This window comes from Phocoena sinus, chromosome 3 (assembly GCF_008692025.1).
Source record: "Phocoena sinus isolate mPhoSin1 chromosome 3, mPhoSin1.pri, whole genome shotgun sequence".
Lineage (NCBI taxonomy): Eukaryota > Metazoa > Chordata > Mammalia > Artiodactyla > Phocoenidae > Phocoena > Phocoena sinus.
Window position 1 is genome coordinate 7,252,996 of NC_045765.1, and position 59,784 is coordinate 7,312,779.

Genomic DNA, 59,784 nt, shown 5'->3' on the forward strand with positions numbered 1-59,784 from the left:
ATTCCTCTAGCCTCTACCTAGTTCAGGCCACAGATCCAACTACCAGCTCTGGCCCACTGCCTTGGGCTTTCCTTTTTGTGCAGCCCCAGCTGTGACCTGACCCCACCCTCAACCCCACCCTGTGTTACCCCACCCAGATCTTTGACAAGACTACAGCAACCCCCCGACCCCGCCAAGAATTTGGTCCAGCCCAAGACCCTCAAGTGATCTGGGGAGGACTTCCAGCCCTTACCGATCCCCTAGAAGCCTTTTTGAGTATGCACCTGTGGGGAGGGTCCCTGAGAGAAGTTGGGGGACAGTTCTGGCCTCTGGGACATCCAGCCGCTGCTAATGGGAGGGCGTTTCTGGCTCTGCGTTCGCCCACGCCTGGAGCCCCCTCTGGCGGGGAGAAAAGAGGCTGTGAGGGTTGGAGACGGGCTTTGTTGTTTTTTTTTTTCCAATAAGAACAGTGCGGAGGGAGGGCGGTGGCAGACGGCAAGGCTTGCCCGGGGGGAGCCCTTGAGGGGGGCGCGCGGGGGCGGGGCCTGGTTGCGCGTACTTGCACCCAAGCTGGTTAATCAGAGCGCGCAACGGCCGGGGGCGGGCCACTGGTGTGTTGTGCTCTGCCCCCCGCCCGGCAGCCACCGACACCAGTGCTCGGCCTGGGTCGGGGCGGGGGAGAGGGAGGGCGCTCGGATTCCGCTAGCTCTCTGCTCGCTCGCGCTCAGCGCGGCGCTGGGGGAGGCGGGAGCGTGAGTCACGGCGACTCCCGATTTAGGTGCCGGAAGGGGGGCTCTGCCGGCGGGGGCAGCGGGGAGGAGGCGCGGCTGTTTACTCGCCTGAAAAGGGCACGGGGATGCGTCCCGCGGCTGCCCGGGACCTGCCTCAGTTTACCTGCTGCAGAAGCGCTTTAGAAGGAGCAGCGATACACAGAGCGGTGGGCGGGCAGTCGGGGTATCAGAGCCGGGGTGTCCTCCTGGAGCCACACAGAAGGGACACACCCCAGTAACACCTCAGAGTGGCCCCAGGCCGGCCACACACACACACCAACACACAAGGACTCCCTCAGACACCACAAACAACAGAGGCTGAATCGAGTGCACAGCTCCGCGGACCCACCACAGTACACACCCAATCGCGGGGGAACACAAGCACAGACCCCAGGCCACCAGAACAGACCGTGTAAGAGGCACACACCCTCCAAACAGGCAGCACACGTGCACACACTTCCTTCAGCCTCAGACACGCAGATACACGCACAGCGAAATCCAGGTAAACAGGCAGACCGCAGCAGCCAACCACGTGCGCACACACACTTCTAGCAGACACCGAAAACACACATCCCTCGGAAGAGGCCACGTGCGCGCACATCCCGCCCCGGACACACACCATCACCGTCCTCCGACCCACCAACAGGAGATTCCCCGAACACCGTCGCCGCCCGCTGCAGGGACCGCATCCGTGTTACCGGGACCACTTCCCACAAGCTCCCCCTGGCCAGGGGTAGCGAAGAGGACAAGCCAGCACTGGGCTCCGCCCCCACCATGATGGACGGACTGACTGACACACCGGCAACCAGTCGGGTGTCTCCTTCACGAGCGGATTAACCGTTTAACTCCTTCGTGGCCGTGTGCGCCGCGGCTAAGGCAGGGCGCCCCGGAGAGAGCTGAGTTCCGGCGCCCCCTCCCCGCCGGGAGCGGGGCTCTGCGTGGGCGGGAAGGGCCCCCCTCCTCGGGTGGCTGCCCCCCACTGGCCCGGACGGAGGAGGAGGGGGGTGGCGCTGACAGCCGCGGCGGGCGTGGGGCGGGGAGAGGCGGGACGGGGCGGGGGAGCCGGGGCTGCCTCAGAGCGGGACGCCGAGCGCGGAGAGCGCTGCCCCGCATCAAGCAGAGCGCCAGGCGCTGACAGGAAGCCTCCGCGCCCGGCCCGGGGGCGATCGGCCCGTAGCGCCCCCGGGTCTCTCCCCGGGGCGCCATGGCCCCACCGAGGCCAGGAGCACTTGCGGGGCCCCGGGCGCGTCAGCTCGCGCGCAGCTGAACGGGGTGCAGCTTGGAGAGGCCGGGGCCCCCTGGTGTGCAGGTGGGGGCCGGGGCCATGGAGCCCCCGGCCGTCCCCTCAGAGAGGAGCCTATCTCTGTCTCTGCCAGGGCCCCGGGATGGCCAGGCCACCCTGAAGCCGCCCCCCCAGCACCTGTGGCGGCAGCCGCGGACCCCCATCCGTATCCAGCAGCGCGGCTACTCGGACAGCGCGGAGCGCGCCGAGCCCGAGCGGCCGCCACACCGGCCCATAGAGCGCGCCGACGCCGTGGACACCGGCGACCGGCCCGGCTTGCGCACGTCCCGCATGTCCTGGCCCTCGTCCTTTCACGGCACCGGCACCGGCAGCGGCAGCGCGGGCGGAGGCAGTTGCAGGCGGTAAGACTCCGCGGCGGACGCGCGCGGAGCGGATAGGCGCGCAGAGAGGACGCAACTCGCCCCGCTGACCGCGTGGGGGCGCTGTGATGCGGGTGGGATCAGTGTGACTGACGGGGCTGGGGGGAGGAGTTCTACTGCGGGGGCGTCTGGGACCTGACCCCCGGTGGTGCACTGTACCCGAGACTTCCTACTGAAGATGGAAGATGATTTATGGGGGCGCCACGCTGCGTGTGCTATTAACGGGGTCTTGGTTGAGGGTTGCAGCTTTAGGGGTCTGTAGCCTTCGTCGGTGACAGTGCAGGACAGTGACTAGGCTGGGTACCACTTGACGGGGCTAGATTCACTGTGTTTGGGGATGGCCTAGGGGTCAGTCTGTAGGGGGTGCCTGCTAGAAGCACAATGCTTCCTGCAGGCTGGGGTGCTCCCAGGGTCCTTCTAGAGTGGGGAGGACTGTACTGGGAGCGGGATTCATGGACTTGCCCTGCAGCTGGGGTCAGTAATCTAAAGAGGGCCTCTTGGGGGAGCCCTGTGTTGGGGGCCTGTGTGCTATGTCAGAGCCCCCGCTCAGGGCAGGAGTGTTAGGGTTCAGTAGCTGCCCAGAGGGAGAGAACAGTGTTCAGGGGGTGCACAGTCCCACCACAGGGTGAGGGAGACCCTGGCTCCCTAGGTAACAGTGTTAGCGATGAAGTGTGAGTTGGGTACCCTCTCATTGACCTGGGTTTGCTCCAGCTGTTGGGGATGGCCAGCTGTGGCTGCCTTGGCTGCATGCTCTGTCTGGGGTTCTGGGGTCCTATGATTGTGACAGCATAACTGTGTGTGTGTCCAGGAGAGTATAGTTAGTGACATGTTGACTGTGTGCTCCCAGGACTGTGACTAAGCGACTGTGTGCTTCTGGGACAGAGATTGTGACAGTGACATCGAGTGGTCCTGGGACACAGTGATCTTGCTGGGTGACTGAGTGTGCCCCCGGGGTGCTGTGACTGTGGTGGGATGACTGTGTGTGCTACTGGAATACTGTGATTGTGACAGCATGGCTCTATGTGCTCCCAGGACATCGTGATTGTGTCCCTGACTGTAGGATGTGGTGATTGTCACAGAGTGACTGTGTGTGCTCCTAGGACAGTGGTTGTGACAGCGTGTGTTTCTGGGATGCAGTGATGGTGGCACTGTGATGTTTTATTCCTGGGGACACTGTGATTGAGACACTGTGAAATGTTCTCTGCTGCTTGTGTGCCCCGTGTCTGAGAGCTGGTGCTCTCACTTTCGGGGCGTGCACCCAACTCCCTGACTTGCTGCCCTCTAACCACCTAGTGTTCCGATGGGGTCTGACTTTGTGTCCTGGTGACATGTGTGACTGATGGCTTTGACTGAGTGCTTTGCCTGGCTCCCATGGGTGCCCCTCTACTTGGAACACCCCTGGGACAGTCAGATTCAGGCCTCTCCTGGAGTTCCTGAGGGAGGCCCTTCTAGGCTGGGACCCTCCTATTTTAGCTCTCTCTGGGGACCTCCAGCAGGCACCACAGCCTCCAGGTCACCCACCCACCTCCATTCGGGGCACTCCAGCACCCCTGCCCACCCCCAGGAAGCAAATGTCACGGATCCAGCACTCACAGCCTGCTGTTTCCCACAGGGAACTGGAGAGAGGCTGAAGGAAAACAAAGCTAGAATCAACAGGAAATGCCAAGACCAGGGGCAGCGCACCAAACTGGCGCAGGTCACTGTCCTGAGAGACCCAAGGGGGGGTGGGGTCCAATAGGAACTGGACATTAGTCCCTTTTTAGGCCCCAGGGACTCCCCCTACCCTGGTCTCTGCGGTGCTGACTCTCTGGGGACAGTAGCTGAGTGACAATCATTATCTTCGTGAGATCCATCTCATAATGGCTCACTCTTGGGCTCCATGCCGGGGACTTTTCCACACATCTTCATCCCTAGTGACCTGTGAGGTAAACTGAGGCCCAGAGGGGCAAAGTCCCTTCTCCTTTTTTTGGCTGCGCCACATGGCATGCAGGATCTTAGTTCCCCTTAACCAGGGATTGAACCGCGCTCCCTGCAGTGTTAAGTGCGGAGTCTTAACCACTGGACTGCCAGTGAAGTCCCGCCTTCTCCTTCTTACCCAAGTTCACACAACCAGGAAATGGCAGAGCTGAGATTCCAACATAGGTCCCATCTGATGCCTGTGTGTCCTGGCACAAGTGTCTTGCCCTCTCTGAGCCCCAGTTTTCCCATCGGTAAAGTGAGGCTGTTGTTGTCACTGCCCTGTGGGGGTCATTTCGAGAGTTCTGTGAGATTGGGGATGTGTGTAAAGGACTTCACACAGCGAGTGCTTGGTAGTCACTCAGGGACCCGAATTTGGGAGAGGAGGTGGGCCCTCCGTAGACCCTGCTCCTGTAGGGTGGGAAGGAAAAACAGGAACCTCAACCACATCCCCACAGGGGCTCAGGTTTCTGTTTCACTGTGGGCCTGCATAGCCTCCAGTGGCTGTGGCCGGAGGGAGGGCACTGGTGCCAGCATCCTCCCCCCACCCCCAGGCAGAAGGAGGAAGGAGAAATTGAAAGGCCTCTCGTGGTAACTCACTCCTTCGGAATGAGCATTCTGCCAGCCCAGTTCTCCAGAAAGGGTGCACACACAGGGGGTTCCAGTGCTATCCACGTTAGAGTTCATGCAGCCACCAGAAAGGGGATCCAGAGAGCCCTCCAGACTTGAATCACAGGAACCTCCAAAGAGAGGGCACTGCCCACCCCCCACGTCTGAGACGGCATCTGAACCCCCCCTCCAGACCTGGGGGTGTAAAAGCGTGCGCTCCCGGCTCCCTGTGGGGCTGAGTCACGGCACCGCCACGATCTGTCAAAAGGCAGATGGAGATGGAAGAAGAGAAGGACTCTGGTGGTGAGGTGGGGAGACTTGCCTGAACTGGGGGGCGAGGCCAACGTACCGACCCCTTTTGAACCCCCAGACTCTCCCCACCGAGGGAGGCTCTGCCTGGCCCCAGGAGGACGTGGATACAGCCGGACTGGGGTCTCTCTCTGACCCGTGGTCTCCACTGGGGTCTTCGCCTCCCCCAGTCCCTGGCGCTCCCACATCCCTGCGTGTGTATCGGCGGTAGGTCTCTCCTCGCGCCCCTCCCTCCGCACGCCCTCTGCTGGGTGACAAGAAAGGCACAGGCTGAGTGTGCGCTCGGAGTCCGGACCTGCCTCCGGAACTCTCGTCCCCCAGCAAAGTCGCCGCCGCCGTCACTGCCGCGGCGCCCCGTATTATTACTTCATGTTTATTGAGCGTTCCGGACAGCGGGCGCCAGGCCGGCCGACCGCAGGCTGCGGGTGAGGTCTTCGCCCACCCGGGGTTGGTACCAGGCCGCTACCTCCATCCTCCACCTTCAGCCGAGCGTGGTGGAGACGGCCGCCTGGCGGATGGAGAGGAACTTGGCGGAAAAGTTGAGGACGCGGAGTTCCCGTCTCGCCTCCGCGCGCACTTGCCCAAGCTAATGCCCATGGCCAGGGCCTCCCAACACCAACCTGCGTTTTAACTCCCGGCATCTTTGGCTTTCCATTCTTGCCGAGGAAACCGAGACACAAGTGATTTGCCTAAGGGCACACAGCGAGGAAGGAAGGGCAGAATTGTAGTTAAAAACCAGGTCTCCTCGACTCCAGACCAGTGGGTGAGATTCAGATTGTAGCCCTGTCCGCTGACTCGCTGTGTGACCTGGGGCCAGCATCATGCCTCTCTGGGCCTCAGTTTCCTGATCAGTAAAGCCGGGCTGAATAGATCTGCCCACCCCCCGGGCTGCGGTAAGGCTGAGATAGCCGACATTGGGGCTGGGCAGCGAGAAGCTGTTGTTTTGAGAACTGCACTTCCTCAAAATGCACTTCCTCAGCAGAGCGAAAGGGGGCGTCCCCCAAACCACAAACCCGGGTTCTGGCTGCCAGGGTGCCCCGTCTTTCAGCAGTAACAGATGGACTGCAAGCTCCTCTGAGTTGCAGGAAACTAGGGCTTTGGGCCTGGGAGAACTGCAGATCGGCAGGGTGAGGGCAGAGTTTTGGGGGGCATCTGAGCCCACTGTTTTCACTCCTGAGTAAGAGCCCAAATCCAGCCTTTGCCCTTGACTTGCTGTGTGACCTTGGGAAAGGAATTCACCTGTCTGAGCCTCAGTTTCCTCATCTGCAACAGGGCCATTCATTCCAAAAACATTGATTGAGTGGGACTTCCCTGGCAGTCCAGTGGTTAAGACAGTGGTTAAGACTTGGCGTTTCCACTGCAGGGGGCGTGGGTTCGATCCCTGGTTGGGGAACTAAGATCCTGCATGCCCTACATCGCGGCCAAAAAAATCCAGAAATAAAAAAACAAAAAACATTGATTGAACATCTTCGAGCTGTGGTGAAGACTGAAATGGACCCAGTTCCCGCCATCCTGGAGTTCTCAGACTAGTGAGTGAGGAAGAAATAAGGAAAGGCATTCAATAATTTTAGATGGTGACGCATGGGATGTGAAGAAAAGAGGGACCTTGAGGTCAGGGAATGCCTCTCTGAGGAGGTGACATTTGAGGAGAGACCTAAATGAAGTGAGAGAAGATGCTATGTGGGTGTCTGAAGGATGAGGTTGACAAGCAGAGGGAATAGCAGGTGCAGAGGTTCTGAGGTGGGAACCTGTCTCATATGTTGGAGGAAAAGCAGGGAGGCAAGTGTGACTGGGACAGAGTGAGCAAGGGGTGCTGGAAGGAAATGGGGCATGGAGGTGATGGGGCAGCTCATGTAGGGCCTTGTAGATCATGGTCAGGGCTGGCTTTAGACCTCAGTTTATATCTGACTTCAGGGGGCCGGAAGGCAACTGAACCGTGAAGGCCCTTTGGGCCAGAATTCCAGTCTCTGAAGTCAGACAACTCAACTCGTAATCGAGAGAATTCCCTGGTGGTTAGGACTCGGCGCTCTCACTGCCGGGATTCAATCCCTGGTTGAGGAATTAAGATCCTGCAAGTCATGTGTCACGGAAAAAAAAAAAATAATAATCAACTCATAATCGAACTGTGCTCCTTCCAGGCTGAGTGACCCTGACCAAGTCACTTCCCTCTCTGGGCCTCAGCTTCCCCATCTCTGAAATGGGTCTAGTATGAACCCTATTCCCAAAGTCTGATGTGAGGAATCAGCAAAACAATGCAGGGAACCCTGAGGGCAGGTAAATACAAATGCCCTTCTTTTCTGTTTGTACCTAGACTGAGGGGTACCGGTGGCCAGGGCATGGGTCTTAGTGGGTTTAGAGCAACAGTTCTCAACCAGGGGCAATTCTGCCCCCCAGGGAACATGTGGCAATGGCTGGAGACATTTTAGTCATCGCGACTGAGGGGGTGCTACTGGCATCTAGTGGGGAGGAGCCAGGGATTCTGCCACTGCTACTATCTCACAGGACTGCCCCCCAGGACAAAGGATCATCTGGTGCTAAATGTCAATGGTGCTAAGGTTGGGAAGCCCTGCATTCCCAACAAGGCGACATCACCTCCAACGGGGTGAAATTTGGTTCTTGGGATGGAGGTGTGAAAAAAAGCTTACTTTTATGTATAAAGCCCAGATAAACACCCAGTACATAAATGGATATACAGCATATCTATGGCATTAACATTTCATGAAGGAGGCAACTTGGGGGTGGGTGGGGAAGGGAGCATCTAAAAAGGCACTCGGGGGGATTATCGTGAAATAAAAGGAGACAACCACTGGTCTGGAGCCTGGCTCAGCCACTCATTGGCTCTGTGACCTTGAGCAGATTGTTTCTCTCCAAGACTCAGTTTTACCCATCTGTAAAATGGGACAATAATGTCACTTGATGGGCATTTTGTGAGAATTAAATGAGATCATAGCTAGAGGCGGTAAATGCACAGGAAGCATTCTGAAGGTTAGCTGCTATGTCATCTTTATCATCATCAACCAGCATCTGTATCCTCTGTCTAGTGCATGGCTTGCACATTATAAGCTCTCCATAAATGTTTTGTCCAATAATAATAATCGTAACTAGATAGTTCTTTGGGGCATGAGTCCACCATCTTCTCGGTCTTCTGGCTTTCCGAATAAAGTCACTATTCCTTGCCCCAATAACTTAGCACTCAATTTAGTGGCCTGTCGTGTGGCAAGCAGTACAAGCTTGGACTTGGTAACAAACTTTGGTGCAGCCAGCCAGGAGCCTTGCTGCTGTGGTTGGGGAATCTTCAGGTATAGGCCCTAGCAGCTGCTAGGACCACTTGTCCTGAGAATTAGTCCTAACATTCAGTGAAAAGTGTACAGACACTTTTCTGAGCCTTTTATGTGTCCATCCATGAGGTCTGTAGTGTTATTTTACCCATTTTACAGGTAAGAAAACTGAGGCTCAGTGAAATGAAGTGACTGGGTCAAGGTCAAATGAATAAGAAGCGCCGGAGGCCGGACTCAAGCCTAGGTCATCCAACTTTGGGCCCCTTGACATGGGAGCCAACAGGTAGAGAGGGAAAGATATTCACAGAGGCAATTTAGATTTAAAGTAGAGATTTGCCCCATTTTCTTATTTTAAACAAGTTTCTCCCCCTTCCCTAACCCCAGAGAGCTGTAGACAGGAGGGATAGGCTCTGGAATTATAACTAGCTAGCTGACTTTATTCAAGGATCTTCATCTCTCTGAGTCTCAGTTTCCCCATCTGTGAGAGGGGATAATATGCCCCCCACAAAGTCACAGTGGCTGGGCATGCAGAGTCACCACCACTGGACCCCACAGAAGTCAGTGCTGAGGGGAGGTTGGGTTCTTGGAGCCACCTCATGAGCTGTGGGGCCCCCAATTCTAAGAGGTGCCTCAGGGATGCTAAGTAGTGGGAGGACTGGGGGATTCTTAGGAGTGTCTAGGGGGCTGTGAGCACACTCCAGGCTTCTAGGGGCGTCTAAGACTTATAAGGCATGTCTCAGAGCCTGTGGGGGGCATTCTGGGGGTGCCCCAAGGATTGTGAGTACATCTTGGATTCTGGGGGTAGCCTAGGGTTGTAGGCCTGTCTTAGGAGCTGTGGAGGAATCTAGTTGTGCCCCTGGGATCTGTGGGGGGCACCCCAGGATTTTGGTGGCATCCCCATGGTTATGGGAATGTCCCCTGAGTCCTAAGGCACCCCTGAGGTAATGTTGGGTTCTCTGCACTTCTGGGGGCATCTCAGGAATGCTGTGGAACTACTAGGGGAGGGGATCTGAGGGATTGTGGAAGCCTTCCTGAGGCCTCTAAGGGACCCTAGGATTTGGGGGGGCCCTCACGGAGATCTGTGGGAATGCTCTGTGGCTGTGGGGGATTCTTGGGGTGTTCGGAGGGTCTCCGCATGACTCAGAGATGGTGGGACTGCCCCGGGGGATTTGGCGGACATCTGAGGAAACATAGTGGTTGTCCTGGGATCTGAAGGGGTTTCTCGTGGACTCTCAGAGCACCTCTGGCATTTGTGGGTGCATCCTGGGATTGTTGGGGTGCCCCTGGAGTCTGTGGGCATGTTTCAGTAACAATGAGGGGACATCTGGGGAGCTGTGAGAGTGTCTGGTGTCTATGGGAGCCTCTCAGAGCACCTTTGGGTTTTATGGGGGAACCCATGGATTTGGGGGGTACCTCTGGGTTGTGTGAGGACAGCTCAGGGATAGTAGGGGCACTCCTTAGGATTGTGGAGATCTAAGTCTGAGGGACTCTGGGGATGACCCTGAGGTCTGTAGTACCTCTCAACATCGTGGAGGCTGTGTGTGTGTGAGAGCACCCCAGAGATCTGGGGGCATTCCAGGTGTTTGTAGAGATGCTTCCGGCGATTGTGAGGACGGCAGAGGGACTGCTGGGGGCCCCTGGCGTCTGTGGGGTGTCCCCACCGCGGCGCGTGGGGGCCCCGGCCCGCCCCGCCCCAGGGGCGGCCCCAGCGCGTAGCCGGAAGGGCCGAGGCGGCCGGGAGGGGAGGGGCCCGTGGGCCCGCGGGTAGGGCGGCCGGCCTGTGTGGGCCGCGCGGGGCGGGCGGCGCTGTTCCCCAGCGCCCGCCGAGGCTGGGCCGCCCTGCGGCCCCCCCACCCGCGCCTTGCGCCGAAGTCATGGCGCGGCCGCGCGGCCTGGGCCGCATACCCGAACTGCAGCTGGAGGCCTTCCCGGCGGCGGCAGCGGCGGCCACCGAGGACGAGGCGTTCCTGCCCGAGCCCCCGGCCCTGCGCGCGCCCCGCCGCCCACGTTCACCACCTTCCTCGCCTGTCTTCTTTGCCAGCCCGTCCCCAACTTTCCGCAGGCGCCTTCGGCTTCTCCGTGGCTTTCAGGATTTCGGTCGCCAGGTGTGGGCCGGGTAAGTGCGCGCTGGTGGCTGTGGGTTCGAGTCCCCCCTGGCCATCAGGCGCGCGCCAGGGTCTGGGGTTCGTAGCTGGCTCTGTCAGCCTCACTTGTTTTCTAACGTCACAGGGCAGCGATAAAAATCAAGTCTGCTCGCCAGGGTTGCTGTGGAGACATCTGATAAGGCATGCAGTAGGCGCTCAATAAACGCTATGTTCCTCCCACTTCCTGTGCAGACCTGAAGCTGCGGTCAGGCTTTGGGGGAGTGAAGCCAACCTGCCATCCAGGGTGATGTGGGGACGTGTGTTCAGTTGTGTTATCCTTAGTCCACAGGCCTGTGAAATGGGGCCAGCGCTGCCCTCTGGGGGTTGCCTTGCCAGGAGGCACTGGAATATTACCGCGTGCGCCGAGCAAGGAGGGCAAATGGAAGTTCCCTTCCTGGCCAGACCCGGGGTGGGCCGCGGGGGCGGGCAGCTTGGGGGTGAGGAGCCTGGAGGCCACATCCGGTCTGGCTTTCCAGTGTCCGTTTATCTTGGAAACGGAGGTTGGCGGCCCGGAGGTAGGCACGGGCTGGCTTCGGGGACTTCTCCGGAGCCCGGAGAGGTCCTCTGGTTGCCCTTCTCCTCGATACTCTCCGCGTGCACTTGTTTAGAACCTGAGACCGGAGACACAGGCTGAGAGAGGGCACTGCAGGGACAGTACGCGGGCCCGCGTCCGGATTTGGGGACGAGATCGGGGCGGGAAGAGATAAGGAGGAGGGGTCGAGGCCCCTGGGAGGCCCGCGTGGGGTCGGGAAGAGTGTGTGTGTGGGGAAATCAGTGCCTGTCTCCGGTTTCTCTCGGTGTCGCTGTCTTCACCTCTGCCTCTGCTGTCTCTGTTACGCCGCCCCCACGCCCCCAGCTCCACCTCCCCCGCATCCATCATCCCTCCCCCGGGTTTTTGTCACCGGACCCCACACTGCGCCCGCTGGCAAGTCGTTCCCCCACGCAGGACGCACGGCGTTCGGAGACCTCCAGGGGGCCCAGCTCGACGTCAGGGAAGGGGTGGAAAAGGCGGGGCCAGGGGAGGGCTCGGAACCCGGGAAACCGGAGCCCGGGGCACCCTCCGAGGCCCGGGGGAAGGGAGGCAGGCGGGAAGTATGCGCAGAGTTCCGCAGGGCCCCCGCAGGAGGAGGCAGGCGCAGAGCCCGCCCAGGCGCTGCGGACGGGGGTGGGGGGGGGTGCCCGAACGCCCGGGGCCGTCCCTGGGGGCGGGGGGTCACCGGGAGGGCGGGTGTGGAGGCGGCGCCGGCGGCGGCTGCAGACACCTAGGGCCTGGAGAGCAGTGCGCGCCACACCACCGTGCAGCCGTCCCCATGCGCGCCCCGACGGTGCTTGGCACTCATGCGCTCCAGTGCAGCACCCCGGGCCCGACCCCGGCCCCCTGCCCTGGCACTGCCCCCCGCGGGCCCTGAGTCCCTGGTCCACTTCTCCTTCAGCGACGAGGACACCTGTTGGTACCCTCCAGGCAGATTTGTCAGGTGGGTGGCCCCCGGCCAGTCCCCTCCTTTGCCACCGGAGGGCTCTGGCTGCTGTGTGTGTGTGTGTGTGTGTGTGTGTGTGTGTGTGTGTGTGTGTGTGTGTGTGTGTGTGTGTGTAGGGTGGGGGAGCAGTCTGCCTTGCGGGGAATCCCCAAAGTGGTTTACAGGGTCTGTCTGGTCTGGAGCCTCACCCCCTTCCCTGGCTCTAAACTGTCTGGATGCTGCTGAGGGCTTCCTGCAGGTGGTGCCCCCCAGAATGGGTGCTGGGTCCTGCCCCCTTCCTGCTTACCCAAGATGGGATCCCTTAACCCTCTTTGTGCCCCAAATCTGGGCTTCTGGCATTCACCGTAGCAGCAAATATGGGTGTCCTGCATCACCCACGCTCCACTCCCGGGCTACTGGCCTCAAGCCACGTCCCTCCAGCCCTGCTCTGCTCAGTGCCTCCAGCCTTACCCCCCCTTCTTCCTTGCTGGGGCTGCCAGGATGAAAACCAAGCTGGGGTGGGGGTGGGGAGGAGGTTCCTGCTGGAACTCCTGGGGGGTATTTAGAATCAGCTGGACAGCGCTGAGGCAGAGAAGTGGTCTTTAGGTTCTCAGAATTCTCAGGGTGCTCCAGCCTTGTACCTGCTCCCCTGCACCAACCCCTTCAGACACCCAGACATGCACACGCTCTCCCACATGGATACATGCACTCCACATATGCAGCTACACAGGACACAAACACAGACACACCCACACACAGGGTAATCGAGATCACCTGGTGTGTACTGTGCTAGGCATGGGTCTTCTGGCTGACGGGGCCAAAAAGAGAACCCCACAGGTGACCCATGGCCATGGTGACAAACACCACAGAAACCCTGGTCTCACACAGCCTCGCATACACTGCGCTGACCCCAGGTACACACTATCACTGCAACACACACCCAGGCCCGATTCCCACCTGCACATGGCCACACACAGGAGCTTTCAACCTCATACCCACTGAGGAGTCAGGGCCCATGTGCAGCACACAGGTACCCTCTCCCAAGGTCATACAGACCACAGACACAGACATAGATACACAGATACACACAGGCACCACCAACACCCAGACCCCGCTCACACACACACACACACACAAATCCACACTATATGCACACAGGGGCTCCTGAGCGTGCACACACACCCCGACTCACACACACACAGACCCTCCTTGCACACCCAGCCCCACAAACTGCCGTGTCACCTGGCACCCTGCGCCCTCCTGGCAGACACACACCAGCGCCCGCCCCCAACCTCCGTGTGACCTTCACAAAGCAAATGCCAGGCCTTTCCATGAAGCCTGCTTGGCACCTCCTACGAGGCAGTCAGGTGGAGTGGGGCAGGGAGCCCAGGGAGATGCCAGGCCTGCCTGGGGGAGACGGACACCCAGTGATTTACTGGGCAGCCTTGTAGCCTGGCTGCCCTGGTTCAAATCCTGGCTTTACCACTAGCCAAGTTACTCATCCCGTTTGTGCCTCAGTTTCTTTCTCTGGAAAATGGGGCATCAGTACACAGCCAGGGATAGCAGAGTGCCTAGCATGTGACCGTCAGTAGCAGCTGGCTACTCTCATTGTTACGATCTTTACCAACTGGGATGTGTCCCCTTTCCTGGCCACCCCCACTCCCCTGCTTGTTTCTTTCCCAGAACTCTCTGAAGCCTGGATCTGCCCCTAGGCTGCACAGTTCTGCAGAGGCCCAATCTGATGCTCTGGGAGCCCAGGTGGGCAGGCCTCGGGGCCCCAGAGGGGTGGAGGCAGGTAGCAGCTTCAACTGAGAATGCCATCAAGTGGTCAGCCTGTCCAAAGGGGAGCCTTGGGCAAGTCGTTTCCTTTGTGATGAAGTGTCTGGGTGTGTGGTTGTGATGTCGGCTGCCCTTGACTCTGATTTGTGGCTTCAGGTCCCATTGGGACATTGCTGGAACAGCCTCCAGCCTGACTTTGGCCACGCTGAGCAGTGGCACGTCAGGGAGGGGTGAGTTCCCACAGCTCTGGGGTTTGGTTCTGAGGGGTAGCTGAGACCCCACCCCCATAAACACACACACACACACACACACACAAAGACACACACTCAGGCTGCAGTTCAACAGGCCCGATTCTCCTCTGCCCTTCCACAGCCCAGGGGACATTCGCTCCTGGAAGCACAAACAGCAGGGCCCCAGGGAGCCTCCTCTTCCCATCCCGGCCTCTGGGCTCCTGCTTACGTGAGCTGAGTCCCCTGGGGCTGCAGGATCTGCCCGCAAGGCTAGTCGGGCGCCCTCTGGACTTGGGTCTCACCTTCACCCAACGAACTGTGGCTTCAGTTCCTGGGGCGGGGTTGAGGTCCTCAGTATGGAACTATGTTCCTCTCCCCTCCACAGGGGCACTCAGCAGAGCCAAAACACCCAGGCTGGGCCTTGGGAGACAGGACATGGTTCGCAGGCAGCAAGGCCACCAACCCCTCGCTGCCTCTCTGCACCTCCGCCTCCTCGTTGACCCAGGACGTTAACAGAACCCAACTCACAGAGTTAGTGGGAGACCTCATTGGGTTCACGTGTACAAAGCACTTTGATAGTGCTAGGCACACAGCAGATACTGAATAAATATCTTATTATTATTACTATAAGCTTAAAGGATCTAACCTGGCACCCAGTACACAGCAGGTGCTTAATAAATGGGCATTATCATCAAAGGCCCAAGCTCATGATCTAAGAGTATTTTCATTCCTGAGCGTGGTTTTTTTTTTTTTTTTGGCTGCATTTGGTCCTCGTTGCTGCGTGCGGGCTTTCTCTCTAGTTGCGGCGAGCGGGGGCTACTCTTCGTTGCAGTGCAGGGGCTTCTCACTGTGGTGGCTTCTCTTGTTATGGAGCACAAGCTCTAGGCACGCAGGCTCAGTAGTTGTGGCTCACGGGCTTAGTTGCTCCATGGCATGTGGTATCTTCGCAGACCAGGGCTCGAACCCGTGTTCCCTGCATTGGCAGGCGGATTCTTAACCACTGCGCCACCAGGGAAGTCCCTGAGTGTTTTGTGTTTTTTTTAAATTTACTTTAAAAAATTAACATAAAGTAAAATTCACCTTGTTTTTGGCTGTGCTGTGCAGCTTGTGGGATCTTAGTTCTGCGACCAGGGATCAAACCAGGGCCCTGGCAGTGTAAGCGCAGAGTCCTAACCACTGGACTGCCAGGTAATTCCCAAAATTCAGCCTTTTTAGTATATATTGCATAAGGGTTTTTTTTAATTGTGTAAGATATGCATAATAAAATTTACCATTTTAACTTGAGTGTACAATTCAGTCACTAAGTACGACCACATTGTTCTGCAACCATCACCACCATCCATTTCCAGGATTTTTTCATCTTCCTAAGCTGAAACTCTGTCCCCATTAAACACTAACTCCCCATTCCCACTCCCTCAGCCCCTGGCACCCACCATTTTACTTTCTGTTTCTATGAATTTGACTCCTCTAGGGACCTCATGTCAGCAGAATTGTACAATATTTGTCCTTTCGTGTCTGGCGTATTTCATTTAGCGTAATGTTTTCAAGGTTCATTCATGTTGAAACATGCAGAATTTCCTTTCTTTTTAAGGCTGAGTAATATTTTATTGTATATATATATATCACATTTTCTTTATTCACCCATTAATGGGCATTTGAGTTGTTTCTACCTTTTGGCTGTTGTAAATAATGCCGCTAGGAACATTGGTGTACAAGTATCTGTTGGAGTCCTGCCATTCAGTTCCTTGGGGTGTACATACTGAGGAGTTAGCTTTGCTGGATCACGTGGTAATTCTGTACTTAAGTTTTTGAGGAGCTGCCAAACTCTTTTCCGCACTGGCTTCACCATTTTGTATTCCTACCAGCAGCGCACAAGTATTCTGATTCCTCCACGTGCTCCCCAACACTTATTATTTTCCTTTTTTTTTTTTTTTTTTTTTTTAATAATAGCTATCCTGATGGGTATGCAGTGGTATCTCATTGGGATTTCTTTTTTTTTTTTTTTTCTGCGGTACGCAGGCCTCTCACTGTTGTGGCCTCTCCCGTTGCGGAGCACAGGCTCCAGACGCGCAGGCTCAGCGGCCATGGCTCACGGGCCCAGCCGCTCCGCGGCATGTGGAATCTTCCCGGACCGAGGCACGAACCCGTGTCCCCTGCATCGGCAGGCAGACTCTCAATCACTGAGCCACGAGGGAAGCCCCGGGATTTCTCTTTATATAAGTTTATTTATATTTGGCTGCGTTGGGTCTTCGTTGCTGCACGCGGGCTTTCTCTAGTTGTGGTGATCGGGGGCTACTCTTCATTGCAGTGCGTGGGCTTCTCATTGTGGTGGCTTCTCTTATTGTGCAGCATGGGTTCTAGGTGCATAGGCTTCAGTAGTTATGGCATGCAGGCTCACTAGTTGTGGCTCGCGGGCTCTAGAGCGCAGGCTCAGTAGTTGTGGCACACGGGCTTAGTTGCTCTGTGGCACGTGGGATCTTCCCGGACCAGGGATCAAACCCGTGTCCCCTGCACTGGCAGGCGGATTCTTAACCACTGCGCCATCAGGGAAGTCCCTCTCATTGGGGTTTTGATTTGCATTTCCCTAATGACCAGTGGTGTTGAGCATCTTCTCATGTTTATTGTCCATCTGTATATCTTCTGTGAAGAAATGTTTATTTAAGTGCTTTTCCCATTTTTTTTTTTTTTTTTGCCACGCACGTGGCTTGTGGGATCTTAGTTCCGCAACGAGGGATCAAACCCAGGCCCTCAGCAGTGAGAGCACGGAGTTCTAACCACTGGACCACCAGGGAATTCCCTCCCACTTTTTAATTGGGTTGTTTGTTTTGTTGTTGTTGTTGTTGTTGAGTTTTAGGAGTTCTTTATATAGTCTAGAACATTAATCCCTTGTCAAATATGAGATCTGCAAAAACGTTCTCCCGGGACTTCCCTGGTGGTCCAGTGGTTAAGACTCCACGCTTCCACTGCAGGGTGCGCAGGTTCAATCCCTGGTCGGGGAACTAAGATCCTGCATGCCCCGTGGTGCGGGCAAAAACAAGCAAACAAACAAACAAACAAAACTATTTAAAAAAATGTTCTCCTGGGGCTTCCCTGGTGGCGCAGTGGTTGAGAGTCCGCCTGCCGATGCAGGGGACACGGGTTCGTGCCCCAGTCCGGGAAGAGACCACATGCCGTGGAGCGGCTGGGCCCGTGAGCCATGGCCGCTGAGCCTGCGCGTCCGGAGCCTGTGCTCCGCGGTGGGAGAGGCCCCAACGGTGAGAGGCCCGCATACCGCAAAAAAAAGAAATGTTCTCCCATTCTGTGGATTACCTTTTCACTCCCTGAATAGTGTCTTTTTCTTTTTTTTAATTTATTTTTATTTATTCTTTCTTTTTTTTTTTTTTGTTTTTTGGCTGCGTTGGGTCTTCATTGCTGCGCGCCAGCTTTCTCTAGTTGCGGTGAGCAGGGGCTACTCTTCGTTGCGGCGCAAGGGCTTCTCATTGCGGTGGCTTCTCTTGTTGCGGAGCTCAGACTCTAGGTGTGCGGGCTTCAGTAGTTGTGGCACGCGGGCTCAGTAGTTGTGGCGCACGGGCTTAGTTGCTCCAAGGCACGTGGGATCTTCCCATACCAGGGCTCGAACCCGTGTCCCCTCTATTGGCAGGCGGATTCTTAACCACTGCACCACTAGGGAAGCCCCTGAGTAGTGTCTTTTGATGAACAAAGGTTTTTAACTTTGATGAACTCCAATTTTTTATTCTGTTGCCTGTACTTTTGATGTCATATCCAAGAAATCACTGCCAAATCCAATGTCATGAAGCTTCTAAGAGTTTTATAGTTTTAGCCCTCATGTTTAGGTCTTTGATCTAGTTGGGGTTAATTTTTGTATATGGAGTAAGGTAAGGTTCCAACTTCATTCTTTTGTAAGAGGATAACCAGTTTTCCCAGCACCATTTGTTAAAAAGACTGTCCTTTCTCCATTGAATGGTCTTGTCTCCCTTGTTGAAAATGATCTGACCACATGTATGTGAGGGTTTATTTCTGGGCTCTCTATTCTATTCCATTGGTCTATACATCTGTCTTATACAGTACCACACTGTTTTGATTACTGTGCTTTGTAATAAGTTTTTTTTTTTTTTGTAATAAGTTTTGAAATCAGGAAGTGTGAGTCCCCCAACTTTGTTCTTCTTTTCCAAGGTTGTTTTGGCTCTTCAGGTTCCTTGAGATTCCATATGAATGCTAGGATGGATTATTTTTTTTCTACAAAGAACATTGTTGGGATTTTTTTATTATTTTTTTTTCATTTACTTATTTATTTATTGGCTGCATTGGGTCTTCGTTGCTGCCCGCGGGCTTTCTTTAGTTGCAGCGAGTTGGGGCTACTCTTCATTGTGGTGTGCGGGCTTCTTATTGCGGTGGCTTCTCGTTGTGGTGCACGGGCTCTAGGTGCATGGGCTTCAGTAGTTGTGGCGCTCAGCCTCAGTAGTTGTGGCGCATGGCCTTAGCTGCTCTGCGGCATGTGGGATCTTCCCGGACCAGAGATCGAACCTGTGTCCCCTGCATTGGCAGGTGGATTCTTAACCACTGCATCACCCGGGAAGTCCTGAACATTGTTGCAATTTTGATAGGGATGGCATTGAATCTGTGGATTGCTTTGGGTAGTATGGACATCTTGACATTATTAAGTCTTCCAGTCCATGAATATGGTATGTCTTTCCATTTATTTGTGTTTTTAATTTCTTTCAGCAACATTTTGTAGTTTTCAGTATATAGAGGTTTTGCCTCCTTCGTTAAGTTTATTCCTAAGTATCTTAATCATTCTGATGCTATGGTAAGTGGAATTGTTTTCATAATATCCTTTTTAGTTTGTTCATTGTTAAGGGCATAGAAAAGCAACTGACTTTTGTGTGTTGATTTTATATCCTGCAACTTGGCTAAATTCATTTATTAGTTGTATGAGGGGTTTTTTTGTGTGTGTGTGGTATGTGGGCCTCTCACTGTTGTGGCCTCTCCCGTTGCGGAGCACAGGCTCCAGACGCGCAGGCTCAGCGGCCATGGCTCACGGGCCCAGCCGCTCTGCGGCATGTGGTATCTTCCCGGACCGGGGCACGAACCCGTGTCCCCTGCTTCGGCGGGCGGACTCTCAACCACTGCGCCACCAGGGAAGCCCCAGTTGTATGAGTTTTGACACATGTAATCCCCACCACTGGCTTCTTTCTCTTAGCAAAATTCATTTGAGAGTCATCCAAGTTATTTTGTGTTTGAGTAGTTAAAAAGGAAACTGTTTCTTTCTACTTTTGCAGAAAACTTCTGACACAAAATGTGTTTGTTTTTTTCCCCACACCAACCCATTCTCCATTACTCTATGGACATTAACTGGGTGAACTACAGTTTAATTCAGTTCTGACACTAACTGGAGTTCGTGCAGATCCCACAGGTTAAGGGCTCAGTCCCACAAGACCTCCCCCACTTCAGATGTCAGTCTCAAATCCAGGTTGTCACCTGTGCTTTTGGGTGACCAGCTATAAATCAGAGGTACCTACAACCCCCTCCTCTGGTTCAATAATTTGCTAGAACGGTTCACAGAACTCAGGAAACCAGTTTACTTACTAGATTGCTGGGGGTTTTTTGGTTTTTTTTAATTTTTAAAAATTTATTTTTTGTATTCCTCTCCTGGTTTATTTTATTTTATTTATTTATTTTTTTGCGGCACGCGGGCCTCTCACTGTTGTGGCCTCTCCCGTTGCGGAGCACAGGCTCCGGACGCACAGGCTCAGCGGCCATGGCTCACGGGCCCAGCCGCTCCGCAACATGTGGGATCTTCCTGGACCGGGGCACGAACCCGTGTCCCCTGCATCGGCAGGCGGACTCTCAACCACCGCACCACCAGGGAAGCCCCTCCTGGTTTATTTTAAAAGATACAAGTCAGGAACAGCCAGATGGAAGCGATACATAGAAAAAGGAATTGGGGGAGAGACTTGGAGCTTCCCCAGGTGTGCCACCTTCCCAGCACCTTGATATGTTCAGCAACCCAGCAGCTCTCCAAACCGTGTCATTCAGGGATTTTGATGGTGGCTTCATTATGTAGCCACGATTGACTAAACCATTGGCCATTCCACTGGTGATTAACTCAACCTCCAGTCCTGGTCCCTGAACTGGTCCAGCCTCTCTAATCACATGGTTGGCTCTCCTGGCAACCAGCCCCCATCCGGAGGCTGTCCAGGAGTCCCTAGCAGTCCGTCATCTCGTTAGCATACAAAAAGATACCTATTACTGTGGAGATTTCCAGGGTTTTAGGAACTGTGTACCAGGAAACCAAGGCTGAGGCCAAATATATATATTTATTCTTTCACAGTACTTATGGTCCCCGACTTATGACAGTTTGACTTATGATTTTTCAACTTCATAATGATGTGAAAGCAATACGCATTCAGTAGAAACCGTACCTCAAATTTTGATATTTTCCTGGGTTAGTAACATGTGGTCTGATTCTCTCTTGTGATCCTGGGCAGCGGCAGCAAGCCGCAGCTCCCAGCCAGCCACGCGATCACGAGGGTAAACAACTGATACACTTACAACCGTTCTAGACCCATACAACCACTCTGTTTTTCAGTTTCAGTACAGTACTCCATAAATTACATGAGATATTCGGCACTTTATTATAAAATACGCTTTGTGTTAGATTATTTTGCCCAACCGTAGGCTCATGTAAGTGCTCTGAGCACGTTTCAGGTAGGCTAGGCTACACTGTGATGTAGGTAGTTTAGGTGTATTAAATGCGTTTTCAGCTATCGATATTTTCAATTTATGGTGGGTTTATCAGGACATAACCCTGTCATAAGTCAAGGAAGATCTGTAGTTCATGTTTGTGTTTCTGAAATTGCTGAATAGTATTCCATGGCATGGCTCCGCTACAGTTTATCCATCCACCAGTTGACGCACACTTGATTTGGCTGTTTCTAGTTTTTGGTGACTATGAACAGAACTGCTCTAGACGTCAGTCAGCAGGTTTTTGAGTAGAAGTATGTTTTTATTTCTCTTGGGTAAATATATAGGAGTGGATTCGTTGGCTTGTACAAGAAGTGTGTGTTTAATTTCATAAGAAACTGACCAAGTGTCTTCCAGAGTGGCTGTACCACTTTGCATTCCCATCAGCAATGAATGGGAGTTCCAGTTGCTCTGAATCCTTATCATCACTTGATATCGTTGTCAGTTTTCATTTGTTTAGCATCCTAGTAGGTGAGAAGCGATAGTCCATGGTTTTAATTTGCATTTCCCTAAGGAGGAATGATGTTTCCTGTGCTGATTTGCCATCTGTATATCTTCTTTGGTGAACTGACCATACTTTTGCTCATTTTTTCACTGAGTTATTTGTCTTCTTATTATTGAGTTTTCAGAGTTCATCATGTACGCTGGCCACAAGTCCTTTGTCAGATATTTTCTCCCAGTCTATAGCTTGTCTTTTTATTCTCTTGACAGTGTCTTTTGCAGAGCAGTTTTCAATGTTTTTAAAACGTTTTTTGAAGTTTGTTTTTAAAAGAAGTTGGAATTTTTGACTATTTAAAATTTCTGGTTTCTTTACTAAAATTGGAACATCTGGTTGGTCAGGGTCCCCAGCTCCACTCTGCTTTTTATGTTGGCCGCCTGACCCCTGGAAACATTTGCTCTAAGGGGAGGAATGTGCTCTGATGGGGGTCAAGTCGGCAGAGGGCAGCAGTTAACATTTTGGTCTGAGGAATCACGAGACTTTGGTTTGAATTCTGACCCCACCATGACCTTGCTGTGTGACACAGAGCCAATCATTCTCCTCTCTGAACCTTAGTTTCTTCATCTGTAAAATGGAGGCAATGGAGTCCTTCCCCATTCCCTCACCCCAGGACTGGCCCGGAAGAAAGGCCCAATATATGGAAATTGATATCACTGTCCTGGCCTAGGAGATTTCAGATTTATTTCTTGGCAGAGGGAACATTCAAATAAAATCTTAGGCTGACATTCAGTAGTAGGACCAGAAAGGGAGGGAGGGTTCTATTTCTTCCCCCTACCCCCTTGTACCCACCAGAGCATTGCCTGAAGTCGGCTGACCAGTCTACTAACCCCCTGACTTGAAGAGTAACAGACCAGAGGAGGCAGTGACCTTCTTGAAGTCACACAGCATGTCACGGGCACACAGCTCCCCACTCTCATCCTCAAATCTTCATACTGATTGCCTTGCTGAGTTCACTCCCCAGGTGGCATATATGAGGCTGATAGACTTATAGTTGCCAGTGTTTTCTGAGCTCTTTGTTAGGCACCATTCTGAGCGTTTTGCCTGTGTTGACACTGGTCACCTGGATGGCCTGAGGCAGATGGTGGTTGTCCCAATTTTGTAGATGAGGAAACTGAAATTCCATCTTTCCCTCAAGTTACACAGCCGGGAAGTGGCACAGCCAGCTTTTCCCTGACTCATCCTGAGGGTCTGTCTTGCCAGTGCCACCAGGCTGTGTCCTGTCTCTGTCATCTGTCTGTATTTCTGCTCAAGCCACACCAGTTTCCTTGCTGGTCCTCCAACAAAAACCAAATCCTGCCAGCGGGCGTTTGCACTTGCTGTTTCCTCACCCTGGAGTACTTTCTCCTACCTCCTGACCTGTGGCCTACACCTTCTCATCTTTCAGGACCTGCTCCTGAAAGATATCCTGCAGATATCACTTCCTCAGAGAGGCCCGTCTCAACCATATCAGCTAAAATCACCTCTCCAGTCACCCACCTCATTTTTCTTTTTTCTGCGGTACACGGGCCTCTCACTGCTGTGGCCTCTCCCGCTGTGGAGCACAGGCTCCAGACGCGCAGGCTCAGCGGCCATGGCTCACGGGCCCAGCCACTCCGCGGCATGTGGGATCCTCCCGGACCGGGGCGCGAACCCGTGTCCCCTGCATCGGCAGGCGGACTCTCAACCACTGCGCCACCAGGGAAGCCCTACCCACCTCATTTTAATTCTCTGCATGGCAGTCCGTATATTCATTCATTCACTCATACATTGATTCATGCGATTGACATCTCTTGGGCATCCACTGCGTGTCAGGCCATGTTCTTGGCCTAAAGTATACAGTAGTGAACAAAGCAGACAAAAGTCCTTGCCCTGCAGAGCTTAGTTCTAGAAGGGAAGGCAAACAGTGAAGCGTAAAATATAGAATGTGTCAGGTAAGTAGTATTTATTTTAAGGAAGGGAAATGTGAAATATAAGGTCAGGGGTTGACATTTTAGATGGGTTGGTCAGGAGAGGCCTTCCTGAGGAGGCAACATTTGAGAAGGAGCCTGAAGGAAGTGAAGGAGGCGCCAATGGAGATCTGGGCAAAGGGATGTTCAAAGGCCCTGAGGCAGGAATGTATCTGGAATGTTAAGGAACAGTAAGGCGGCCATTATGGCTGGAGCAGAGTACGTGAGGGGTAGACTGGGAGGTCGTGGGGCAGGGTCTGTGGGCACAGCAAGGACTTTGGCTTTCGCTTTGAGTGAGCTGGGAGCCATAGAAGGTTCTGAGAAGGGGAGCGATGTGACCTGACTCAGGTGTTCACAGGCTCCCTCTGGCTGCTGTAGGAGAGCAGACTGAGGGGCAAAGACAGGAGCTGGGGACCAGGGCAGAGGCGAATGTACTGGTCCAGGCAAGTGATAAGGTGGGGCTGGCCGAGGAAGGGGGTGCAAAGTGGACAGATTCTGAACAAATTTGGTTGATTGGAGGTGCAAAGGAAAAAACAGAGCCAAGGAATACCCCACGACTTTTGGGGTGTGCGTTGCTGCTAGGTTAACCTTTTGATAGTCTAGCCCTCCCCGTGTCATCTCTGTGAGGGCAGATCATGGTCTGTCTTGGTCCCTGCTGTGTCTCCAGCTCCTGCAACAGGACTTGGCCCACAAAGGCGCTCAGTCACTGATCTCTGTCATTTCCTGTCTCCCATCTCTTTTGGGGTACCTGTCTCTCTGCCAGGAATTTCCTTGGTCCCCTTATTCCTCTTGACCCACCCCCCCCCCAATGCCATCTCAGCCCCCCTGACCCCTCTTCCTGCCCGCCCCTTGCAGCTTGGAGGCGGAGAATGGGCCGACGCCATCGCCAGGCCGCAGCCCCCTGGACTCGCAGGCGAGCCCGGGACTCGTGCTACACGCTGGGGCGGCCACCAGCCAGCGCCGAGAATCCTTTCTTTACCGCTCAGACAGCGACTATGACATGTCACCCAAGACCATGTCCCGGAACTCGTCGGTCACCAGCGAGGCGTGAGCACCCCCGATCCCTACCCGCCACCTCTTCCAGGCCTGGCCCCAGCACAAGCTGCCCTTCCCAGCAAGGAGGGGGACACTGCCCAAGTCCCCGTCCACCTGCACACCCGTCCTCCCTAGTGAAAAGTAAACAGCACGCTTATCCCCTGTCGAGGGCTCAATCCCTCTGTAGCATGTCCACCCAGTGGTGTATGAGCGCCCACCCTATCTCTGCCCCCTGCCCAGCCACGCTGAACCCCTCCCTCAGGCCCAGCGCAGACTCAAGTCCATATAGTCCCCGCCTACCCAACCTGCCCAAGCCCACTCCTACCCCTGGGTTTTCGGGGACCTGGCCCACCTCATCCCGTCTCTCCAGCAGGAAGGGGGCCAGCCCCTCCCGGCCATCACTTGCTTCCAGTGTGTCCACCTTGGCTGACCCCCTCTTCCTCCCCCACTCCGGGCTTCCCAAAGCCAGCCCCCCTTATCATGACCACCTGTGGAGGTGCGAGCACTCCTGATCTCTTCAGCCCCCTTCCCTCTCACCCAGTCCTCCAGCCCTGCCCCTACCCATGGAGGCATCCATCTCACCTCCCCGCAGCTCCTTCCGGCCCTCCGCCCCCTCCCCGCCGCTGGTCTCCCCAAGCCCAGCCCCTATGGTGTGTTCATCGCCCTCCTTTTGTCTCTGCGCCCACCGCCCCCCCCGCCCCACCCACACCCCTGAGCCCTTCTCCCTGCCCGGCCCTCCGCAGCATGGCCACCCTTGTGAGGTGTAAGTGTCCTCCCCCCACCAACCCACAGAGCCCCCTTCCTGCCCACCAGCCTCCCTGGGCCCAGCGCCCCCCAGAGTGACCCCCCCCAGAGACTTGCTTCCTTGCATCCCAGCCCCTCTCCACCCCGGGCCCTTGGGAGTCCCACTGTGAGGACCCCTGACCTGCCCCTGTCCTTGTAGGCATGCAGAGGACCTCATCGTGACACCGTTCGCCCAGGTAAGACCCCACCCCTAAGGAGGGAGGGGCTCTAACCTTACACCACACTTGGGGACAGGGGCCCAGCCCCCGCTGCCCCTCTGGGTGGACCACTTTCCTCACTGTGGCTCCCCAACTCAGGTGCTGGCCAGTCTCCGGAGCGTTCGCAGCAACTTCTCCCTCCTGACCAATGTGCCCATTCCCAGCAACAAGTAAGTGGAGGCTGGGCCCCAATGCCCCATGATCATGAGGCTCAGCACACCTGGGTTCAACTCCCCATGCTGCTGTGTGACCTCAGGCAGGCACTTGACCTCTCTGAGCCTCTGTTCAAGTGACAGCTCCCTCTGAGCCAGTAAATCATTGTGATTTGAATGCCTAAGACGCAGAAAGTTTTATAAATAAAGACAGAGGGGTCTGGACAGAGTTCTTAGGTGGCCAGCCACCCCAGCCTCTGGGCCACTCCTAGCCCTGATGCCAACTTGCTGGGCAAATAGCATCCTCTGGTGCCTCTGTTTCCCCTCCATAATATGGGAATTTCATAGTGTCTCCATTAGAGAGCTGCTATGAGGAGTTCAGAAGGTGATATATAGAAAGTGCTTGAATATTGCCCAGCACATAGTAAGTGCTCACTAAATAGAAGTAGTTGTTATTATTTGGGGGCAGAGGTGTGGCTGAGAGCTGCTGGTCCCTCTGGGAGTGGGGGGCAGAGCCATCCTCGTGTTCAAGGAGCTGGGGGGAGGGATGGTCAGGGAAGCAGGGACTTTGGAGACACAGGACCTGACCCTACCAGCCGTGTAGTCTTGAGGAAGTCAGTTCACCTCCTGGAGCGTCAGTTTCCTCATCTGTAAAATGGGTTCTTGTGGGGCTCTGTGAGAGACTGCGGGCAGAGTACATGGCAGCATGCCTGGGACACAGAGAGGGCTCAGAAAAAGGAAAATCAGCACTCTTCGTGGACAGGGGGAAGCAGAGATGGGGGAGGACCAGGCTGTTGTTGGAGCCCCATTTCTTTGCAGGCGGTCCCCGCTGGGTGGCCCAACCCCCGTCTGCAAGGCCACGCTATCAGGTAACTAAGCCCCCGGGGATGGGAAAGACCCCTCTTGCTGCCCCAGTGGGGGGGGTCCCTCACCCGGGGAGGCTGTCTCATCCCCCTGTCCCTGCACCCTCCTCACCTGGCGGGCCCCCATCACCTCTGGGGGTCTGCATGTGGACCCTCTCAGTCACTGCCCTGGCTGCCCCTTCTCCAGAAGAGACGTGTCAGCAGTTGGCCCGGGAGACGCTGGAGGAGCTCGACTGGTGTCTGGAGCAGCTGGAGACCATGCAGACCTACCGCTCTGTCAGCGAGATGGCATCCCACAAGGTGGGCAAGGCCTGTGGGGTGGGGCCGACTGCTGGGGTGGGGTTAACTGTGGGGCGTGGCTGGTGGGCGGGGTCAACCTGTGGCTAGAGCCTATGGGGTGGGGTCAATCCCTGGGCGGACTTTGTAGCGCCTATAGATGCTGACTTCTCCCAGGGCTGGGGGGCCCTGGGGTGTATGTGCGTGCGTGTTTGTGTGTGTGTGTGTGTGTGTCCGTAGGTGACCATCTCTCCTGGAGGGTGGGTTGTATGTTTGTATGGTTTATGAATGTGTATCTGTGGCTATGGGTCTATGTGGCTGTTGATTTGTTGGCTACACATTTGCAGCGCGGGAAGGTGTGTTCCAATAGGATCCGGCAGGAGTGGCATGCACGTGTGTATCTATGGAGTGTGTATGGGTGTGCACAGCTGATTACGTGGGGCTGTAAGTGTGGGGGGCTGTGGCAGAGGGGTGTGTATGGCTAGAGGTGTGAGTTGGTCCAGATGTGAATCTGAGTGTGTATCTCCATGTGTTTGTAACTCTGTGTGTGTGTACGCTTGCAGGGCTGTGGGAGAGGGTGCCAGGCTTCCATGTACAGCTGTGCAGACCGTGCACTGCACAACTCCAGGGGACGCCATTCAGAAAGCAGGCAATGTGAATGACACCTCCTGGAGTGGTGCAGCATGGTAGCAGCCCTTGTGGGAGGATGTCTATCAGGAGCTGAATGTGCAGGTAGAGGTGTCTGTGTTGTGGGGTGCATACGCCCATGGGTGGAGGTTTGTCTGGGAACATGTGAGTCTGAGGGCGCTTGTGTCCCTGAGGGTGTGTCGAGCATCCGAGAATGTGACTGTGTCTCTGAATGTAGGTCTGTGGGTGTATTTCTACGATGGGGTGTGTGCGTGTGTATCTGTGGGTGTGAGTGTGGGTATCCCCTTATGGATTTGTCAGGGCACGTATGTGTCTAAGGACACATGGGTATTTGTGTTTGTTTACAAGTGTGTCTGTGGGTGTGTTGAGTGTGTCTGTAAGTGTGTCCAGTATCTGGGTGTTTATCCCTTAGTGTGTGTCTCCACATCTGAGTGTGAGTCTGCGCTCTTGGAAGGGGTGTGTCTGAAGGCATTTGTATTTCTGTGAGGTCAACTATATACCTATAAATGTGTTGAACAACAGAGTCGTGACTCTGTGTGTGTGTGTGTGTGTGTGTGTGTGTGTGTGGTCAGCAAAGGACGGAGAGCATTTGGGTGTTGGAGTGTATTCAAGTGCATGAGTGTGTCAGGTGTCTGGCTGTATTGGTGTGGAAGGTGTGTCAGTGTGGGTGTGTCTGTGTGTGGAGCATGTGGGTGTGTGTCTGTCTCTGGGTGTGTCCACGGAGGGGGCACGTCCTCTCCAGGGTGTGCGTGCCTCCCTGCCTCTCCCCAGCAGCCCCAGCTGGGTCCTGCCTGAGGCCCGTGGGCTCCAATGCCCCTTTAACGCCCCCCCCACCTCCAGCACCACCTGACATCGAGTGCAGCCTGCCAGTGCTGCAGTGAGCACACACACGCACACACACAGGCGAACACACGGAGCCCAGAGCCTCCAAAGCCTCCTTCTGGGACCCTCACCCTGCCACCCCCCCATGGGCAGGGGTGCCTGGCCGCCTCCAGCCGCTGCCGCGCGAGTGCCCATCGGGGCCAGGGGCTGGCGGACCATGTAACCGGGTCTGCTGCCGGGAGCGCGGAGGGGAAGGGAGCCCCCAGCCCTGCTGGGCCGGCCCGGGCCCCTCCGCGGCTCCCCCTTCCACTGCCCACCTGCCCAGCACCCTGCCCCCCCGCCCCCCGCACAGTAGCTGCTAATCCCGGGACTCCCCAAGCCCAGCCTCTGTGTGCGGCAGCCCTGAGCAGGGCTAAGACTCCAAGATGCCCTTGGTGGATTTCTTCTGCGAGACCTGCTCCAAGCCATGGCTGGTGGGCTGGTGGGACCAGGTAGGGGAACTCGGGGTGGAGGATGGGCAGGAGCCCCGGGTCTGGTCCTCCCTCCTCAGACCCTCCAGCCCCCGGTCTAGGCTTGTGTGTGCGGCTGTGCACGTGTGCGGCCTGGACGTGAAGCCTTGTGACTGGGTCTCTGTGTGTGGCCCAGGGCTGGGCGTGGATGGCGGGTGGCTGGGGGTGTGAGTCTTTCTCTGGGTGTGACTGCCAGTGCACACACGTGTGTGTCTGCAGTGGTGGGGGGCTGCCTGACTATATGCTTGTTTGCCTGGGTCAGGGACCAGGGGGTGGCCCTGGCTGAAATCACGTGGCTCTGATTGTGGTGTTGTGTTTGGGGCCATGTTTATGAGCCCAGAGCGGCGTGATTTTCTGGGGCATGTGACCCCGAGTGTCAGTGACTGCCTTCTTGTGTATGCTCCTTGGTTTGTGTGTCTGGGGCTGTGTAGCATTGTGTAATATGGGAGTCTGTGTGCGGTTGTGTGACTTTGTGGGTCCATCGTGTGTGTGTGTGTGTCTCTCTATGGGTGCCCAGGCCTCTGGCAGCAGTGGGAGGAGGGAGCGCTCGTCCTGATGTGGGCCATGCGGGCTCACCCTTCCTGCTGAATGTCCCTCTTGCCTCTCTGGACAGAGTCTGCTCCTGCTTTGGGGGTGCTTTGGTGGAGCTTGGGGGCGGGGAGCCGATGCCCTTTCTCCTCACGCACAATGTCACAGCAGATGCTTGTGTGAAGTGCTATGGGGGGACCAGCCTGGTTCTGGGTATACTCCGTCCATCTGTGCATCTGTCCACCACTCTGAGGTTGGGGGAGAGGGGGCTATGATGGGAACCCCCTCCCCTGGGTGACTGAACTAGGGTTTCCTCAGCTCACTATTCTCCCTGCCCCGGTCAAACCTCTCCACTCAGAACTTCAGGACTACATTCCCTCCTTCCAAACCAGGCTGTGGGCTGGGGGCCGGGACCCTAGGGAGTGGGGTCCCTGTCTGGGAAGACCTGGGCCAGGGGTAGCTCTGGGAAGGCAGGGGTTAAAGGGCCCGCCGGCTACCCCCCCTTCCCCCAGCTCAGCAGCTGGTTGGAGGGGGAGTTGCTAAGGAGACTCCCATCACCATGGTGACGGGATTCTCCTGACACCCCATTGGCTCCCTGTTAGGTAGGAGCCCCTCCCTTCCACAGGTGCCCCTCTGGCTCCTCCTTGGGGGGGAGAAGGAGGGAGTATGGTGAGAGGAGCCCCGCCTCCTCAGACAGGGAGGGGTATGCTGAGTCCTGACTCCCCAAGCCTGGGGACCCCCATCCAGAGCTGGGAGGAGAGGAAGGACTGACCCCTCCCCTCTAGCAGCCTGCTGAGGACTCTGTTGGCTGAGCAGAGAAGTGAGAGGGACTCACGGGTTCTTCAGAAGTTTCTTGAGAGGGCCTGGCCTCACCCCCCCCCCCCCACCCACACATGCCATGACCCCATCATTCCTTCCTTCTTGCCTCCTTCACCTTAGTTCAAGAGGATGCTAAACCGTGAACTCACACACCTGTCAGAGATGAGCAGGTCAGGAAACCAGGTCTCTGAGTACATCTCCACCACATTCCTAGGTGAGTGAAGGGTGGCACTTGTGTGTGGGTGGGTGTGTGGGGGGAGGCATTGCATAACTGGACTGCAGGGGGCCACCGCAGACCCTGGGTCCTGTTGCCCACATTTGCCCAGGGAACCCTGACTCAACTCTCCAAAGGTCAAAGTCACCACGCTCAAGAGCTACTGTATCGCGATGCCCCCAAATTTAGTGGGACCCCAACTTCTATAGAACACCCACATTTAAAAATCTCTCCAAGCTGCAAAGCTCCTCCAAACTCAGGGGAACCCCATTGGAACTCTTAAACTCAAGACCCCAAGAAACTCCCAAACTCAAATAGAATTCCTAAACTTTAAAATGCCTCCAGGCTGAAAAGTCTCCCAAAATTCACTAGAATCTCCAAACTTGGATTTCGGCCCCCCAAATTCAGAAGACCCCTCAAACTCAAGAGAGATGCCCAAACTCAGTAGGGTTCTCAAACTTAAGGGAAACCCTGCCCTTAAGAGCCCATAAAAGACCCCTAAACCTTTCCACCAAGGTGAAAAGTCTCCCAAATTCAGTAGAATCCCCAAACTTGGTATGACCCCCAAATTCAGTAGACCCCCCCAAACTTTAGATACCCAAATTTAATAGGATTCTGCCGCTTAAGAACCTGTGATTCCCCAAACTTAGGAGAATTTCCTAACTCAGTGGAACCTTGAAGACAGTAGAATACCTCAAATTCATTGGAACCCTCGAGCTCATGGGGATCTCCAACTCATCCTAACCTCATCCTGAACCCAAGAGACCTAGCTGAGGATATCCCCCACAAACTCAGGATAATTTCACCCTCAGAATTTATCACCAAAGGTCCCCGAATTCAGGGTACCCCCCCCACCAAGCTGGAAAGAATGTTTCAGAGTTTCAAACACTCCCGCCAATGGGGGTGTGGTGTGCCTGAGATCCAGCCAATAAGAGCACGGCGTGCAAATGAGCCCTCTTAGGCCCTGTCATTGACTGGAGGTCCCCAGGTCACAATGGGTGGCCCTGGCTGGGCTCTGAAAACCCTAAAGAGCTCAGGAAAGGGGCTTCTGGGGCTGGTCCCCAGAAAGCCTGGTGTCCAGGGGGTGGGGGTGGGGGTCCATGGAGCCAGAGACCACCCTTCCCTCCCGCCTCCCAGCGCTGTCCACCTCCCCCCGCCCTCTGGGTCACCATGGGGGTGTCTTCCCTGCCTGCTGGAGAAGGTTCCCTGCCTATTCCAGGCAGGCGGTGGCTCTCTCTAGCATCCCCACCCTGCTTCCTGACTTCCCACACCACCCCCATGCCAAACTTGGTGATTGGACTGGGGCTACCCCATAGCTCCGGGCTGGCCCCAGGGTCCCCACTCCAGCCCACCACCTCACAGAAGAGTTCCTACCTCCTCTCTGGTTTCCAGTCCATAAGTGACCAACAGCATGACACCCAGAATAGGTCTGCCCTCCTGAGTGAGACTTCCCAGGGCTTGAGGGGTTGGTGGGGCGGGGTCGGGGGGTGTCTGAGAGCCAGATGAGGGAGCCTCTGTGAGGTTCTCATGCTGGCTTCTCCTCTATCTTCTGCAGACAAGCAGAATGAAGTGGAGATCCCATCACCCGCAATGAAGGATCGAGAAAAACAGCAAGTGCCACGGCAGAGACCTTCCCAGCAGCCTCCGCCCCCCGGGCCACAGTTCCAGCCCATGTCTCAGATCACCGGGGTGAAGAAGCTGACGCATAGCAGCAGCCTGAACGATTCCAGCATCCCCCGCTTTGGGGTGAAGACCGATCAAGAGGAACTCCTGGCCCAAGTGGGTGGGGCCTCAGGGCGGGGGCTGGGCTGGAGAGGGGCAGGGTTCTCCTGGGGCCCAAAGAAGGACTGGGCTTTGGATCAGCCTGAGATGAGGATTTGGGTGTACCTGCTTTATGAGACTCTCAGGAGAGAGGGAGTGGTCTCAGCTGGTGTCCACAGGGGGCTCTGGAATGTGAACAACAGCACTGAGTGGAGCCCACCTTGAGGCAAGTGTGCTGACATTTTATACCCTTGTGTCAGTCATTGGCTGGGGGCTGTCCCCAGGGTGGATGGCATCACCCCCTCCACATAGCTCCTGTGAGGGAAGAGCAGATTTTTGACAAGGGGCAGCTGTGAGTCTTTGTAAGCAACAGCCCCAGCAGCTGGGTGATGGGTGCATTGAGACCAGTGAAGGGAATCTGGGCAGAACCCAAACAGCATCCACTGCAGACCAGGCCTGGATTTGCCTCCTGGCTTTTCCACGAAATCTTAAGCCAAGGGGCTCCCACGATGATTTGTACAGTGGACTTGATGCAAGCTCAGTGGCTCCCTCAGCTGACATTTATTGTAACCCTCTGCGTGCCAGTACTGGCCAGGGCTATATTCAGTCATTCAGTGTTTATTGAGCACCTACTATGTGCTGGTGCTGTTCTGAATTCTGGGGAGACATGGAAAATGAGCCCATGTTCCTTTCCTCTCAGCGCTCAAGAGCAGTTTAACTGAGGCTGAGCTGTGCTTTGGGGTCAGCCACGCTGGGTTCACATCCTAGCTTTGCCACTTGTGAGATGCAAGGTCTCGGGTAAGTCACGTCGCTGCTCTGAGTTTTGGTTCCGTCACCTGCCATGTGAAATCAAGCGCTTAGTGCAGTGCTTGGTGGATAATACACACTCAGCAGACTCTGGGGTTGCTTTGTTATTTTCTGGCCCAGTAGGACCTGGGCAGTAAATTCTAGACTGCTGAGCATGCCACCTACTGGGTGACCGATAATGGTGCCACTATTCAGACCAGGGTTCTGAACTCCTAGAAAAGAGTCTAGAGGGCCCTGGGCCTTGGGGGCTCCTGACCTCTGGCCTCCATCTCCACCAGGAATTGGAAAATCTGAACAAGTGGGGCCTGAACATCTTTTGCGTGTCGGATTATGCGGGGGGCCGTTCCCTCAGCTGCATCATGTACACGATATTCCAGGTAGGGCGGGCTGAGTGGGGCTGGATGCAAGGGAGGGGGCAGGGCAGGGATCAGAGGGCCGGTGTGGGGGTCACCGCCCGCTACTCTTGCCCTCAGGAGCGGGACCTGCTGAAGAAGTTCCGCATCCCGGTGGACACGATGGTTACATACATGCTGACCCTGGAGGACCACTACCACCCCGATGTGGCCTACCACAACAGCCTGCACGCGGCTGACGTGCTGCAGTCCACCCACGTGCTGCTGGCCACACCTGCACTGGATGTGAGCATCGCCTGGCCCCCATGTCTCCCCAGCTGCCCCCCACACTATCCATCTCCAATCTTCTGTTTATCTCTCTGACCCTGAGTCTCTGACATCCATCTCTCTCTGACCCCGTTCCTCTCTCTCCTGACTCCCCATCTTTCTTTTCTTTTCTATAAATTTATTTATTTATGTTCGGCTGCGTTGGGTCTTCGTTGCTGCGTGCGGGCTTTCTCTAGTTGCGGCGAGCGGGGGCTACCCTTCGTTGCGGTGCGCAGGCTTCTCATTGCGGTGGCTTCCCTTGTTGTGGAGCACGGGCTCTAGGCGTGCGGGCTTCAGTAGCTGTGGCTTGCGGGCTCTAGAGAGCATGCTCAGTAGTTGTGGCGCAAGGGCTTAGTGGCATGTGGGATCTTCCCGGACCAGGGATCAAACCCGTGGCCCCTGCATTGGCAGGCGGATTCTTAACCACTGCGCCACCAGGGAAGCCCTCCCCATCTTTCTTGACTCCCCATCTCTCTCTCATCCTGTCTCTCTGACTCGCCATCTTTCAAACCCATCTCCCTCTGCCCCCAGGCCGTATTCACGGACCTGGAGATTCTCGCCGCCCTCTTCGCAGCTTCCATCCATGATGTGGACCACCCTGGGGTCTCCAACCAGTTCCTCATCAACACCAGTAAGTGGCCCGCCACGGGGGCGGGGCCTGCTGGGCTAGAGGCGGGGCCTGCGGGGCCCCTCCCAGCGGGGGGTGCGCCCTGGGTGGGTCCTCCCCTCCCCTCCCCTGACTGCCCGACCCTGCCTGGGCTACAGATTCTGAACTGGCGCTCATGTACAATGACGAGTCGGTGCTGGAGAATCACCACCTGGCCGTGGGCTTCAAGCTGCTGCAGGAAGACAACTGCGACATTTTCCAGAACCTCAGCAAGCGCCAGCGGCAAAGCCTGCGCAAGATGGTCATCGACATGGTGGGCGGGGCGAGGGGCGGGGACAGGGCGGGAAAGGTCACCTTTGGAGCAAGGGGGCATTGGGGAGGGTCAGGTCTGAGTCTGGGACAGAAAGGCCCCTAGTGGGGGAGGCGTCCTTTGGGAGTGGGTCGTGGCGGCTGATTGTGCGGAGTGAAAACTTCAGAGGCCCTGCCCAGGTCAGTACAGCGGGCAGCCAGGCTTCGATGGCCCCTGTGACAACTTCTTGCCCACAGGTGCTGGCCACGGACATGTCCAAGCACATGACCCTCCTGGCTGACCTGAAGACCATGGTGGAGACCAAGAAAGTGACCAGCTCGGGGGTCCTCTTGCTGGATAACTATGCCGACCGCATCCAGGTGCCCCCCTCCCCACACCGTTTAGGGAGATTGGACCCTCCCCTCCCCCCTGAGGTCTGGGTTGCTGCCCCTCCCTCTGCTCCAGCTCCCTGGTTGCCCATCTTCCCGTCTCTTTTTCTCTATTCCATCTAACCCTTTCCAACTCCCACCTCTCCATCCCATCTCCCCCCATTTCCTCCAGTTCGCTCTTCCCTTTCCTCATCAACCCGTTTCCATGTCCCCCACACCCCTGTCTCCCCACCGCCTCTTTTCCCTTCCCTCCCTCTGCCCTTTGCTCATCAACCTCGTCTCATCTCTCCCCTTCTTTCCCCCACTCATCGACCCTCTTCCCTCACCTATTCTACCTTTCTCCATCTCCCCGCTACCCATTCTCCCCTACTCTCCTTCCAAAGGGGAAGTAAGGAAGCCTGAGGCCTCAGACTAGGACGGGGACACGGCCTCTGAAGGTCCCCCACCCCATGCAGGTCCTACGGAACATGGTGCACTGTGCAGATCTCAGCAACCCCACCAAGCCGCTGGAGCTGTACCGCCAGTGGACCGACCGCATCATGGCCGAGTTCTTCCAGCAGGGTGACCGTGAACGCGAGCGTGGCATGGAGATCAGCCCCATGTGCGACAAGCACACGGCCTCGGTGGAGAAGTCTCAGGTACAGTCTCGGCACTACTGGAAGAGAGCAGGGCGGGCCTCCTCATCCCACACCGGCCTGGAGCTCCAAAGGCCCAAGAGGTCCTAACCTGCCCGTACACAGTGTCAAGTTTGTCTTTGTCTGTTTTTTCCTTCTCTATCCTGCTGGGAAATAGGCAACACTTTCTCCTCCACAAAACAATTGAACTGAGCCTCTGGACTCATAAGTTGTAGTTTTGCACCCAGACAGTTGTAACTCATTTGTAGCAACTGCTGTAACGTCGGTAATAACACTTACCCGGCCCTTCGTTACAGACTTCCTGTCCTTTCAGCCTCTCGGTTTCCCTATAACCTGGCCACTCATTTTGTGCCTGAGTTTTGGTGGAGTTTGTTGTTTGTTGTTGTTTGGCCACGCCACGTGGCATGCGGGCTCTTAGTTCCCTGACCAGGGATTGAACCCGTGCCCCCCTGCAGTGGAAGTGAGGAGTCTTAACCACTGGACCGCCAGGGAGGTCCGTTGGTGGATTTTGAAGTGAAGTTAAGTGACTCGTCTTCATCACGTGCCTTTCTAATTTAACGAGAGCGACAGAAACACAGTCTCATAAAAGACAGCACTGAAGTGTGAATATGAGACTTTCTCGCTCTCCCTGCTTCCAGCCTCCTCCCTGGTGAGACCTCCTCTTCCCGGTTCGGTGTGTATGCCCTTCCCATCCAGGGTTACGCAGCCTCAACACTGTTGGCATTTGGCGCTGGATCATTCTTTGTGGTGGGACCGTCCTGTGCATTGTAGGGTGTTGAGCAGCATCCCTGGCCTCCACCCACTAGATGCCAGGAACACCCTCCCCTTCCTGCGGTAACGACCAAAAATGTCTCCAAACACTTCCAAATGTTCCCAGGGCATGCACATAGCCCCAAACCCCTGATGAAACCCAGTTTTGCTTACTTTATTATGTATTTATGTTCACAAGCAACTTAATAGCAATAGTTTGTGGGTTTAGCTTTTTTAAAAAATATAAACTGTATCAATATATACCTTTTTTGCGGGGGGGGCGGCACTGCATGGCTTGCAGGATCAGGGATTGAACCTGCGCCCTTGGCAGTGAAAGTGCAGAGTCCTAACCACTGGACCGCCAGGGAATCCCAATGTATACCTATTTTTATACAGCTTGCCTTTTCTTTCCAAAAATGACTTGGAGATCTGTCCACATTATTACACATAGATTAAGCTTATCCTTTTTCACTGCTGTATAGTATTCCCACAGAGACAGATGGATAATGGTTTGTGTAGTGAGTGCTCTGTTGGTGGACATGTAAGTGTTTAGTAGTTAGGAATTCACAGTGACTCAAACAGGATAAAGCTTTATTGGTTTGTTTGTTTGTTTTCTCTTATGTAAGGAAAGTCTGGAGAAAGGGAATTTGGCTCTCTCTGGCTCCACATACTTGGCAGGCACCCCAGAACTTTCAGTGTTTCTCTTCTATCATGCGAAGCCTGGGGCTTCTCTCCTCAGAGATGTCTCTTGTGGTCACAGACGCTCTTGAAGCTCCAACCATTCCTCCCTGGAATGTCAGGGAACTAAGGTCCCACATGCCGCATGGTGTGGCCAAAAACAATAATAATAACTTAAAAAAAATAAACTAATGCCCAACTGATGTATATATGGAGGTGTTTCCACTTTTTGTTTGCATCTCATACGTGTTTTTTTTCTTTTTCTCTTACTTGTACAAGAGTTTTTCCAGGGTGGCTCTGGAGAAGCAAGATTGCTGGGTCCAAGGGTATCAACATCTTTTATTTTTTAAAATTTTTTGCCACACCACGCAGCATGCGGGATCTTTGGGGCCCAGTGGTTGGGTCTTCACCTTCCAATGCGGGGGTTGGTGTGGGTTCGATCCCTGGTCGGGGAGCTAGGATCCCACATGCCTTGTGGCCAAGGAACCAAGACATAGAACAGAGGCAATATTGTAACAAATTCAATAAAGACTTAAAAAAATTTTTGTATTAGATCCCGCAGCACGGCGGTGCCATCTGCGCCAGCAGATCCCTGGTTTATTCTTCCTTCTCCCTCCCTCAGGTGGGTTTCATCGACTACATTGTACACCCGCTGTGGGAGACGTGGGCCGACTTGGTTCACCCAGATGCCCAAGAGATCCTGGACACTTTGGAGGACAACCGGGACTGGTACTACAGCGCCATTCGGCAGAGCCCATCGCCACCAGCCGAGGAGGAGCCCGGGGGACCAGGCCACCCCCCTCCACCGGATAAGTTCCAGTTTGAGCTGACACTGGAGGAGGAAGAAGAGGAGGAGGTGTCCACTGCCCCAGGTGCAACTGAAGTGCAGGAATTGTCCACCGCCCAGGATGTGTTCCCAGCTGAGGAACCGTTGGAGGTCGATGGCCAGGACCAGTCTCCGGAGGTGGAGGTAGAGGAAATGTACTTGACACAGCAAGCAGACTCAGCAGATAGTGTGGCTAAGGGTCAGGACGCGTCCACACCCCCAGGTGCATCTGTAGGCTGCAGCAGCCCCCCTGCCCTGTCTCCTGAGAGCCTCCCTCTGCCTGTCTTGAGGACCCCGCCCCCTCCAGAGGAGGACCCGGGCCTTCTGGGCCTCCCCTCCACGGCGGCCGAGGTGGGGGCCCAAAAAGAGGATCAGGCTGCCAAAAGGGCGTGCTGCGCCTGCACAGAAACATCGGGCGAGGATCCATCCACACTCCCAGCTCCTGGAGGGTGGGGGTCAGCTGGAGGCCCTACCTGAGCCTCAGCCTCTACACCCCGTTGGCCTCCCGGCCTCCCGCCACCACCATCACCCCCCCACCTCCTCCACTGCCTCAAAGACTCTTGGGCCTCCTGAGAAAAAAGAAAACAGAAAAGTGGGGTTTTTTCTCTTTTCTTTTTTTCCCCTTTCCCCCCACCCCCTCCCATGGGGCCTCTTTTTGGAGGTGGGGGCTGGGGAACAAGGGGCTGAGGTCCCCGAAGGGATTTTATTTTTGGAATTTTAATTGTTACATTTTTAGAAAAAAAAAACAAAAAAAAAACAAAAAAAGCCCAGGATGAAACACAGCAACTGTAGATGCTCCTGTACCCAGCTCCCCTCGGCCAGCTCCAACCCCCTCCTCTGACCCACCCCCGCTTCCCCCTCCCACCCACCCCCACCCCCCCACCCCCGCCCCAGGTTACAGGCTCAGTCTTCCGGCCTCTTCGGGCTCTTCACCTGGTGTAGGGTCTCCCTCCAGACTTTTCTTCTGAATTTGGGAGGGTCTCTAGAACCCAGCCAGGAATAGCCATTCTGGGCAGGGCCTCTGGGGGCGGGGAGGGGGCGCCCCATGAGCTCTCTGCCCTCCCCCGCAGAAGTCTTCAGCCTCATTTTGCACAAACCTGGCAATACTGACTTGGGGGACGGGCAGGGGGGAGATGGGGGGATTTTAGGAGGCAGGGGTAGGATGTTGGAGGGACATTCACACCACCCACCTGGGGTCTGACGTTTGAGGAGGGTGTGATCCACCTCCCCCCTCCACCGGCCACCCCTTTTCCCTTCCAGTCTGGTTTCCGTTTGAATTTTCTCCGTTTGCGGGGGCGGGGGATGGCTTGGAGCCGCACCCCTCCTTCCAGCTGCTTCTCCTCTTGTTTCTGCCTTAATGATTCCCACGGCCATAGGAGGGGGGGTTGCAGTGGCTCCCACCTGCACCTTGGGTGGAGTAGGGCCAGGCCTAGAGCCCCCATCGTGGGCACAGCCCCCTCCCCAGCATCCTCCTACCCCCCCTCCCCGACTCTTTGCCCTAGGAGGAAGCAATAACGGTGTACACCCACGTCCCCTTTCTGGGCAGCCCTTCCCACCCTGGCAACCAAGGTAATTTCTCCTTTGCCCGCACCTTGCCAAGCCTCCCCCTCTACCCCTAGCTCTTCCCCCAAGCAATACGACAGACAGATGCAAGGCCATTTTTCTCCAAGCCATGGGGGGCTGTTTGGAAAGAAAGACCCCCTCTTCCCCTTCCGCTCTGCCCCTCAGCCTGGCTCTGCAGCTGGGCAGGACCGGCCTCTCTCTCTCATCTCTCTCCCCTCCAGTTCGGAGCACACGGTACTGTAGCCCCCAGCTCCCCCCAGCCTTCCATCTGTCTGTCCTTCCCTGTGGGGAGTACCACCCGCTCCCACCCCCATGATGCTGTACAGGGTTCATTTTTGTAGCGAAAGTAGTTTCAGTCCCAGCCGGCCACCGGAGTGGGCCTTTTGTTTTTTTTTTTCTTTGGTTTTCCTTCTTTCTTTGTTTCTTTTCTTCTCTTTCTTTCTTTCTTTCTTTTTTTTGTACATACTGTAAGGTTGGTTTGTAAATTATTCTACAGAGGCAAAAAGGGAAAATAAACTTGCCCTTCCCCCGCTGACTCAGGGGAAGGAGGGTTTGGGGGTCTCCCGATGGGAGTCTCCATTCCTGCTGTATTATACAAACTGTACCATAGACCCCCGGAAGTGTGGACTCAGCGCTGTTGTTGAACGGCGAGTCATGTCATCAGAGGGGGTGAGGGAGGACTGCGCAGAGCCTGCCCCTCCCCCGGCCCCAGGGCCAGGAGTGATTGGCAACTGGGGACAGGGACCCCGGGGGGCGGGGGAGGAGGAGTCAGGACCCCCTTGAGCTGCTCGATGATCAGTCAGTCGGATCAGTCGGTCTGCTGATGGATACTCAATCCTTCGATCTTGTCTCCAATTAAACCGAGGCTTTCACCGATCTTCCTGGCTGATGTGGCTTCGTTTCCCATCCTGTTTCTCAAGGTGTGTGTCTCTCTCGCTATCTGTCTGGGGAGGGGTGGGGAAAATGAGCGGGCTCCGTCCCTGCCCCTTCCCAAGCAGATAGAACTTGAAGGGGGTACAGATAGTTTGGTGGGAGGCAGCCCCCTGGCCTGGACCAGGTCCAGGCACAGGGGCTGCAGGTTGTAAAGTGGAGGTTCAGACCACGCAGTTTTTGGAGGCCAGCAGACCCAGGTAAGCCTTGTTTCTCTCACGTGGAGCATATCTGACGCAACTCGGGTTCTCCTGGTACCACGAAGTCATTCCTGGAAACCTGACTGACCCCCGCCTCCAACATCTGGTTGCCAGGTCATGATAAAAGCACTTGGATCAAATTCTGCCCTGCAGACATTAAACTTGATTTATTAGCACAAGAGAATTTACATCTGTAAGTTCCATGAATTCTGGCCATGATAGTGTTGCAGCCCTCACGCTGCATTAAACCAAAACCAAAACAAACAAACAAACTTGACTATCCTAAAGCCCATGAACCTTACGATGTATCTCAGGCAAGCTGAATCCTCCAAGTTCACACAGGACCAGCTTCGGATTTTAGCTCTGTTTTTCCGACGAGTTCATACAGGATCGGGGAGCTAGGGAGTCTCAGGTATTTTAACCAATCCACATATTTGAATACTGTTAACTCCACCCCTGGGAGCCCATTTTTCCAACCTTTATCAGCCTAATTAACAAGCCCCGATTTCACCAATAAAACGTTTCTGCCATTTATTATGCTAATGAGCAAAACTTCCCTTGTGAATAAAGATAAAGATGGAGGAAGTGTTTGTGATGCAGGTTTTCAGACTAGAATACGGGCTGCCTCTGGTGTGTAATAAACAGAGATACACACGTACACACACAGTCCTTAAGTGGTTAAGCAAAGTGGGACCAGTATATATTCACAGCATGTGTCTTCTGAAACAAAATGATGGGACTTCCCTGGTGGTCCAGTGGTTAAGAATCTGCCTTCCAATGCAGGGGATGCGGGTTCGATCCCTGGTCAGGGAATTAAGATCCCACATGCCGCGAGGCAACTAAGCCCGCGTGCTTTAGGGCCCGAGAGCCACAACTAGAGAGCCCGCGTGCCGCAACAAAGAACCTGCACACCACAACTAAGACCCGACGGAGCCAAATAAAAAATACTGAGAAAAAAAAAAAAAAAAGATGGCAGCTTCCCTGGATCTGAGGATAGGCCGACCCACCTACTCTGCTGTTTGTCTCTAGTGGCCAAGGACTGGTTTGGATCCCAGTTCTAGCTGTGTGACCTTGGGCATGATCTCTCTGACCTGCAATTGTTTCATTTATAAAATGGGGTTAACAAAAGTTCCAGACTACAGGAGGATGTCCAGTGAAACTTTCTATGATGATGAGAATGTTCTATGTCTGCGCTATCCAATAAGGTAGCCACTAGCCGTACATGGCTATTAAGCACCTGAAATGTGGCTAGTGCAATTGAACTAGAGTTTTAATTTTCCTTTACATTAAGTAGCCACGTTTAGCCAATGGCTGCTATATCTGACTGTGCAGTATTGGCACTTAAGCGAGAGAGTTAACTTTGGCTTAAAGATTCATAGTAGATATCCTGGGCCAGAGGAGCAGGGGCCAGCCTGAACCCAGGGGGGCGGAGCAAAGCTGAAAAACTAGGTAGAAGTTTCCAGGGAATCTGAATTTTGCGCAAGAAGCAACGAGGAGACACAGTTGTTTTCCCGAGGGTGTCTCAAAGGGAAGCAGAGTCGGGGAAAGGGTGTTGGGCTGGGGGTCAGGAGGCGACAGTATCAATCCCAGCCTGCAGGGGTTAGGTGGGCGGCTCTGGGTGAGCCTTCTCGCTCTGGGCCTCAGTTTTCCCAAGTGTAAAAGGGTAGGAGTGATGTCCCACATGCCTCCTGAGTTGGGACTTGGTGACAGTCTGAGAATGTGGGTCAAAGGATAGAGGTGGCATGTGACCGTCAGCTGGCTCTTTAAAATTCTCCTGTTGGGGAGTTCATCTTTCCTCAGGGAAAGGTGGCCAAGGGCAGAGAAGCCCTGTAATCTGAACAGGACAGGGGGCCCTGGGAAGGGGTGGAGTCAGTTCATTCTTTGAAGTTGACCTCAGCCACTTGCAAGCTACAGGGGTCTGGGGCAAATGGCTCCACCTCGCTCAGGCTTTAGAGGGCTCTGCCCTATGCTAAACTCTTTACTCGGATTATTTTATCAACTTTCCAGCTGTTCTTGAGATATGTACTATCATTTTGCAGATGAGGAAACTGAGGCTGAGAAGTGATCTCACAGTGTTGAGAAAATTCAGGGAAATAAGGCAGGGATCTCACTTCACCCAATGCCTGTTTGACAATGATAGCTGCCTGGTACTTTTATATTATTATCGCTATTTTAGTGCACATGCACAAAATTCTGAGATGTGGGTAATATTTCTCCCTCTTTCTCAGCATCAAAATATATGGAAGTAAAATGAAAAGAAGAGTTTTCTTTTTTCACCTATTGGCAAATAATGAAAAGATGGACCATCCAGGGGTGGGCAAAGCACTTTCATAGTTTGTTAGTGCTGGTAGAAATTAGCACATACAGCTCTCCAGGAGTCGTCTGACAATATTTATCTAAAACATAACTGTGCATGCATGTTGACGCAGACGTTGCACTCTTAAAAATATTTATCCTAAAGAACCAGTTGGTGCTCACTTCTGCAGCACATATACTAAAATTGGAACCATACAGAGAAGATTAGCATGGCCCCTGCACAAGGATGACACACAAATTCGTGAAGCGTTCCATATTTTTGCAAATCAAAACTACAGTGAGGTATCACCTCACACCAGTCAGAATGGCCATTATCAAAAAATCTACGAACAACATATGCTGGAAAGGGTGTGGAGAAAAGGGAACCCTTTTGCACTGTTGGTGAGAATGTAAATTGATACAGCCACTATGGAGAACAGTATGGAGGTTCCTTAAAAAACTAAAAATGGAACTACCATATGACCAAGCAATCCCACTACTGGGCATATACCCTGAGAAAACCATAATTCAAAAGGACACATGTACCACAGTGTTCATTGCAGCACGATTTACAATAGCCAGGACATGGAAACAACCTAAATGTCCAGTGGGGCTTCCCTGGTGGCGCAGTGGTTAAGAATCCTCCTGCCAATGCAGGGGACACGGGTTCGAGCCCTGGCCCAGGAAGATCCCACATGACGTAGAGCAATGAAGCCCATGCACCACAACTACTGAGCCTGAGCTCTAAAGCCCGTGCACCACACCTACTGAAGCCCGCAGGCCTAGAACCCGTGCTCTGCCACAAGAGAAGCCACGACAATGAGAAGATCGCGCACCGCAACGAATAGTAGCCCCCGCCCAGAGCAACTAGAGAAAGCCCGCGCACAGCAACGAAGACCCAACACAGCCAAAAATAAAAACAAATAAATAAATTTATTTTTAAAATGTCCAGGGACTTCCCTGGTGGCCCAGGGGTTAAGAATCCACCTGCCTATGCAGGGTACACGGGTTTGAGCCCTAGTCCAGTAAGATCCCACGTGCCGTGGAGCAACTAAGCCTGTGTGCCACAACTACTGAGCTTGTGCGCCACAACTACTGAAGCCCACATGCCTAGAGCCCGTGCTGAGAAGCCACTGCAATGAGAAGCCCGTGCACCACAACGAAGACCCAACACAGCCAAAAATCAATAAATTAATAAGTAAATAATTTTTTTAAACGTCCAATGATAGATGAATAGATAAAGATGTGGTATGTATATACAATGGAATATTACTCAGCCATAAAAAGGAATGAAATTGGGTCATTTGTAGAGATGTGGATGGACTTAGAGTCTGTCATACTGAGTGAAGTAAGCCAGAAAGAGAAAAATTTCGTATTTTAACGCATATATGTGGCATCTAGAAAAAATGGTACAGACGAACCTATTTGTAGGGCAGGAATAGCGACGTAGACGTAGAGAACTGACATGTGGACACATTGGGGGAAGGGAAGGGTGGGACGAATTGGGAGATTAGGTTTGACATAAATACACTACCAGGAGTAAAATAGCTAGTAGGAACCTGCTGTATAGCACAGGGAGCTCAGCTTAGTGCTCTGTGATGACCTAGATGGATGGGATGGGGGTGGGGGTGGGGAGGGAGGTCCAAGAGGGAGGGGTTATAGATATATATACAGCTGATTCGCTTCATTGTACAGCAGAAACTAACACAACATTGTAAAGCAATTTTACTCCAATAAAAAAGTTTGAAAAAAAAGAAGAACCAGTTGGATGAAAACCTAAAGTTGCAGGTACCAAATGCCCATTCTAGTGCTGGTCAGAATAGTGAAGAATTGTGAAGAACCCAGATGTCCAACACTAGGTAGTCATGAAATTATGCTTCCTGTATGGTGGAGTAATATGCACTTATTAAAAACAATGAGGTGGGACTTCCCTGGTGGCGCGGTGGTTAAGAATCTGCCTACCAATGCAGGGGACACAGGTTCGATTCCTGGCCCGGGAAGATCCCACATGCCGCAGAGCAACTAAGCCCATGCGCCACAACTACTGAGCCTGCGCTCTAGAGCCCGTGAGCCACAACTACTGAGCCCTTGTGCCACAACTACTGAAGCCTGCACGCCTAGAGCCCATGCTCCACAAGAAGAGAAGCCACCGCAATGAGAAGCCTGCGTACCGCAACGAAGAGTAGCCCCCACTCGCTGCAACTAGAGAAAGCCCGTGTGCAGCAACAAAGACCCAACACAGCCCAAAATAAATAGATAAAATAAATAATAATTAAAAAAATAAAATATAATAAATATAAATAAAAATAAAAACAATGAGGTGGGTCTGTATTTATTGAAATGACAAGATGTTCACAATGAGAAGAATGGGCTTCAAAACGTTCTGCATGGGCTTCCCTGGTGGCGCAGTGGTTAAGAATCCATCTGCCAATGCAAGGGACACGGGTTCAAGCCCTGGTCGGGGAAGATCCCACATGCCGCAGAGCAACTAAGTCTGTGTGCCACAAATACTGAGCCTGCGCTCTAGAGCCCACGAGCCACAACTACTGAAGCCCACGCGCCTAGAGCCCATGCTCCGCAACAAGACCCTGCTCACAGAAACTAGAGAAAGCCCCTGCGCAGCAATGAAGACCCAAATGCAGCCAAAAATAAATAAATAAATAAAAATAAAAAATTTTTAAATGTTCTGCTTTATACCATCCTACATATCTGCATAGAAAAAGCAGCTTGTTCATCAAAATATTTACAGTCTCCAGTGAATGGATTAAAAGACACTGGTGTTTTCTGTTCTGTAGTCTTGGATGTTTTCTGAATTTTTGCAATGAACATGTATTACTTTCATAATCAAGGGGAAGTTGTTTCGTAATCAGAGGAAAGACATAGCCAGTATTTGTTATCTGGGAGCCACAGAAGCATAGTAGATAAGCACACAGACTCTGGATTCTGGTCGCGACTCTGCCAGTTAATGACTGAGTTAGTTTGAGCAGATTACTTACTCATGCTGTGCTTCAGTTTCCCTCGCTGTAAAATGCAAATAATAACAGCTCAGGTTTGCCAGGCGATTACCATGTGCCAGGCACTGTTTTACATAAATTATTGCACTTAGCTCTCGTAACAGCCCTGCCAAGTAGGTACTGTCCTGTAAAATGGGTCACAGGCGAGGAAGGAGGTAGGACTAGGTGTTCGAACCCCCGTGCGCCCCCTAGAGTGGATCTGAAGAACTACAGCAGGCATGAAGGCGCGCGGCGCGTAGACTGGGAAGAAGGCGTGCCAAAGTCGCGCGGGAGATTTTCTTCCGCGAGCTACGATTGGCTGTCGTAGCTGTCATTAGCCAATAAAGCAGCCAATGAGAGGTGCGGCCGCTTCGTTTTTTCGAACCAGATGACCGAGGGAGCCGAGGAGCTTGGACCGAGGCAGGTGCGACGAACCCTGAGGCGGGTGAGGGGACCTGGCGTCACTCCTTTCCTGAGAGAGACCCCAGCGCCGTTCCCATTTTCTTAGGGAGACCCTGGCGTCATCCCCCTTTCCTGAGAGTACCCTAGCGTCATTCCTGCCGTACTGAGGGGGACTCCAGCATCCTCTCGCCCTCCTGAAGTGAACCCTAGTAGCGTCTCTTCTTTCTGAGAGCGACGCCAGAGTCGTTCCCACTTCTTTAGGGAATCCTGGTGTCAGGCCCCTTGCTGATGGGGCCCCAGCATTATCCTTCCTGAGGGAGACCGACCCTGGCGTCACCCCCTCTTCTTGAGGGGTCCCCTCCTATGTCATCCTTTCCGAAGGGGACCCCCAGGGTCATACTCCCCGCCTTCCTCAAGGGTCCGCGTATTGCTCCTCCTTCCTGAGAAGGGGTCTGGCATTGTCCCCTCCCTTCCTGAGGGCTTGTCGTCATTGCCATCCCCACACCCTGAAAGGACCCATCATCCCCCTTCTCTCTGAGGGTAATCTCTTCCTCCCTTGCAATTCGAGAAGGACCCCCGGCAAGGGCTTCGGTGGTCCCCGTACATGAGAAGTCCCAAAGCCCCCTCCTGCGCTCTCCTATCCCCAGCTGGGGAGAGGGAGAAGGCAAGACTCAAATCACCCTCAAAATGTTTGGGGGCGGGGGAGTGAAACTAGCTGATAAAGGAACTCACCATGTCACATGAGAAATTGTTTAAGGAACTGGGGCTGTTTCTCCTAAAACGGGAGCTGGAGGAAGGATCTAAAGCTGCCTTAAAATATTTATCAAGTGCTGCTCACAGCTCCTGACATCATCAGTAGGTACTTATTCAGCAACTGGATATATGCAGGCTGTTACCTGAAAGAGGGATTAATCTGTTCCATGACGTTCCAAGGTATCTGATGATAACAGGTAAAGAAAGGTCCAAAGGGCTTCTTGGGTTGAACTAAAACCGTAACAGGCTAAGTAGCTCTACTCTTGCACAGAGCTGGCGAAATCCACACCATTGGAGAAGGAGCTGCGTGACCTCACCAATTCCATTTAATCTCACAAATGTTTATCATACATCCATTGTGACCAAGAATTCATCTACTCAACGTTCAAGTATGGGTGAAGCCCCTACTGTGTGCCAGTAAATAAAATGGTGAACAAGACGAAGAATCGAAGAATAATTATGAATACAAGGCAAAAAATACATTGTTTATGACTTCTGCAAGCTACTTTTTCCTAGAGCACTTCTCAGGGTTTCTGGTTGTACATTAATAAAATACAAATAACTGTCCACTCCTCACCGCCCTTGACCATGGGCTACAGGAGGGCAGAAACCATGTCTTCTGCTCCCAGTTGTATCTACACAGGGTCTGGATATATGGTAGGCACTGAAATACTTGTTGTTCCCGCCTCATCTCTTCACTTGGTGAATCCTCAGAGGAACTGGGAGATGGTCAGAGACGGTGATATATGATCAGTAAGGGAAAGACACGGGCTAGAAACGAAAGAGAACCCACCTGCGATAGCTGAGACTTAAGAAAGAAACACCAACTCCTTGGCCAATGCTATTAATCTTTCCTGTGAGGGCAAGTGAAGGCAAAGAGGTAGCTGACGTCAGCATCGGGCTGCAGTTTCGAATTTCCCACAAATGTTGTCTAAATCAACTGAATATATCCCAGGGGATCCTGGGATGTGTAGTCTGAAAAGTGTTCCTGGGTGTCCGGCTTACAATTTGGTGTAATAAAATCAAAGTTACAACCCTGAGGTGTGGATTTGGTGCTGGCGCTCACAGGAGGGAGAGTCCTTGTTTATTTATAAAAATATAATTTTCCCAGAAGTTCTGAAGAATGCTGATTTTTTTAAAAATAGGAACTGGGTTTCCCTGGTGGCGCAGTGGTTGAGAGTCCGCCTGCCGATGCAGGGGGCGCGGGTTCGTGCCCCGGTCCAGGAAGATCCCACGTGCCGCGGAGCGGCTGGGCCCGTGAGCCATGGCCGCTGAGCCTGCGCGTCCGGAGCCTGTGCTCCGCAACGGGAGAGGCCACAACAGTGAGAGGCCCGCGTACCGCACAAAAAAAAAAAAAAAGAGGAACAAGCCAAAATCAGGGCATTCTACACTCTAGGGCTTCTCCAATCTTGCTCCTTTTCTTCTCTGGAAATAGTTGTTTTTTACCCAAAGGCCCACAAGAGGGTGCTGCACTCCTTTTAGGCCACACTTCCTGTATCAACCCTGAGGGTCTTGGGGAGCTACAAAACCATCATAAAATGAGACAGGTGGGTTGGTGGAAGCACTGATTTTTTCACAGGTAATGAGAGCCAGTGAGGAATTTTAAGTAATGCAGGTATAGTGCTCTGAGGTAATAAAATGTTATCATTATCATTCTGACTTTGAAAACCTTAATAATTCAGATTAATGTTAGCATTTCAGGTTTCTAGTACTTATCTCGTTCCTAGTCAATAATACTACATTTATTGCATTCTTACTGTGTGCTAGGTGCTAAATACTGTTACTATTCCCCACTTTACAGAGCAGGAAAATGAGGCCCAGAGAGGATTTGCACCTAGTAAGTGACAGATATGGGTCTCAAACCTAGTCTGTTTTCTCTCCTTTTTTCTTTTAAATTTTCTTAAATTCTATCTTCTGCAATACTGTATATTCTCACTAACATTTCTATTTTAAAACCAGGATCCCTAGTGTTCTCCTTACTTGTTGCAAGTAATAAATACTTCCTTCGCCCAATTAAAAAACAAACAAACGCACCAGAATTCACTCCCAAGGGAGAAGATAGTCCTTGAATTGAAGGTATGTTGTATAGCACAAAGCAAGATACTCTAGCTCCCAGAACTACAGTGGCCTTCACAGAGCTGAAAGTTATCTTAGACATTGTCCAGTTGATTAAGAGTGGGAAGTTACTTGCTCATCATCACTATAAGTTCATCCTTTCGCCTTCATCTTTGTTTTCTCTTTCTATACTGGAACTTCCCCTTAGCTTATACACACGCTCTGTCTTCTGAATCTTAAAAACAAAACCCCAAACCCTCCCTGAACCCTTCGTTCCTCTCTAGCTGTCATGCGTACTTTGCCTCTTCTCACCCAAATGTCTCAAAAGAGATATTCCTTCTTTCAGCAGCCTTCACTGATTCAGTGTTATCTCCTCGGCACAGTGCCTGTTCTAAGGAGGCATTCGATAAACACCTGCAGAATCTATTGCTTTACCCTCACAATTCTACCAAAATGGTTCTTAGTAAGCTTACCTTCCAATCGCCAAATCCAGTGAGCATTTGAAGGTCTCTTTCTGAACCGCTTTGTATTTAATAGTGTGATTCTTTTAAACTTTTTGTGCTCAAATTTTTCACTTGGCTTCTGTGACACTGTACATTTCTTAGTTTTTCTCGTAATTTTCTGCTGCTGTTGCGCGTCTATCGGGCCTTCTCTTACATCCCTCTACTCCTTAAATGTTGTTTCTCAGAATTTGCCTTTAACCCATTATTCTTGTTCTACGCCAATGTCTCAAAATGTGGTCCCTGGACGAGCAGCTTCAGCCATCAACTGGGAACTTGTTAGAAATGCAGTTTCTTGGCACCCACCTCGTGAATGAGAGACATCTAGAAAATTCAACATCCATTTATGATTTTAAAAAAGATGTAGCAAACTAGGTATAGGAGGGAGCTTCCTGAACTTGATAAAGTTTCCAGCAAAACTTAAGGAACAGATTACAGAAAATGTTTGGGCAAGTATCAGAATTAATGGTGGAACATTAGAAGCAGTCACGTTATAGTTAGAAGTAAGACAACTATGCCCACTATTACCATTACTAATGAAAATTGTATAGGATGTCTTAGCTAATGCTGTAAGACAAGGAAAAGAAATGAGTTGTAGAACTATTGGGAAGATGACATTACACTATCATTATCTGTAGATGACTATCTGCTAAAAAAAAAAAGATACTAGAAAGAAGCTGGCAGAAGACCAATACATCTATATCAACAACTTCCCCATAACAGAAATATCAATTTAAAAGGATCAGTGAGTAAAGATCTCATTGACAAGAGCAAGGCCTATAAAACTCCCATAAAACCTACTGCAAGCCCTTTATGGAGAAATTATAAAGCTTTCCTGAAGGACAGCAAAGTCTTCACTAAATAGACGGATATACCAAGTTCATGAACAGAGAGACCTAATATAAAAATTGTTTTCTCCCCAACTGGATACCTTTTTAAATATATTATTATTTTTTCTTGATATTAGTATAGTATTTTTTAATAAATTTATTTTTTCTGGCTGTGTTAGGTCTTCATTGCTGCGTGCGGGCTCTCTCTAGCTGCCACGAGCGGGGGCTACTCTTCATTGCGGTGCACGGGCTTCTCATTGTGGTGGCTTCTCTTGTTGCTCCTGGCAGGGAAGGAATCAAATGCTTCCTCTAAGCTGTTTGGAAGAACCTGTGAAATCCCCAATAGTTGAGACCATACTTCATTCTTCTTTTCTCCACTCCCCCAGCACGAACAGAGTTGACTCGCAGAAGAAAGATCCAGGCCACATACTCCGTTCACACATATAGTTCAGAAGGAACCAGGCTGTTGAAGCCTTTGCCTAAGAAAATTCTCAAGAACCCCTTTGTCCCAGACACTCGGTCTACATTATTGAAGTGTATAAAGATGACGGATGGACTTTCACGGAATTTGGAAGGTGTGCTGGGGATAGTCCTCCTTAAAATATAAACTGTTCGCGTGTGCAGTTAACCTCAGGGAGCCCTAGATGAGTCAAGGAGTTGGGTCACTGTCTGCAAAGCAGCTAAAAGTGACAAAGTGAGCCCTGTGTGGTTTGCCCATGGGGAGAAAGATAACCTACATATCAAAATTCAATGGGCCGACATAACAAACTGGTTTCAAATCCAAGCCCTAAATCGAAGACTTGAGTGCATTTCAGGAGAAGAGTCCTTTCCGTCCCACTGGTTCAAGACCTCCAGCTGAGAGCCCGGGTGGAAGACACTAGTTAGTTTGTTCTTTATTTTCAATGGAAAGTTACAGGGTTACTTATCAACAAAATGACTGTCCAGGGCAGTGATACCCAATGGTTTCTATGTACAGGCCCATCCCTGGGGTCCACACCTCTGGAGGGGCCTCAGCCCCTGAGGCCTCAGTTGGCTCGTTCCCAGGCCTCCAAGAACCAATCACGAAGATGCAGGGAACAAAAACCAGCCTGTCCTCGGCACCTGCTTTCATCCCAAAGGGAGGTGGTGGCTGCTGGTGTGGGACCCAGGTCTGGTCTCGGGGTAGCAGGTGTAGGGGCCTCTCCCCGGGGGCCTGCCCTTCCCACACCCACCTCCCGGGCAGGCTCTCTTGGACATTCCTGGGACTACTCTGATGGGCTCACGGGTTCCCATTCTGGCCTTTTCTTTCGAGTTGTCATTTTAACACTGAGGCATCCCAGCCTCCCATCCTGGAGGACAAGCATTTGCTCTGTAGCCTTTTCTTTTGTCCCTGTTTTTGTACAAAGACGACAGTACTCTGGGTTGGAACATTTTTTTGCCCAAGAAACAAAAGTGGCTCAACAGGTACAGTTCTGCTGGTCAATCTGCTTCCGGCAGGGTTCCATGGTGACAGCGACGCCAACTCCACTCCGGCCAGATGTCATGCAGGTCACCTCACTCCAGGTGTCCGTGTCTGGGTCGTAACACTCCACGCTGTCTAAGAATGTGTGACCGTCGTAGCCTCCTGCAGGGAGAGCAGAAGGGATGGTTGCTCCCTCCGAGGGCAGGGGGAAAAAGAGGAGAAGAAACCACAAGATGCCTTCCTGCCAGGATTGGAGCCTGCCCCTAAAAGATGGGGTTAGGTAGGCTTCTCCACCCAGGCCCCCACCCCCAGGGCCTCACCGAGAACATAGATTCTTCCCTGGTGCACAGTAATTCCCAGAGCGCTTCGCCGATGCTTCATGGGGGCTACGAAAGTCCATGTTTCTGTCTCCACGTCGTAGCGTTCCACACTGTTCAGCTGGTCCTGACCATCGTAGCCCCCCGCAGCATAGATGCAGTTGTGCAGGACGCAGACTCCTAAGTGGTACCACACAGAGAGGGTGACTCCCGGGGCCTGGCCTTGCGGGCCTCAGCCACCACCTTCTTGGGCGGGGGGACCCTCCCCTCCCCCTTCTCCCCTCTCCCGAGTGACCCTTTAGAAACAAAGCCGGGAGAGAAGAGCCAGGACTCTATCAGAATCTAGCTCTCCTGTGCGTGCCATGGGGTTTAAGGCTGAAACAGGAGGCCTGGCCGAGTTTCACGCCCAGGGGCGGGAAGGTGTTCCTCTTCTCTCCCCTCCCCGCAGCCCCAGCGCACCTGCCCCACTCCGGATGGTGTTCATGGGTGTGATCGTTCGCCACTCGTTTCTCTCTGGGTAGTAACACTCGGCTGAGTTAAGGCGGTTCGTCCCGTCAAAGCCCCCGACCGCGTAGAGTAGACGGTTGAGGACAGCCACTCCCACCCCGATCCTTCGTGTCAGCATTGGGGCCACCAAGTGCCACTCATCCCGCTCTGGCTCATACCTGCAACGACATAGTAACAGTGACAGCAGCAACCACAGCTGACCTGGAACACTGACCCCCACTGACATTCTGCTACGTCTTTAGGCACTTGAACTCTTTAATTCTCACAAGGATTCCCCAAAACACAAGTTATCAGGAGATCCATTTTCCAGATGAGGAAACTGAGGTTCACAGCCACCATCTGCTCAAGGTCACACGCACATCTGTTGGACCCCAATGGCTCCATCATACCACTGCCTGTGCTGAGTGTTATGTGTGTTATCTCACCAAAGCCCCACACAGCCTGGTGGGGAAAGGAGTCCTCGCTATTGTCCCCCACCTCACAGATGACAAGACAGAGGCACAGAGAGGTGAGATGGCATACTCAGGGTCACCCAGGAAGTGGCAGACCTGGGGTTTGATCCAGCTCTCTTGGACACCTGAACCCCAGTCCTAACAACTAGGCTACCCCCTGGCATGGTTCTTCTCAAAGTATGATGCTCAAAGACGGAGTAACCATATGTCCCAGTTGGCCCAGGCACTTCCAGTTCAGGCCTGTGCTCCCAGAATAATTCATAGGGCCCCTTTTCTTCTCGAAAGTGGCCTGTCGAGGGTGATGCACCATCTCGTCATCCTATTCACAGACCGTGTACATTAGAAGCCTCTGGGGTGTTTGATTAAAATTCCTACTCCCCAGCCTCACTCCAAACCCACCAATGCCAGATCTCCAGCATCCCCTGTCGTGGGCCAGGGAGTTTGTTTTAACAAGTTCCAGGTGAGAACTGTATTCTGGCTCACACCTCTGGAAAACAAGAAGGCAGAGGACGCGGCTATAGGAGAGTCAAAAGCCCAAAATACTTGGCCTCTAAACACAGGGTCACCACGCACAGTTGTGCAGACTGTGTACTGCACAAGGGCACCACATCTAAGGGGGGACCTAGCATGTAGCAGGCCTCATACATATGTTTATTACAACAATTTGTGGACAGATGGCAGTGAGGTGTCATGTTTTAACAAAATCAGCATATTACAACAATTTCAAACTGATGGGACTTTTTCCAAAGCTGCATAAAGTTGCTGTGTGCATTTGTGGTGGCCCTGTAAACAGTTCCCAGGCCCAGACCCAGCATCCAAGGTCACGACCATAAATCTCCCAGGAGTTTAGCTTCACCTTGAGGCTTCCACTCCCTGAAGGCAAGGCACAGAGAAAAGCACTCAATAACAGGGGGAACCGCCAGATCCCAATGGTTTGGGACCTGTCAGCAGTGGAACCCTTGGAGCCCACCCCTCCAGACGCCGCCACTCACCTCTCCACACTGTTGTGGTGGATACAGCCATGGGAGCCGCCGACAGCATAGATGTGCCCATCGATGACCCCAACCCCGATTCGGTTTCGAGGTACGCTCATGGAGGCGCAGGGCGACCACTGGTTGGTCATGGGGTTGTAGCAGTCCAGGGCGCTGGAGTCGGTGTTGCCATCGGGGGAGTTGTTCCGGCCACCCACGGCATACAGCAGCCCACCTACCACACAGCCCGCCAGCCCGCTCCTTGGCACCTGCAGGTCCGCCAACCGGAGCCAGGTGCCATCACTGGGGTTGTAGGCCTCCAAGTAGCTGAGTGACTGGCGGAAGTAACCGCCGGCCGTGTAGATGAGCCGGCCCACCTTGGGCGCCCGGCAGGGCATCACCTGGGTGGGCTTGTGCAGGGTGAGCTCCTGGAAGATCTTCACCAGGTAGTCCTTGCAGCGGGAGTCCGACTGCAGGATCTCGCACTTCTGCAGCTGCATCTGCAGGAAGTGGGGTGTGAGCGAGTGGCAGCGCACAGCCCGCAGCAGCGCCTGCACGTAGAAGCGCCGCTGCTCGCAGTCGTACTTGACCCAGTTGATACAGGCGTGGAAGACCTCAGACTCGCAGCGCACGTTCAGATCATCCCGGCTGATGAGGGTCACCAGCTGGCAGTGGGACAGGTTGAAGAACTCCTCTTGCTTGGCCACCTGCAGAGGGCATTTGTGTGACGGGCTGACTTACATGTCTCTCTCCACCTCCCCACCCCCCCAGCCCGCCCTTCAACAGTGCTATGACCTTGGACAAGTCACTCAACCTGCCTCTGACGACCTCAGCTTCCTCAGGTGTGAAATGGGGATTTGAATAGTACGAACCTCACAGTTTGTGAGGATCAAATGAGTTACATTACATGAGCCAAGCGTGTAATACACAAGTACTCAGGCAAATGGGCAAGGACACAATGTACCGTGTACCGTTTTGTATGATTTTGTATTTGAACTATAAGGTTACCCTTTTCTTTTAAGGAAATTACTTTTCAAAATAGCAGACAGACTACAAAGGCAATAGCAATAGAATATTCTAGAAAGAAAAAAAAGTTCAGGCTCGAAGAAAACAGCCTGAGTTGCAATTTCGGCCTACTACTTTCTAACTGTGTGACTTTGGGCAAAGATCTGAAACATTCCAGGTCTTGGTTTTCTTCCTCTATAAAAAGGAGATTAAATTAGTAGCTATCTCATAGCAGGGCTACTCCTGGGGTAAATATTTCTTGCCAGGCACTGGTCTATATAAATAATTTCAGTCACCCCACATAAGCGGGTTCCCAATTTTCTGGTACCCACAAGCCCATGCAATCCCTTGAAACCAATGCTGTGCAGGTCAGTGGGAGAGCCTTGCTCTTGGACCACCTTCCTGGAAGCCACAGGCCTTAGGACTAATGCCAGAGCTTCTTGGAGCATCTGGACAACCCCCAAGGTGGTAGAGAAGAAGAGGAGTGGGGATCAGGGTAGTGTCCACCCCAGCTGGTCCCAGCCACTGGAGGATGACTTTGAAAACTTCCAAGAAGGCACTCTAAAGCACACCTCCTCCTAGGAGAGCTGGGAAGATTCAGTGATTTAAAGGATGAAAATCACTTAGAACAGGGGCTGGCCCATAGCAAGTGCTAAACAAGCACTTATTTTCTCTATTCACAACTTCCTCCACTTAAAAATGAAAACGAAACAAAGCATAGTGCTAGGACAGCACTCCGTGGACCAAAGAAAACATGTGTAAGGGTCATACTTGCAGTCAACAGCATGCCATGGGTGTTCAATATATAATGGTGGACTGACTGAAAGGTCAGGCCCTGCTCAGCACACCAGGATGGAACTGCCAACATATTCACTGCACCCTATCCCCACCTTTGACCCCAGAGAGACCAGGGGGCCCAGAAACCCGTGAAGGCCTCACTTTCCTCGCTGTTTCCCAGAGTTGCCCCAGATATGTAGACTAGGAAACCAGAACCCCATGTTTCTCCAGCTTCTTGCCTTGACCCTTCACATCTTAAGGGGAGACAGTGATGACCACCTGTCTGTTCCCTGGTCCTTCTGATGCTGCTCCCAAGCCCTGGCTCCACGTCCCCTCCCCTCGCTCACCTCCCCAAAGTGCATGTAGATGTACTCTCGGGCACGCTGGTGCAGCTCAGTACAGCCGATCTGCTCGGCGAAGTTGGCGATGCCAATGGCGTTGCTGGGATCCAGCTGCTGCACCAGGAAGTCGCTGCAGGCGCGGACCACGCTGTCAATCTGGTACATGACGGCACCGTTCATGACATGGAGCACACACTTCTCACCCATGGAGATGGAGGCCGTGTAGGCGAACTCAATGAGGCGCTCCATGACCTTGGGGTGGATGCCCTCAATGGACACCACCTCCATGCCCTGCTCCCGCAGCCCATTGGTGAACATGGCCTTGAAGACGGGGCTGGATGAGGCCAGCACCACCTTGTGGGCCATGAACTGGGCGGCTGGTGCGTCCTGGTACTTGACCTGCAGTGTGACATCACACAGCTGCTGGCTGAGCCGCAGTTCGTTCATGATGCCGAAGGCCTGCTTGGTGTGATCCTCCAGGGTGTAGCTAAAGGTGCGGTTGCCGTGCTGGGAGGGCGTCACCTCGGCCTTGCACTCGGTGGAGGCGTACATCACCGTGTCCCCTGCCCCCTCAGGGCGCTGTGACCTCAGGGGTAGGAATTGGGTGTGGGCCCCAGCCCCACTAGGCCCGGGTTCCAGCTGCATGGGGTTCCAGGTGACAAGGGACAACACCACCACTGGCACTCAGGGGCCTGGAGGAGGGAGAGCACAGGGCTGGGGGGAGGGCCTGGGGCCAGGCCTTCTTTTCTAAGATAAAGTAACTCCTAGACCAGTTTTCCTTCCTAAGTACAGGTGAAGCAGTGTGCACTTGCACTCCCTAACTGCCCCATGGCCTCACCAGCCCGAGGGTCCAGCCTAAATCATAGGTCAGATGGTGTCCCTCCCCTGCTCAGAATCCCCCTACAACTCCCTGTGGCATGAAGAATAAAACCAAATTCTTCAATGGCTTGCAAAGCCCTTCACAGTCAGCTCCTGTCCACCTCTTCCCTTTGCTCATTCTGTTCCAGCTCTCTGGTGGCCCCTCCCTTCCTAGGACATGTCCAACTCATTCCTTCATTCACCTCACCAACATTTATTGAGCACCTACTGTGTGCCAGGCACTGTTCTAGGCACCAAGGACACAGCAGTGACCAAGACAGAAATGCACTGTGCCCCGCTGGTGCTGACACTGGGGAGGGAAGGGCCATAAGTAAAATAAGCAAGACTGGAGCAGAAACTGGGGTTATGAAGAAAATGACAACAGCATTGGGACAGTGTCATATGGGGGCAGTTTTTTTTAAATCAGGTAGTCCAGGCCTCTGTTGGAGCTGAGACCAGAAGGGTGAACGTATTAAGAAGCTGGGGGTGGGAGTTAGTTTTCCAGGCAGAGGGAACAGCAAGTGCAAAGGCTCAGAGGCAGAATGATGAGAGACAATCTAGAGAATCAGGGAGGAGTGTAATGAGAGAGACTGACTAGTGAAGGGAGGCTTTCGGTGAACCCTGTGGAGTCTGGAGGGCCAGGGCATGAATTATGTTTTGAAAAGTCCTGTGGGGAGTGGCGTTGGGGGCGGGGGGGGGGGGGTCTGCAAGAGGCTCCCTGGGTTCTTCATCTTATCTTTTTCTGGGCTCAACTCAGAGTCACCTCCTCCCTGTTTTATTTCCATCACAGCACTTGTCAAGAATGGAAAGGAGCTCCTTTGCTTGCTTGTTGAAGGATGGCCTGTTCCTCTGGCCCTAAGCCCCAGGCTTCAGAGAGCAGGTAGACCTGTGTAGGTCAGGGTTATGCCCACCCTCTCATGTGCCTCCCCTGCATCCTGCCTGGGGCCTGGCACCCCGCAGAGGTCAGTAAGCTGTGGCTGGCTGACTGCCCACTCCACTGTCCCTGCCAGAGCACCCTCCTCCACCGGGCCCTGGATGCCGCTTGGCCGCCTCTCCCCAGCCGAGACCCAGGCCTGCCTCTCGGTCTTTGGCCAATGGGTCAACGGTGCCCCCTGTGCACCGGGCACTTCCCCCCAAGAAGCGGTAAGTGGGGGACTGCGCATGTCCCGCCTGAGCCTCCAAGGCCTGGAGAAGGGAGGAAGTGGCCCCGCCGCGGCCTCTCCACTGCCAGCCCCAGGGCGCAAACCAAGCCCCCCAACGCCCCGGGGTCCCCGGGCCTCCGTCCGAGCGGCGCTCCCTGGGCCTCTCGCTCGGCTTGCGTCGCTCCCGGGCCACCCCGCGAGTCGCGCCGTCCAACAAAAGGATAGGACTCGAGCCGCGCCCTCCTGGCCCTCCGCGGAGCCGCGGGAACCCCGAGACCGGTCCCGCATCTCCCGGTTCTCTGGCCCCCGGGCACGGCCGCAGGGCGCTCACGGCCCGTGGCGCCCTCAGCCCGGGCGCTGGCCGCCCCACTCACCCCGCCATGGCCGCGCTCGGGCTCCGCCTCCGTCGCCCAGGCCCGGGCGCCTCCATCGCAGTGCGCAGGGGGGAGGCGCGGAACGCGCGCAGGTCACCATGACTAAGCAGAGCCGGGCGCCGGCCGTGTCAGAATAAAAGTCCCCGCGGCCCCAGGCCTCCCGCGGCAGGGCCGCTCCCCCCTCACCCGCCCACGCTAGCTGTCGCCCTGTTACGCAGCCCCAGCGCGGCGACCACAGCGCCGGTCATTGCGGCGGGGCCAAGGATCGCAGCGCACCCAGCCGCGTGGTCGGAGCCGCGGAGAATGAGCCCCAGGTTCGAGGCCCAGCGCTTCCCCGCACCAGGGATCAGTGGACACCCCACCCCGCCGCTGCCGCCGCCGGCGCGCTCACCTGCGTCTCTGCGTAGCCTCCGCTGCTCTCGAGGCGGGGTGGGGATGCCAGGGGCGCGGCGGTGTCTCCGGGTACGGTGGTGCCACCCGCGCACCGAGCTTCCGGGAAGCCCGAGGGGCCGTGGCCCGCTCGGGCGAGGCTCCAGCCTAACCTTCACTGTCAGGGTCCCGCGGGAGCTTCCGCCGTGTGGGGGGCCTCGGCTTTGGGGCGGCGGGGCCTGCGGGATTGCGGCCGTCGAATGGGGGGCAGCCTCGGGACGCCCGGGAAGGAGGCAGGGAGAGGGCGCAGCGGGGAAGGAGTCGCGATTCCCCGCCCTTCCCGCAGGTGCCCGGCGCCCATGAGCGAGGAATGGGGCGTCGGGCGAGGGCACATGGCCAAGCCCACCCGGCCCATCCCTCCTTCGCAGCCCCTTCCATCCGCCGGGTTTCGTCGTGTCAGCGCAGGTCTGCGCTCCACGACCTGTTCTCCCTTTAACTCCACACAGTGCAGGCCTCACATTAAGGCGGCCGCAGGATCCAGCCAGAATTGTCTACCTACTTGGATTTGCATTGTCTTTATTTTTTATCTCCAGTCTAGAGGCGCGTGGAGCTCGCGGGCGGGCATTCGAACAACTGCTTTGCCACTCTCTAGCTCTGTGCTGGTGGGCCCATAATTTAACCTCTCCATGCTTCAGTTTCCTCCCTGTAAAATGTTAATACCTGCTAGGTTATCGGGAGAACTAAAGGAGAACGCTAGGGCCCAATAAATATGGATTGTTATTTTTCATGGCAAGTGATACTGATTTGCCATTTATGCTGTTTGTGATATAAAGTTAGTTTTTAAGTAAATGTATTTAAGTTTTTTAAAAAGAGTCCATCTATATGAAACACTAGGCTGAACAGATGTTGGTCTAAGAAAGGATTCCACCCGCTTCCGGGGTGAACCTGGAAGATTCAGCCTCCCTGCTCAGGGTCTGGGATTAATCCGGTGTCCGAGGCTGGAGTGGGGTTCCTCCCCGCATCCTCCCATTCCAGTTGCGTGAAGCTGCAGTTCTGGGTAGCTCCAGAGGGGGCGCAATAGCATAGCCGGCAAATACTGT

General features: G+C 53.9%; 2 protein-coding genes and 1 non-coding gene across 8 annotated transcripts; 2 read left to right on the top strand and 1 right to left on the bottom strand.

Annotated features, from left to right (window-relative positions):
* The first annotated feature begins 2,052 nt into the window (after positions 1–2,052).
* Positions 2,053–38,350, top strand: PDE4A (phosphodiesterase 4A). 5 transcript variants are annotated; one of them, XM_032627392.1, is made up of 15 exons: positions 2,053–2,393; positions 24,197–24,388; positions 25,320–25,356; positions 25,477–25,547; positions 26,349–26,398; positions 26,580–26,692; positions 30,115–30,208; positions 31,764–31,987; positions 33,055–33,153; positions 33,250–33,414; positions 33,967–34,066; positions 34,201–34,355; positions 34,589–34,711; positions 35,176–35,358; positions 37,406–38,350. In XM_032627392.1, exons 1-15 carry the CDS (start codon positions 2,074–2,076, stop codon positions 38,084–38,086), a joined length of 2,607 nt encoding a protein of 868 aa, XP_032483283.1. In that variant the 5' UTR covers positions 2,053–2,073; the 3' UTR covers positions 38,087–38,350. The 5 variants fall into 5 exon arrangements, with proteins under 5 accessions (XP_032483283.1, XP_032483287.1, XP_032483284.1 ...); XM_032627396.1 differs by lacking the exon at positions 2,053–2,393 and adding an exon at positions 5,318–5,492; XM_032627393.1 differs by lacking the exon at positions 2,053–2,393 and adding an exon at positions 10,321–10,679.
* Positions 38,351–42,772: 4,422 nt separating this feature from the next.
* LOC116752449 lies at positions 42,773–42,879 on the top strand. Its single transcript, XR_004349515.1, has one exon. It is a non-coding gene; the product is annotated as a U6 spliceosomal RNA (small nuclear RNA).
* An 8,119-nt stretch (positions 42,880–50,998) lies between these two features.
* KEAP1 (kelch like ECH associated protein 1) lies at positions 50,999–58,828 on the bottom strand. 2 transcript variants are annotated; one of them, XM_032626935.1, is made up of 6 exons: positions 58,707–58,828; positions 55,948–56,633; positions 53,840–54,525; positions 52,348–52,553; positions 51,892–52,068; positions 50,999–51,733 (listed from the first exon to the last, which is right to left on the bottom strand). In XM_032626935.1, the coding sequence occupies exons 2-6, from the start codon at positions 56,584–56,586 to the stop codon at positions 51,567–51,569; spliced, it is 1,875 nt and encodes a 624-aa protein (XP_032482826.1). In that variant the 5' UTR covers positions 56,587–56,633; positions 58,707–58,828; the 3' UTR covers positions 50,999–51,566. The 2 variants fall into 2 exon arrangements, with proteins under 2 accessions (XP_032482826.1, XP_032482825.1); XM_032626934.1 differs by lacking the exon at positions 58,707–58,828 and adding an exon at positions 58,316–58,417.
* Between the last annotated feature and the right edge of the window lie 956 nt (positions 58,829–59,784).

Coding starts and splice junctions, on each gene's coding strand:
- PDE4A (XM_032627392.1), top strand. CDS start 2,074: ATGGAGCCCCCGGCCGTCCCCTCAGAGAGGAGCCTATCTCTGTCTCTG. Junction 25,357..25,476: donor TCGTGACACCGTTCGCCCAG/GTAAGACCCCAC, acceptor TCCCCAACTCAG/GTGCTGGCCAGTCTCCGGAG. Junction 33,415..33,966: donor TGGCCACACCTGCACTGGAT/GTGAGCATCGCC, acceptor CTCTGCCCCCAG/GCCGTATTCACGGACCTGGA.
- KEAP1 (XM_032626935.1), bottom strand. CDS start 56,586: ATGCAGCTGGAACCCGGGCCTAGTGGGGCTGGGGCCCACACCCAATTC. Junction 54,526..55,947: donor TCTACATGCACTTTGGGGAG/GTGAGCGAGGGG, acceptor TGCCCTCTGCAG/GTGGCCAAGCAAGAGGAGTT. Junction 52,554..53,839: donor CACCACAACAGTGTGGAGAG/GTGAGTGGCGGC, acceptor ATGTCGTTGCAG/GTATGAGCCAGAGCGGGATG.